This window comes from Lolium perenne, chromosome 1, assembly GCF_019359855.2.
Source record: "Lolium perenne isolate Kyuss_39 chromosome 1, Kyuss_2.0, whole genome shotgun sequence".
NCBI lineage: Eukaryota > Viridiplantae > Streptophyta > Magnoliopsida > Poales > Poaceae > Lolium > Lolium perenne.
The window spans coordinates 103,938,673-104,010,405 of NC_067244.2; the positions used below are offsets into that span (position 1 = coordinate 103,938,673).

The 71,733-nt window shown below is 48.7% G+C and overlaps 2 protein-coding genes and 1 long non-coding RNA gene across 6 annotated transcripts; 1 reads left to right on the forward strand and 2 right to left on the reverse strand.

Annotated features, from left to right (window-relative positions):
• Positions 1-30,426: 30,426 nt before the first annotated feature.
• LOC127298341 (uncharacterized) lies at positions 30,427-32,352 on the reverse strand. The gene is made up of 2 exons (XM_051328230.2): positions 31,020-32,352; positions 30,427-30,783 (listed from the first exon to the last, which is right to left on the reverse strand). The coding sequence occupies exons 1-2, from the start codon at positions 32,245-32,247 to the stop codon at positions 30,749-30,751; spliced, it is 1,263 nt and encodes a 420-aa protein (XP_051184190.1). The 5' UTR covers positions 32,248-32,352; the 3' UTR covers positions 30,427-30,748.
• On the reverse strand, positions 32,346-44,073 carry LOC127298309 (protein FAR1-RELATED SEQUENCE 5). 4 transcript variants are annotated; one of them, XM_051328207.1, is made up of 4 exons: positions 42,846-44,073; positions 33,609-34,276; positions 33,397-33,522; positions 32,346-32,856 (listed from the first exon to the last, which is right to left on the reverse strand). In XM_051328207.1, the coding sequence occupies exons 1-4, from the start codon at positions 44,071-44,073 to the stop codon at positions 32,692-32,694; spliced, it is 2,187 nt and encodes a 728-aa protein (XP_051184167.1). In that variant the 3' UTR covers positions 32,346-32,691. The 4 variants fall into 4 exon arrangements, with proteins under 4 accessions (XP_051184167.1, XP_051184162.1, XP_051184174.1 ...); XM_051328202.1 differs by having other exon boundaries at positions 32,346-32,865; XM_051328214.1 differs by lacking the exon at positions 32,346-32,856 and adding an exon at positions 32,931-33,313.
• On the forward strand, positions 34,142-47,978 carry LOC127298352 (uncharacterized). Its single transcript, XR_007849715.2, has 4 exons — positions 34,142-34,276; positions 42,846-44,602; positions 44,653-44,805; positions 47,655-47,978. It is a non-coding gene; the product is annotated as an uncharacterized lncRNA (long non-coding RNA).
• Positions 47,979-71,733: the final 23,755 nt, after the last annotated feature.

A 71,733-nucleotide genomic window follows, 5' to 3' on the forward strand; every position in this document is an offset into this window, starting at 1 on the left:
CGGAAGTTCCGGTCAACTTGGGCGGAAGTTCCGGCCGGGGGCGAAGTTCGGTGCAGGAGGCGGAAGTTCCGGTCGGGGCGGAAGTTCCGGCCAAGTTCCGACCTTGTTCCGGAATTGCGCCATTGTCCCGCAGTAACATCCAGGGGGGTTTTCGCCGACTTTCGGAACTTGGGCGGAAGTTCCGGTGGGTGGAAGTTCCGGTCCCTCGGGGCGGAAGTTCCGGCCTGATCCTGTCTTCTGGGAGCTGGAAGGCATCTGGAGGGAATCTGGAGGGCATCTGGGCGGAAGTTCCGGTCCTGGAGGGCGGAAGTTCCGGCCTGGCAGCTGTAGCTCCATCTTCGTCATTTCCAGCTCTCTCTCCATTGGCTTGGTCTTCATGGCTCGCTTCTTGGTCGATGTACCTGATTGAACATAGGGTATTGGCATGAAGTAGCAAGCCATCCAAAGGGGTGTCAAAAGCATACATGGAGAGGAGCGAATTCACCTCTTGGTGTAGGGCTTGAGCTCGAGCTCGTGTCATTGGACCACGAGGAGGGCTTGTCGGTCTTGAGGCGGTGGTGTCCGAAGGCCACCCCGTATCAGGCTTGGTCTTCATGGCTCGCTTCTTGGTCGATGTACCTGATTGAACACAGGGTATTGGCATGAAGTAGCAAGCCATCCAAAGGGGTGTCGAAAGCATACATGGAGAGGAGCGAATTCACCTCTTGGTGTAGGGATTGGGCTCGAGCTCGTGTCATTGGACCACGAGGAGGGCTTGTCGGTCTTGAGGCGGAGGTGTCCGAAGGCCACCCCGTATCATCTCCCCCCCCCCCCTTGGGAAAGAGTCGTCCTCGACTCTAACGTCTCTTCATCTTCATGGTACAGCGAGAGGTAGGACACATTGAATGTGTTGCTCACCAAGTACTTGGATGTTGGTATGTCGATGACGTAGGCGTTGTCGTTGATTCGCTTGAGGACCTTGAAGGGACCATCGCCTCGGGGCTTGAGCTTGGAGTTTCTTTCTTGAGGGAAACGGTCCTTGCGAAGATGTATCCACACTAGGTCCCCTTCATTGAAGATCCGTGCCTTTTTCTTCATGTTGAGGCGTGTTGCTTGACGAAGAACTTGTTGCTCGATTGTTGCCCTTGTATCTTCATGTAGCTTCTTCATGTATTGTGCTCTCTTGTCGATGTCCATGTTTACTTGCTCATGTAGCGGTAGAGGAAGGAGGTCAATCGCCGTAGGAGGCTCAAAGCCATAGACAACCATGAACGGGCTTCTCATTGTAGTAGTGTTCTTGGCGCGGTTGTAGGCAAACTCCGCATGCGGGATGCAATCTTCCCATGACTTCAAATTCTGCTTGACAAGGACTCGTAGTAGTGTTGAGAGGCTTCGATTCACCACTTCGGTTTGCCCATCGGTTTGTGGGTGTGAGGATGAGGAGAACAAAAGCTTGACGTTGAACTTGGCCATTAGTGTCTTCCAAAGGTAACTCATGAACTTGACATCTCGATCCGACACAATGCTTCTTGGCACACCGTGGAGTCTCATAATTTCCCTAAAAAACAAGGAAGCAATGTGTGAAGCATCATCCGTTCGGGAGCATGGTATGAAATGTGCCATTTTAGAGAATCGATCAACCACTACGAAAATGGAATCATGACCATATTTGGTTCTAGGCAATCCTAACACAAAATCCATACTAATGTCGGACCAAGGAGCATGAGGAATAGGCAATGGTGTATAAAGACCATAGGGGTTGGAAGTTGACTTAGCTTGTAAGCATGTTGTACACCGTCGGCAAAGGCGCTCCACGTCGCGGTACATTCTTGGCCAATAATAGTGAGTGGAGAGCATGGCATATGTCTTCTCTCGTCCAAAGTGTCCCATAAGACCACCACCATACGATTCTTGTAAGAGCAAAAGGCGAAGCGAAGACATGGGGATACAAAGTTTGTTGCCCTTGAACAAGAATCCTTGGTGCAAATAGAAATCATCGATGCCCTTCTCACTAGAACACTTTGCAAAGATTGGGCCAAAGAAAGAATCGGAGGCATATAAATCTTTGATTTCATCAAGACCCAAAACGTGGATATCCAAACGAGTGAGTAAAAGGGTGAGCTTGCGGGAAAGAGCATCCGCCACAACATTGTCCTTGCCCTTCTTGTATTTGATTACATATGGAAAGGACTCAATGAACTCAACCCATTTTGCATGATGTTTGTTCAAGTTGTGTTGACTTTTCAAATATTTCAAAGACTCATGGTCGGAGTGGATAATAAACTCTTTTGGCCAAAGATAGTGTTGCCAAACTTCAAGAACACGAACCAAAGCATAAAGTTCCTTGTCATATATAGGATAGTTGAGGCGTGCGCCATCCAACTTCTCACTATAGTATGCCACGGGTTTTCCATCTTGCATAAGCACTCCACCAATACCGAGTCCACTCGCATCACATTCAATCTCAAAAGTTTTGGAAAAGTTTGGAAGAACAAGAAGTGGTGCCTCGGTAAGTCTCTTCTTCAACTCATCAAAAGCTTTTTGTTGTGCCTTGCCCCACACAAATGGAACATTCTTTTTCGTAAGCTCATTCAAAGGGCAAGCAATGGTGCTAAAATCTTTCACAAAGCGGCGGTAGAAACCGGCAAGTCCATGAAAACTTCGAACTAGACCAACATTGGTAGGAGGGGGCCAATTGTGGATGTCCTCAACCTTGGAAGAATCAACTTCAATCCCATTAGCGGAAACCACAAAGCCAAGGAAAACCAACTTGTTTTGAGCAAAGGTGCACTTGGGGAGGTTAGCATAAAGCTTTTCATGACGCAAGATGCACAAGACCTCTCTCACATGTTGCACATGGTCCTCGAGGTTTTTGCTATAAATGAGAATATCATCGAAATAGACAACCACACTCTTGCCAATGAGAGGTCGCAAGATGTGATTCATGAGTCGCATGAAAGTAGATGGAGCATTTGAAAGACCAAATGGCATGACAAGCCATTCATAGAGACCAAGTTTGGTCTTGAATGCCATCTTCCATTCATCACCTATTGCCATGCGGATTTGATGGTAGCCACTACGCAAATCAATCTTAGAGAAAATCGTGGCACCGCTCAATTCATCAAGCATGTCATCTAAACGCGGAATGGGGTGGCGGTATCGAACGGTAATGGCATTGATGGGGCGACAATCCATACACATTCGTTGCGTCTCATCCGGTTTAGGAACAAGAATCACGGGAACCGCACAAGGGCTTAAGCTTTCACGAACATACCCTTTTTCGAGGAGGTCTTGTATTTGTCGTTGGATCTCCTTTGTGTCTTCGGGGTTGGTGCGGTAGGCGGCGCGGTTTGGTAGGGGAGCGCCGGGTATGAGGTCGATGCGGTGCTCAATCCCTCGAAGCGGTGGTAGTCCATGAGGAAGCTCGTCGGGGAAGACATCTTGGAACTCCTTCAAAAGAGACAACAAAGACGAAGAAAGTGTTGTTAAGTTGTTAGTCTCTGAGGATGGCCCCTTGCAAATGAGCACGTAGTGCAATATGGTGGATGGGTTGTGGTGCAATTCTCTCATCTCACTCTTGGTAGCTATGAGGACACTCTTCATCTCACTCATATATGGCTTGTGGCGCTCACTTTCCTTTTGGTGGGTCACTCTCTCACCACTCATCTCACTAGTGATGGTAGCATCCGTAGCCCTCGCTAAAGCCTTTGCATTGTCCGCAATCACTTGGCTAGGAGTCATTGGGCGTAGGATGTATGTCTTGTCGCCGACCTTGAAGCTATAGGCATTTGTGTAGCCATCATGGCCTGCTCTTTTGTCATATTGCCAAGGGCGACCAAGTAGCATGTGGCACACCGTCATGGGCACTACATCACAATCAACGGTGTCTTCATATGCGCCAATCTTGAAGGATACGGAGACGGTATGTTGTATCTTGACATTTCCATTGTCACTTAGCCATTGCACATGGTAAGGATGGGGGTGTTTCCGGAGTGTGAGGTTGAGCTTGGAGCATAGTTCGGTGCTTGCAAGATTGTGGCAACTCCCTCCATCGATGATAACCTTTATTGACTTGCCATTGATTCCGGCTCTTGTTTGGAAGATGTTGCACCTTTGATCTTCATTTGGAAGTGTATGGGTTGTCAACACTTTGGTCACCACAAGGGATGGGCTTGCATCATGCACACATAGGACTTGCTCTTGGTCTTCCAAGTCATCATCTTCATGATTGGTTGCAGCTTGTACCAAGGCTTCATATTCGCCTTCACTCAAGTACTCCACATCTCCATCATCTCGAGTTATCATAACTCTTGTGTTCTTGCATTCAAAGGATTTATGTCCTTGAGCTCCACACTTGAAGAATGTGATGTTACTAGATCCCGTGGAAGCTTTGGAGGACATAGTTGATTGATCCGGCTTGAAGCTTGTTGTCTTGAAGGCACTCTTCATTTGCTTAGGAGGATCCTTGGGAGCAATAGTACTTGTGTTCTTGATGCTTGAGGAGGTATTTGTTGCATTTCTTGCGGCGAAGAAGGACTTTGTTTTTGCACTTGCTATGTCTTCCCGCACTTGGCGCTCGGCTCTTGTAGCTTGATGAAGCAATTCGACCATGTTGGTGTAAGGCAAGAACTCCACTATCCTCTTGACGGGAATGTTCAATCCATTCAAGAATCTTGCCATTGTTTGCTCTTCTCGCTCATCTACATTGGCACTCATCATTGTCATGTGCATCTCCTTGTAGTACTCCTCAACGGACTTGTAGCTTTGCTTGAGTTGAGTAAGCTTGTTGAAGAGGTCGCATTTATGGTGGTTGGGCACAAAGCGCTTGTGCATGACTTCTTGCATCTCTTCCCATGTAGCAATGGGGTCTAGATCTTCCTTGTCACGCTTCTTGTTCACTTCTTCCCACCAAACATTTGCATACCCTTCAAACTCTAGTGATGCCATGGCCACTTTCTTTGCTTCGGAGAAGTTGTGTATGCGGAAAATCTTGTCAACCTTGAGAACCCAAGATAGTTATGCATCGGGGTCTTCTTCTCCATGGAATTTGGGCATGGTGAACTTGAGCTTCCCAAAGATTTCCTCTTCATTGCGGTCATTGCGCCTAGGAGGTGGTCTTTCTTCGCCAAGGTCTTGACGTTGTTGAGGTGGATGTTGTGGACCTTGTGATGAGGACATCCCTACCTCACTACTACCTCCGTCATTGCAAGATGAAGATGAAGCTGTGAAGCTCAAGTCCAATGAAGTTAGGATTGGACCAATGACACGAGCTCGTGCGAAGCTACTTAAACAACAGGTGAACTTGTTCCTAAACGATACTTTGATTGACGAGAATTTTATACTACCTAAGTCGTATTACTTATGTATGATCAGGTATGAGGAGGAACCAAGCATCGCACGAGGAGAAGAGGAGCAGCTGGACAAGAAGCTGGACGTGAAGCTGGACATGGAGCCGGACGTGAAGACATCCCATGGACGCGCGAGGGAGGAGCGGGAGGCATGCGCGAGAGGAGGAGTTCTTCAGGCCGGTCCCAGGCCCGGTCAGACCGGCCCTGGCGCCGGGCCACCCGGTCACCAACCGGATTTTGAACCGGTGCCATCCGGGCCACATCCAGGGAACACGGACCCTTCGTCCGGTTTCCGCCTCGATCCACAGAACCCGGTCTAGGACCGGACCTCCGGTCCCAGGCCCGGTTGACCGGCCCTGCACCGGCCGAGTCCGAGTCTGTCTCGACCAGATCTATTCTGGGTCGGTTATTTCCGTACTTTTTCGACCTGAGGTCGTCCCGAACGCCTATATAAGTCCCTGGGACGCCCCCAAAGTTGTTTTAGACCACGTTTAAGATAAACCCTAGTTCTTAGTTGTTTGCTCTGCAAAACTATTGAATACTACTCTCCAATTCGCATCGATCTGGAGTTTTATGCTACTGAAAGTTTGTGTGTGATCTGCTGTTCCATTGGGGATTACAAGATTGCAATTTACCGCTTCGTGGTCGGCGGCTACGTGCGCAAGTGTGTGGAGTTGCGAATATCTTGCAGGGTTGAGAGCTGTTGCATTGGCATCAGGAATCAATCGAGAGACTTCGTCGGCGTCATACAAGTTATCCTCTTCATCATCATCGATTTCATCCGCTGCTACCATCGTGTGTTCATCACCACTGTCGCTTACTGAGAAGATCGGGCAACCCCATATCATCTTGGTATCAGATTTCCAGTTTTCCTCGGTAAGCCATCCACAATCCACCCCATAGTTGAGTTGTGAGTGTTTTCCTATCCAGAAAAAGCCATAAAAAGTTAGGGTTAGGGTTTGCCATAGCCTTAGATTGCACTAATTTCGAGTTTTAGTTGCTTTTCGTAGTTGTTTTTGCGTATCTTTATCTTTCTTATAGTAGAATTGTTAGGGTTTGTGTTTTCTCTATCATCTAGTTTATCATAGTGTGTCAGCTTTTTGTTACTCCGAGTCCACATAGCGTACGGTGTGCTTGTTCCCAACCATAGACACGGCCCTATCGATATAAAGTGACTAGGAACTTCCCCAGAAGAGACTAGTTTTACCGCTCGACAGGCTGCTCGTTAGGGTTTTGGTGCTTTGCAATTTCTGTTGGCCGTGTTATCAAGGAGTTGTGTCAAAAAAAAAAAGAGAAAATTGAAAAGAAGCAACAAAAAAAAAAAAAAAAAAAGAGCTACATAGCTGCGTGTGTTCTACAAATAGAAAATCCAAAAAGAAAAGTGTTGTGCTAGTTGAATCAAGTGAAGGCCTAAGTTTACTTTACTGCACCCGTAGTTGAGCAATCTTGTGCCTGTCTCGTTGAGCTTTGCTAGCGTCTCTCGTGTGCATTGCAACCATTCCCACATATAGTTGCATTGCCCCATTATATCGCCTTGTGTGAGTATCATTTGGTTGTCTACGGTCAGCGCTAGAGCTTGTTATTGGTGCAAATAGGTAGCCCACCTACAGCCCCACATATATCCTGCTTTGTCGTGTGATTTGTTCTTAGACCCTTGATATTCGCTTCGCTACATCCGTGCACTAGTCCGTCAATCCAAGTTGGTAAGCAATACTAATTCACTTTGGAGCGGTAAGATTTACCTTTCTTATCAGTTTTGAGTGAGTTGTGAGCGTACCACCAAAGACCTTTGTTTAGTGCACTAACCTACTAATCATGTCTTCTACCGAGAATGTTGATGTGATGCAGAAAAAGGACGCCGCTACACCAGTTACTTGGCGTGAATTTGAGGCACTTCGTGATCACATGCAACGTGAAATACGAGTTGCTAGTGATGTGTTGGACAAGGATATTCAGAGTGTTCACTTGAAGGTCGATGAGACTACTACAGCGGTTAACACCGTTCAAACATCGGTGACGACTCTTCAAGCATCTATACAAGCTTTGACAACCGCCGTTGGTGAGATACGTACCATGGTGCAACAACAACCACCACGATGAAGATGGCGGTGTGCAAGGTGACAATGCTGAAGCTGCTAATGCTCAAGGGCGTGGTGTTGGTCGTGGTCTTGGACGTGGCGTTGGTGATGCGTTCCGTGGTCGTGGTTTTGTCCCCGTCGGAGCCCAACGTGTTCCTCAACAACAAGACGATGGTTTGGGTAAGCCCAAGTTCTCAATTCCCAGATTTGAAGGAGGTACCGATGTTGAAGAATATCTTACATGGGAGAAATTTGAAGATTGAGAGATTATGGCGTTTACATCTGACTATATCGAAGATAGGAAGATCAAGCTTGCTTCCTCTGAATTTGATGGCTATGCATTGCGTTGGTGGGATGGACTTGTGAGTGCTCGAGAAGAAGATGGTGAGCTGCCTATTATCACATGGCGTGCTATGAAGGCTGCAATGAGAGCTCGTTTTGTGCCTACCAATTACTTGCGTTCCGTCTTTGACAAGTTGACCCAATTGAAACAAGGTGTGTTGACGGTTGATGCTTACTACATGGAGATGGAGATGCTTATGCAGCGTGCCCGTGTCCGTGAGTCTCTTGAGATGACATTACAGGCGATTTACGAATGGTCTCAGATTTAACATCAAGGGCATTGTGCGTCATCACAGCTACGCTACTATGAATGAGCTACTACATCATGCAAGAGAAGCCGAGTCACGATTGGCTGAAGAACCGCAAATGAAGGGCCGTGCTACGGGCGCTGGGCGCTACACACCCGCGCGCCGCCCTCCATGGCGCCATCTTCGCGCCTGCAGATGTTCCTACTTCGTCTAGCAAGTCGGTCTCTAGTGTCACCAACACAAAGAAGCCCGCTCCTGCAGCAAGTGGAACTAGTTCTAACATGTCGACAGCGCGCAACCGTGATATGGTTTGTCATACATGTGGTGGCAAGGGTCACTTCAAGAAGGATTGTCCTAATCGCAAAGTTATGATAATTAATGAGGACAATGAGTATGAAACTGGAGATGATGCTGATCCGGATGCTCCGGATAAGGATGATTATGACAGTGATGGGTTTGATGCTTTCCCTTCGAAGCTCAAACTATTGTTGTCTCGCAGCGTGTTCTTAATGTGCAGATCAAGTGCATCTACACAGCGCTGTAATTTGTTCCAAACAAAGGCACTAGTTGGTCTGATAAAGCTTGCAAGGTCATTATTGATGGCGGGAGTTGTCGCAATCTAGCAAGCAAAGAGTTATGTGCCAAGCTGAAACTGAAGTATCTACCGCACCCACATCCATATTATATTCGGTGGTTGAGCAATAATGGTGAGATGAAGGTGAGCCACATGGTGCGAGTTGATTTTGAGATTGGACCGTATAAGGATTCCATTGAATTTGATGTGGTTCCTATGACGGTTTGTCACCTGCTGTTGGGCCGGCCATGGCTCTATGACCGTTCTGTGCAACACAATGGCCGCGCCAATACATATCACTTGGAGTTCAAGGGCAAGAAAATTAACTTACAGCCTATGTCACCACACAAATTGTCAATGAGTCTCGTCAGAAGATTGAAGTAAACTTGGAGGATGCATCCATAGATAGACGAGAGAATTGTAATGCCGTGAGTGATATAACGAAAAGTGCGAGAGTGAATTCCTTAGTATCATTAGCCACCAAACAAGATATGAGAGAATTTTGTGAGGATCCTACAGCCATGCCTATTGTGCTCATGTACAAGGGTACGGTTTTGGTTTCTAACGACATGACCCCTCTTCCTCTTGGTGTTTCTAATGTTTTGCAGAATTCAGCGACGTGTTTCCGGAAGAGGTACCCGCAGGACTTCCACCATTGCGAGGTATTGAGCATCAAATTGACTTGATCCCCGGAGCATCGCTGCCCAATAGGGCGCCATATAGAACGAATCCCGAAGAAACGAAGGAGATACAGAAGCAAGTACAAGCGCTACTCGACAAAGGTTATATCCGCATAAGCCTTAGTCCTTGTTTTGTTCCTGTTATTCTTGTTCCTAAGAAAGATGGTACATGGCGTATGTGCGTAGATTGTAGAGCGATAAACAACATTACTATTCGATATCGTCATCCTATTCCTCGTTTAGAAGATATGCTAGATGAATTGAGTGGTGCTGCTGTTTTCACTAAAATTGATTTGCGTAGTGGTTATCATCAAATTAGGATGAAAGAAGGGGATGAGTGGAAAACCGCCTTTAAAACAAAATTTGGTTTATATGAGTGGTTAGTAATGCCTTTTGGTTTAACTAATGCACCTAGCACTTTCATGAGACCGATGAACCATGTTTTGCGTGATTTTATTGGCAAGTTTGTGGTTGTATATTTTGATGATATATTAATCTACAGCCGCAATGAATCTGATCATATTATACATATTCGACATGTTTTGCGAGTGTTGCGTGATAGTAAACTCTATGGTAATCTTGAGAAGTGCACATTTTGCAAAGATAAGGTCATATTTCGGGGTTATGTTGTCTCTAAGCATGGAGTAGAAGTAGATGTGTCTAAAATTGAAGCTATTCAAAATTGGCCTACTCCCATGAATGTGAGTCAAGTTAGAAGTTTTCATGGTCTAGCTGGGTTTTATCGCCGTTTTGTGCCCAATTTTTCTACTATTGCTGCACCTTTGAATGAATTGACTAAAAAGGGTGTTGCATTTGAGTGGGGCGTTGCCCAAGATCATGCTTTTGATGAATCGAAACGATTGTTAACTTCTGCACCGTTGCTTGCACTTCCTGATTTCAATAAGCAATTTGAGATTGAATGTGATGCTAGTGGTATTGGAATTGGTGGTGTGTTGATGCAAGAGGGTCGCCCAATTGCATATTTTAGAAACTTTCTGGTGCTAAGTTGAACTATCCTATCTATGATAAAGAATTGTATGCTTTAATTAGAGTTCTTGAGGTTTGGCAACATTATTTGTGGCCAAAAGAATTTATCATACATTCGATCATGAAGCTTTGAAATATCTGAAAGCCCAATCTACTTTGCATAGGCGTCTTGCTAAGTGGGTTGAGTTCATTGAGTCTTTTCCGTACATTATTAAGCATAAAAAGGGAAAAGATAATATTGTTGCTGATGCTCTATCTAGGAAGACTATGCTATTAACCCATCTTGATGTTAAAATTCCTGGATTAGAGGTGTTATGTGATTTATATGCGATTGATCATGATTTTGCTGAACCATACCGCTTGTGTGCTATTGGTAAAGCATGGGAAAAATATCACATACATGATGGGTTCTTGTTTAGAGCTAACAAACTATGTGTTCCAGAATCGTACGTGCGTTTGCTCTTATTGCGGGAATCACATCTGGAGGTTTGATGGGTCACTTTGGGCGTGAGAAGACGCTACTCATGCTCGCTGATCATTTTTATTGGCCAAAGATGAGGCGGGACGTGGACAGGTATGTGAAGAGGTGCATTACTTGCAACAAGTCCAAGTCCAAGCTGAAGCCTCACGGTTTGTATACTCCTTTACCGGCACCTACTACACCTTGGGAAGATATTAGTATGGATTTTGTGTTGGGTTTGCCGCGTACTAAGGAGGCCATGATTCTATATTTGTGGTAGTGGACAGATTTTCTAAAATGTCACACTTTCTTGCTCATACAAAAAGCGACGATGCGTCGCATATTGCTAACCTGTTTTTCGGGAGATTGTTCGACTACATGGAGTCCCGAAGACTATTGTTTACGATCGTGATGTGAAGTTCATGAGCTACTGGAAGACACTTTGGGGGAAGTCGGGGACAAAGCTCCGTTCAAGACTACTTGTCATCCCCAAACCGATGGTCAAACCGAGGTGGTGAATCGAACCTTGTCACAAGCTGTTGAGATCCATGATCAAGAAGAACCTGAAGGAGTGGGAAGAGTGTTTGCCGCATGTGGAGTTTGCTTACAACAGGGGCGGTACACTCTACCACGTAGCTGTGTCCTTTTGAGGTGGTGTATGGTTTCAAACCCATTACTCCACTTGACTTGTTGCCTTTGCCCATACATGAGAGAGTTAATATGGAGGCATCCAAGAGGGCAGATTTTGTGAAGAAAATACATCTGAAGACTAAAGAGTTGATAGAAAAGAAAGGCAAGAGCAATGCTGCAAGGATGAACAAGAAGCGCAAAGAGATGTTGTTCAAGCCTGGTGATATGGTGCAGGTACATTTTCGCAAGGATAGGTTCCCGAAGGCTGCGGAAGTCTAAATTGAAGCCTCGTGGTGCTTGGTCCTTACAAAGTGCTTGCCAAGATCAATGATAATGCATACTCGATAGATCTTCCAGTTGATGAGTTTGGTGTCCGTAATTCTGTCCATGTTGCTGTGGGGACCCCATATGCCGGAGGAGACCTTGGAGCGGCGAGGGCGACGCCTTTTGAAGGGGGAGATGATGAGGACATCCCTACCTCACTACTACCTCCGGCATTGCCCGCGGGAGATGAAGCTGTGAAGCTCAAGTCCAATGAAGTTAGGATTGGACCAATGACACGAGCTCGTGCGAAGCTACTTAAACAACGGGTGAACTTGTTCCTAAACGATACTTTGATTGACGAGAATTTTATACTACCTAAGTCGTATTACTTATGTATGATCGGGTATGAGGAGGAACCAAGCATCGCACGAGGAGAAGAGGAGCAGGCTGGACAAGAAGCCGGACGTGAAGGCTGGACATGGAGCCGGACGTGAAGACATCCCATGGACGCGCGAGGGAGGAGCGGGAGGCATGCGCGAGAGGAGGAGTTCTTGAGGCCGGTCCCAGGCCGGCCGGGACCGGCCCTGGCGCCGGCCACCCGGTCACCAACCGGATTTTGAACCGGTGCCATCCGGGCCACATCCAGGGAACACGGACCCTTCGTCCGGTTTCCGCCGATCCTGAACCCGGTCTAGGACCGGACCTCCCGGTCCCAGGCCCGGTTGACCGGCCCCCAGACCGGCCGAGTCCGAGTCTGTCTCGACCAGATCTATTCTGGGTCGGTTATTTCCGTACTTTTTCGACCTGAGGTCGTCCCGAACGCCTATATAAGTCCCTGGGACGCCCCCAAAGTTGTTTTAGACCACGTTTAAGATAAACCCTAGTTCTTAGTTGTTTGCTCTGCAAAATTATTGAATACTACTCTCCAATTCGCATCGATCTGGAGTTTTATGCTACTGAAAGTTTGTGTGTGATCTGCTGTTCCATTGGGGATTAGAAGATTGCAATTTACCGCTTCGTGGTCGGCGGCTACGTGCGCAAGTGTGTGGAGTTGCGAATATCTTGCAGGGTTGAGAGCTGTTGCATTGGCATCAGGAATCAATCGAGAGACTTCGTCGGCGTCATACAAGTTATCCTCTTCATCATCATCGATTTCATCCGCTGCTACCATCGTGTGTTCATCACCACTGTCGCTTACTGAGAAGATCGGGCAACCCCATATCACCTTGAGCATCTCTATTGTTGTTGCTATGTTGTTGACGAGGAGGTAGTCTTTCATGACCTTCATCTTGATCATCATTGTTGTGGCGTCGTCGAGGCATCACACTTTCTTCGCTTGATGCTTGGTGATGACTTGATTCTTCATTTCTTGCCCTTGGAGGAGGTCTTCTAGCATGAGGGCGATCATCATGATGGCGGCGATTATCTTGACCTTGAGGGCGTTGAGGACGAACAACATTGATGATTTGGCGCTCTTGGTGCGCTTGCCTTTGTTCTTCTTCATGAAGGCGTTGTCTTCTAGCTTGAGCTTTTTGTGCTTGTCGTTGCCGCTCTTGTTCTTCAAGTGCTTGTTGTTCATTGCGGAGACGCTCTTGTTCCCTTGCTCGAACTAGCTCTTGATCATGTTGAAGGCGTTCTTGCTCTTGTTGGAATTGAGCATTGAGGTTCTCTTGGTGAAGGCGCTCTTCTTCAAGGTGTTGACGCTCTTGGACAAGTCGAAGTCGAGCTTGCTCCGCTTCTTGAGCTTGTTGGTGAAGCACTTGAACATCCACATTATGGTGGCGTGGGTCTTCATTAGAATCATGGCGAGATGGTGTAGGAGCTCTTGACCTTGAGCTATGGGAGCGCGAAGACCTTGAGTGGTGTCTTCTCTCTTCTTGGCGGTTGAGTGTGTGGAGGATATTGTCCAACACCGTCTTCATTTCCCTTGTCTCTTGACCTTGTATGGCAAGGGTTTCCTTCAACTCATTGTCTTGAGTTTCAATCTTCTCATTGAGGTCTTGCACTTGATTGTTGAGGTCATTCCTTTGCACTTGAGCTCTTTCTTCATAGCGGACATTGGTATCCTTGAGCATGGCTTCAAATTGATTTAGCTTGGCGTGGACGGCTTGAGTAGCTATCCAATGTTGGTGTCGCGTCATCGGTAGTTGGTTCCCTTCTCCACTAGACATGGTTACAACTAAAACAAGAACTATGTGGTGGGTGGTTAGGAAAGACTACCAAGAATGTCAAAACTTGCAAACCAAAATCGAAAAGGTGTTTCAAGGCGGAGGGCAACCGATATGTATGCACACACACAAAAACAAAAACTCTATATGGTGTTAGGTATGGATGTCGAAAGCCAAATGGAAGAACCAAACTTAAAGTCTGTTGTCAAAAGTGGGTAAGATCCAAAAGTCACAAGTCAAAGGCGGTGATCACAAAAGGCATACACAATGAGGAACACACGCGTGGGACAAAATGGGGTTAGCGCGACTTGCAAAATGAGCAAGAACAAAAATGTTCCTAACGAAGACTACTAGCTCGGTGTCACGCCAACACAAGAGAGACCGTGGCTTGGTTGCAAAATCAAGAAGCAACAAGATTTGCGCAAGACGCCTCTCTTCTCTTTTCTCTCTTTTGCTTAAAAGCTTTGGACTCTTTTGTGTATAGGTGTCACTCACACACTTTTTCTTTTTGTATTTTTCTTTTTCTTTTTCTCACTATGTAAGGATACTACTATCTATGTAAGTATGTCACACTTCTTTTGCTTATCTTTTCACACGAGCTTGCTTCGAAGCTTTGCTCAACACACGCACACCCTCATGGTCGGGACGCTTGCGCAATGCTTCGCAACACTAGAAAGCCACTCTCGATAGGAAAGGTACGCAAAAGAGGCTAGGGCTACAAGTTAGGAGCAAGTTATACCACTTGATGACGGTGGCCGACGATCTTGAACTTGCTATGGTGGAGGTGTCAAATGAACCGCTTGAATCCTCGGGGTGCCGTCGTCGTTGTCGATGTTGCGGAAGCTTTGTGGTAGCTGAAATGGCACTCAAACCGAAGTCCAAACACAAGGGTGTTAGTACCAAAACGAAAAACGAAGGTTGCTGTCAAAATTTCGGCCAGGCGGAACTTCCGGTCCTGAGGGGCGGAACTTCCAGTTCCCGGGCGGAACTTCCGGTCCTTCCGGGCGGAACTTCTGGTCGCAATCAGATCTGCAGACTGTTCGTCGATTTGGGCGGAAATCCGGGCCGAAATCCTTCGAATTCGAGGAAAATTTGGCACCAAAAGCTGTGGAAAGGTGGGGGAATTGCAGATCAACACCAAAGGCAAGTTTCTATTGGAGCAAAACCACAAATAACTCAACAAATCGAGAGATCGATCCAAGGCCAATTTGGGGCTATTTTTTGGGAAAAAATTTTGGAAATTTTTTTTTTTGGGCGAAATTGGTGGAATTGGGGGATGTGGGGGTCAAATCCGTGGCAACCAAAGAGCTGCTGATACCATATGATGAGGACTAAGTCCAAGGATGTGCCCGATCTTCACGGATTTGGGTGGAACTCGTGGGGGTAGGTGGATGAACGCGATGAACACGAAGAACGCGAGGGGGAATCGTGGGGATACAACACACACACGCACACAAACCAGTTTTCCCTCATAGGCCCGATACACCTACTCGATAGAGGTTGCGAGAAAAGACCTTCCGGTAGAAGTCCCGCAAAGAGATCGACAAATCGAAGCTCGCAAGATCTAGAAGGGTGAAAAGACCGGAAGGTTGATAGAAGTGCAAGCAAAAGACCAAATAGGTAGAAGTGCAAGCAAAAGATCAAACAAACGGTAGAAGTCACCAAAGAGATCTTGACAAGTCGATAAGGAGCCCGGGTGGGTACAAGATCAAAGATCTAGGTAGGGTTCCCACAAGGGTGAGCTAAGCTCAGGTTTAATTTCACATCAAGTCTAATCTCAGATCTGAGCCAACAAGGCTATTTATAGGTGGGAGCGAAGAGGTAAGTTACACGCTGAAAAGTCTTTGTTGTCTTTGAAGTTCGCTGGGGCGGAAGTTCCGGTCAACTTGGGCGGAAGTTCCGGTCAGGGGCGGAAGTTCCGGTCCCTCGGGGCGGAAGTTCCGGTCGGGACGGAAGTTCCGGCCAAGTTCCGGCCTTGTTCCGGAATTGTGCCATTGTCCCGCAGTAACATCCAGTATGGTTTTCGCCGACTTTCGGAACTTGGGCGGAACTTGGGCGGAAGTTCCGGTGGGCGGAAGTTCCGGTCCTCTGGGGCGGAAGTTCCGGCTGGACCCTGTTTCCTGGGCGCTGGAAGGCATCTTGAGAGCATCTGGCCGGAAGTTCCGGTCCTGGGGGGCGGAAGTTCCGGCCTGGGCGCTGTAGCTTCATCTTCATCATTTCCAGCTCTCTCTCCATTGGCTTGGTCTTCATGGCTCGCTTCTTGGTCGATGTACCTGATTGAACACAGGGTATTGGCATGAAGTAGCAAGCCATCCAAAGGGGTGTCGAAAGCATACATGGAGAGGAGCGAATTCACCTCTTGGTGTAGGGCTTGGGCTCGAGCTCGTGTCATTGGACCACGAGGAGGGCTTGTCGGTCTTGAGGCGGAGGTGTCCGAAGGCCACCCCGTATCATCATCTCCATCGACTCCTCTAGATCGGCATATGCATGCAAACGGGGGGGTGAGGAACAAAATCGACGAGATCAGGTTTGACTTGTTTACCTCCATCCATCACGTTGCTTGCCATCGACGGTGTTGATGATGTTGACGATGCCATCAAGATCACCTCCTTGTCGCCTCTATTTCCCATAGATGGTGCCAATTGACAAGGGATTAACTTGTCAATACCTACAGATTGTAGACTTGGGTTTTCGTAGAAAGTAGAGGGCAAGTAGATCTCGAAGGTTCAGCCAAAAAAGGTGCTCGACTATGAAAACTAGGGTTGTGTTGACAATGGATTCAATCCTTTCTTTCACCCTCGGCTCCCCTTTATATAGGAGGTGGTGCCGAGGCTTTCCGTGCCGTACAAGTTACAAACTCCGGGAGACTATCGAAGTCCTTCCCGTACAATTACATGACTCTTTATTCCTAATCTAGTTCTATCTTTCATATCGACAGTTATTGGGCTTCTGGGCCATGAAAGCTTTGGGTCGTGGGCCTCAAAATATCCTCGGGTACCTTATTCGGCAGGCCCATCGGGGATGCCTATGTCACCTGTTCACCGGGATCCCTGGAGCCGGATCCAGTGGATATGCGTACGATATGGGCATAGGGTCATATACCTCTGAAATAACATCGTCATCATCATCATCGTTGTCGTCCTTCCAAGTTCGTAACGGATGTTGGGTGGGAGCCTTACTGGGGTCGGCGGTAAAGATGGCGTCGTCGACATCCAGGTCGGGGCGTTCTCTATTGAATTCGGATCCTGGATGTCTTGATCGGTCCGGTCGGCCGGAAAAACAATAGAGGCATCCTCACTATCTTGGAGGGTGAATCTCTGCAAGCATGAAGTAATTTCGGTGAGAACAGTTTATATAATGAAAACAAAGCCAAAAACTAAGGTATGCCGGAGCAAATGAGATTGGGGCAGGATGTGTCTGAATCTTATCCGAGGTGCCGGACGAGCGCGGCTGTACGGCTCCTGGTACCATTCCCAATCGACCTCCATGTGCGTCTGGGTGATGGCTTTCACCTTCTTCACAACCTCCGGCTTCTCCAGATCAAAGGTGGTCATCTGGTTGAGGCCCAAATAGCCGCTCATTTGGCAAATCTTGTGCATGCGACGTTGCAGCGGGCAAACCCTCCGGATGATAAAAGTGCGGACAAGGTCGTCTGGAGAAGGAGTGCCATTTTTATGCATTCCAAGGATGAGAGTATAAATTTCATAGGTTTCAGCATGAGTATTGCCGGGGGTGTAGCTCCAGTTGTGCTTCAGATCGGGAGTTCCGGAGATGTATGCCAGCAGATTTATGAAGTCATACATTCTTCACATAGAAGAAGGTTTTTTGCCACTTTCTGCATGACTCAAGGCCGCTCACCCGGATGAACATGGTGTTCCGGCGCGGTAAGATCATCGCGGAGCCGCACACAACCATTGGTTTCGGCGGAGGAACATAGGGGTCTTGGACTGGTTGAGCCCGGAGATTATGAAGTCGGGCCCATAGTTCTATGTTAGTCCATAAGCCGAGGTAACCCTCGGTAAAAGAAACAAATGAAGAAATGACGGTATAAGAGCATCTCCAGTCGCGTCCCCCAACCATCCCCCAACGATATTTGGGGCGTGTTGGACAAAAAAACGTTCCCAGCCGCGTCCCCCAAAGCCGCTTTTTGTCCGGCGCGCCCCTATACGGTGTCCGGTGCCCAGAGCCCGTCCCCGCCCCACAGAGGACGCACGGGGACGCCGGACACACCGAAAAGCGAGGAGGGGAGTGGCGGGGCTGACCCATCAGCGGCACATTGAATTTTAACCTAACCGTCGCCTACCTCGTGACGGAAGTTATTGGCGCGCTGCGACGGTACAGTTCCCACAGAGGCACAGCGAAGCATCTCGTCCCGCCTAGCTCTGTGTGCCGGCGTTAATGAGCGCCACTGCTCCCCCGCCTCCCTTCGGCCTATAAAAAGGGTCGCCTCTCATTGTCCCTCTCACACACAAACCCTAGCGCCTCTCTCCATAACGTTAGCCGCCACCATCTCAAGAGTCGACGCCATGGCTGGTAGAGGCGGAGGCCGAGCTCGCGGCCGTGGTCGTGGTCGCGGCAGAGCTGCACGCTCGCCGTCGCCTGCGACGCCGTCGTCGTCCTCATCATCGGACATGCAGGACATGGAGGGGCCCGTGCTGTTCGAGTTCATCGTCGTCCTCAAGGGCGACCCACACGACATGCAGAGGCTGCCGGACACCTTCGCCTCGCTGCATCTGCAGGAGGATGACTGCGGCTGCTACGGGTGGATCGTCGACGTGATCTACGACGCGCGCGGCTTAGTTAGATTTATTTCTTTTGCAATATTTTCTATTTGTGTCAAGTATGGTTCAAACTATGTATTAGTTTGTGGAAAACCATGTTCCAAATTATGTCTTCGTGTAAACCAAGTTCTCAATTATGTATTAGTTTGTGGAATATTTTTTCTCTTTATTAAAATAAAAATGCAAAAAAACAAAAAAAAATCTTTTAATGTTTGGGGGCGGCGTTTGGGAGACGTGGCTGGGAAGCGACATCCACCAAACAATACACGAACGAAACACGTCCCCAAACGCTTAATCCGGTGTCGTTTGGGGGAAGATTTGAGGGATGCCCCGTTAGCGGAAGAGATCCTCTGACGTACAACAAAGTACTGCAGAGGGACGTCGCTCATTTTGGTTCGTTAGTTCGCATCGAACGGCAGCACGTCTAACCCATGGAAACGGACCGCACAGTCGGCCCAAAACCCAGTCCAACGAAGAAAGAGGAAAAACAACGCTTAGAGGAAAAAAAATCTCCTTCTAGAATTCCCCTTTACTTGCTGTCATCATTCTCTCGCTACCAGCTCCACGTCCACAATGGCGGCCGGCTCGATTCAGCTCTCAACTAGCGCCCGTGCCGACCTGCTGGCTGCGGTCGACCTCTCGCCGCTACTGCCATGGCGCACGGCGGCCTCGTCCTCAAACAGGAGCAGGAGCGCATGCCCATGTCAGAGCCTGAGCTAGCTACGTAAGGAGAAGGAAGGCAATGCAACAACCACTTTCATTAATATGGATCGGTGGCTATATATAGCATATAGGGCAGCACATATCTTGCATAACAATCAGAGCAAGATTAGGCTGAAGAGTTATTGATGAGGTCTAAGACCCCGTGTGTGGCCCGATCTCGTGGATTGACTTCGAAACCAAGAGGGGAGATGGGAAAACGCGAGGAACACGAAGAACACGACGAACACGAGGAACTCCGAGACTCACGCACGCACACCAACCCGATACACCCGATACTTACCCCCGTGGCTCGATGGACCACGCCAATAGAATCACCCGGAAGAGGCACGCGGCAGAATTCCCGGTGAGAGATTGGTGTTGGAGAAAAGAGATTGGTGAGGGAGAGAGAGTAGCTTGTACTAGAATCTCACTCAACAATATCCAAATCAACAACAAGGATGGCCTTGATTACAGAGGGATGATACCCAAGGGAGACTAAGCTCAAAGGTAGGTTTGAGTTCAAAACAAGTCTAAAGAGCTAAAGGGGCGTCTGGGGTGCTTATATAGTCTTACAAGGCGTCACGGGCCGAAAAGGTACGAAGGAAACAAGTTCGGGCCGATTGGGCGACTTAAGTTGTGCAGGCCGGTCAGGGAGCCGGTCAGACCGGGCCTGGGACCGGGCAGGCCGGTCCAGACCGGGCCTGGGACCGGGCAGGCCGGTCCAGACCGGGCCTGGGACCGGGCGGCAACCGGACGAGGTTCCGAGGCCCCGGGATGTTGCCCGGATGGTACGAGCGCAAATCCCGGTTTTGACCGGGCGGCCCGGTCAGGAGGCCGGTCAGACCGGATTCTGGACCGGGTGGACCGGTCAGGAGGCCGGTCTGACCGGGTTCTGGACTGGCCGGCCATCTTCTCTTCCTTCCGCTCTTCGGGCGACTTCCGGTCCAGCTCCATGTCCATCTTCACGTCCAGCTGCTCCTCTCCTCCTCTTGACCATGGTGTGTCCTCCTCTTCGTGCTCTTGATGCTCCTTGTACCTAATGACACATAACACGTCGGCATAAGGTAGCAATCCATCCAAAGGGGTACCAAGATCAAGGGTGGTGAGGAGCGAGTTCAACTCATCATGAAGAGCTTTAACTCGGGCTCGTGTCATCGGTCCACTTGGGGGACTTGTTGGTCTTGGTGTAGCGACGTCGGTGACCGGGGCTACATCATCTCCCCCCCCCCCCTTGGGAAAGAGTCGTCCTCGACTCTTGCACCTCCTCATCTCCATGATAGGGTGACAAGTCCGAGACGTTGAACGTGTTGCTCACCAAGTACTTGGATGTCGGTATGTCGATGACGTAAGCGTTGTCGTTGATGCGTTTGAGGACCTTGAAGGGGCCATCTCCTCTTGGCTTGAGCTTGGAGTTGCGCTCATGAGGGAATCGTTCCTTCCGGAGGTGGATCCAAACGAGGTCTCCTTCTTCGAATATCCTTGCCTTCTTCTTGGTGTTGATGCGGTTGGCTTGACGAAGAACATGTTCTTGTATGGTTGCCCTTGTCTCTTCATGTAGTTTCTTGACGGCGGCGGTGCGCTTGTCGAAGTCCATGTTGATGCGCTCGTGGAGGGGAAGCGGAAGTATGTCGAGTGCCGTGTAAGGTTCGAAGCCATAGACGACCATGAAGGGGCTCCTTGACGTAGTCTTGTGCTTGGCGCGGTTGTAGGCGAACTCGGCGTGAGGAAGGCACTCCTCCCATGACTTCAAGTTTTTCTTCACGAGGATGCGTAGGAGGGTGGAGAGGCTTCGATTGACCACTTCCGTTTGGCCATCCGTTTGCGGGTGCGATGATGATGAGAACAAGAGCTTGACTCCAAACTTCGCCATGAGTGACTTCCAAAGATAACTCATGAACTTGACGTCTCGATCCGACACAATGCTTTGCGGTACTCCATGTAAGCGGACAATTTCCCTGAAAAACAATGAAGCAATGTGTGAAGCATCGTCGCTCTTATGGCAAGGTATGAAATGAGCCATCTTAGAGAATCTATCCACTACAACAAATATGGAATCATGACCATGCTTAGTGCGAGGCAAGCCTAGAACGAAATCCATGCTAATATCGGTCCATGGTGCATAAGGAATAGGCAATGGCATGTAAAGACCATAAGGGTTGGAGGTAGACTTAGCTTGTAAGCATGTTGTGCACCGACGGCAAAGGCGCTCCACATCTCGCTTCATCTTTGGCCAATAGTAGTGGGTTGAGAGCATGGCATATGTCTTGTCACGTCCAAAGTGACCCATAAGACCTCCTCCATGAGACTCTTGCAAAAGCAATTTTCGAAGCGAAGACTCGGGAATGCAAATCTTGTTAGCTTTAAACAAATAGCCATCATGCAAATAGAAATCATCCACTCCTCGCTCAACGGAGCACTTCTCAAAAATTGGAGCAAAGAAAGAATCGGAAGGATAGAGTTCTTTGATCTCTTCAAGTCCCAAAACATGAAAATCCAAACGAGTTAGCAAAAGGGTGTTTTTGCGGGAAAGAGCATCCGCCACAACATTGTCCTTGCCCTTCTTGTATTTGATCACATATGGGAAGGACTCAATGAACTCGACCCATTTTGCATGTCGTTTGTTCAAGTTGTGTTGGCTTTTCAAATATTTCAAGGACTCATGGTCGGAATGAATGATAAACTCTTTTGGCCAAAGATAGTGTTGCCAAACTTCAAGAACACGAACCAAAGCGTAGAGCTCCTTGTCATATATAGGATAGTTGAGGCGTGCGCCATCCAACTTCTCACTATAGTATGCCACGGGTTTGCCCTCTTGCATAAGAACACCACCAATACCAAGCCCACTTGCATCACACTCAATCTCAAAAGTTTTGGCAAAATTTGGAAGAACAAGAAGAGGAGCTTCGGTAAGGCGTTTCTTCAACTCATCAAAAGCATTTTGTTGGGCCTTGCCCCAAACAAACGGAACATTCTTTTTGGTAAGCTCATTCAAAGGGCAAACAATGGTGCTAAAGTCTTTCACAAAGCGGCGGTAAAACCCGGCAAGTCCATGGAAGCTTCGGACTTGACCAACATTTGTAGGGGTAGGCCAATTGTGGATGGCCTCCACCTTGGAAGAATCAACTTCAATCCCATTAGCGGAAACCACGAAACCAAGAAAAACCAATTTGTTTTGAGCAAAGGTGCATTTGGGGAGGTTAGCATAAAGCTTTTCATGGCGCAAGACGCACAAGACCTCTCTCACATGTTGCACATGGACCTCGAGGTTTTTGCTATAAATAAGAATATCATCGAAGTAGACAACCACGCTCTTGCCAATGAGAGGACGCAAGATGTGATTCATGAGGCGCATGAAAGTTGATGGAGCATTGGAAAGACCGAAAGGCATAACGAGCCATTCATAGAGACCGAGTTTGGTCTTGAATGCCGTTTTCCATTCATCACCAATAGCCATGCGGATTTGATGGTAACCACTACGCAAATCGACTTTAGAGAAAATCGTGGCACCACTAAGTTCATCAAGCATGTCATCTAAACGCGGGATGGGATGGCGGTAACGGACGGTAATGGCATTGATGGGGCGACAATCCATACACATCCGTTGCGTCTCATCCGGTTTAGGCACAAGAATCACGGGAACCGCACAAGGGCTAAGGCTTTCGCGGACGTACCCTTTGGCGAGGAGATCTTGAATTTGACGGTTGATCTCCTTGGTCTCTTCGGGGTTGGTGCGGTAGGCGGCACGGTTTGGAAGCGGAGCGCCGGGTATGAGGTCGATGCGGTGTTCTATGCCTCGGAGTGGTGGTAGTCCATGAGGGAACTCGTCGGGGAAGACGTCTTGAAATTCCTGCAAAAGAGACAACAAAGACGGAGGAATGTTGGTTAAGTCGTTAGCCGCCGATGATGGTCCCTTGCATATGAGCACATAGTGCAATATGGTGGATGGGTTCTCTTGGAGCTCTCTCCACTCACTCTTGGTGGCTAGAAGGACACTCTTGGACTCACTCATATATGGCTTGTGGCGCTCACTCTCTTTGTGGTGAGTCGCTCCCTCTCCTCTCATCTCACTATGGTTGGTGCGGAGTTGTGCCCTCGCTAAAGCCTTCGCATTATCCGCGATGATTTGGCTAGGAGTCATCGGGCGCAACTCGAACTTCTTGTCGTTGACCTTGAAGGTGTATGTGTTGGAGAGTCCATCATGTATAGCCTTCTTGTCATATTGCCAAGGGCGGCCAAGCAACATGTGGCACACCGTCATGGGTACCACGTCACACTCGATGGTGTCCTCATAAGGGCCGATCTTGAAGTTGACGGTGACGGTATGTTGTATCTTGACGTTGCCCTTGTCACTCAACCATTGGATATGGTAGGGGTGAGGATGCTTGCGGAGAGTGAGGTTGAGCTTGTCACACAACTCGGTGCTTGCAAGGTTATGGCAACTTCCACCATCTATGATGACCTTGATCGACTTGCCACCAATTCCGGCACGGGTTTGGAAGATGTTGCACCGTTGTTCTTCCATATCATGAGGTTGTGTGGTTAGCACCCTTGTGACCACAAGTGAGGGACTTGGGTCATGCTCACATAAGAGAGAATCTTCTCCACTTTCTTGCTCATAAGCTTCTTCACTTTCCACGGCGGCTTGCACAAGGGCTTCATATTCATCCTCATCAAGAGTCTCGATGTCACCATTCTCCATAGTGATCATAACCTTGGTGTTCTTGCACTCAAACGATTTGTGACCTTGGGTGCCACACTTGAAGCAAGTGACACTAGAGGGTCCCGTGGATGCCTTAGAGGAGGCGGTGGAGGAGACCGTTTGCTTCATGCGACTTTGGATAGTCGGTTTCTTGGATGGTGTAGAGGATGCGTCGGCCTTGGCACTTGTAGCATGAGGAGTTGATGTAGTAGGAGGAGTCGATGTAGCGAGCTTGGAGGAGAAATAGGACTTGGCCTTGGAGTACTTGATGTCCTCAATCACTTGGCGCTCGGCCTTCGATGCTTGGTGGACTAACTCAACCATGTTGGAGTAGGGTTGGAACTCGACGATCCTCTTGATAGGGTAAGTAAGGCCATTGAAGAAACGGGCAATTGTTTGTTCCTCGGACTCTTGGATGTTGGCTCGCATCATAGTGAGCTCCATCGCCTTGTAGAACTCCTCAACGGTCTTGGTGCCTTGCTTCAACTTTTGGAGCTTGTTGAAGAGGTCGGTCATGTAGTGTGCGGGGACAAAGCGAGCATGCATTTCCTTCTTCATATCTTCCCAAGTGTCAATAGGAGGTTCACCCTTCTCTTCTCGAAGAGTGAGGACTTGCTCCCACCAAGTGTTGGCGTAGTCTTCAAACTCGAGTGATGCCATAGCCACTTTCTTGGCACCGGAGTAGTTGTGGATGCGGAAGATCTTGTCCACCTTGAGTGCCCATGAGAGGTAGGCTTCGACATCGTCTTCACCTTTGAACTTGGGCATGTTGAACTTGAGTTTGCCATACATGTTCTCTTCATCCTCCAAGTTACTTCTACGAGGAGGGGCGCCGTCATCTCTTGCGGCTAGAGGTGGAATAGGAGGTCTTCTATGGCCAACCATAGCATTGGGTTGGCGTTGAAGATGAACGCTTGCTTCACTTGGTTCACGGTGAGGATGTTGTTGAAGATCTTGTCGTGGTTGAGAACGATGCTCAATGTTGGGTCTCTCATCTTGATCATGGTGTAGCTCTCCTCGTCCACGTTGGTCATGGCGAGGGTGGCGTCGGAGATCTCGCCGAGGTGGATCTTGAGGATCTTGGTCTTGGGGATGGCCATCACGCCCATGGTGGGCATGGCGATCCGCTTGGTGATGATCTTGTTGAAGGACTTGGTCTTGTGGAGAACGCTCATGTGGACGAGCATGGCGATGTATTTCTCCACGCCTAGAGTTGGAGCGGGAGTCTTCATGACGAGCATGTGGGCGATGAGGTCGATGATGGTCTTCATGCCTTGAGGAAGAGCTTGAGGACGAAAGGCCACCATGAGAGTAATAGTCTTGTGGCGAGCTTGATGAAGATGAAGTAGAGCGGTGTCGACGATGACGACCCAAGTTGGTGATGGCGCGCTCGAGGCTATCCATGCGCCGCTCCATGTTGGCATCATTAGCCGCCATTTGGCCATTCAAGTTGTCCGTAGCTTCACGAAGAAGAGCCAAGTCTTGGTTCACGGTGGCGAAGTTGTGAGCCACCTCATCGTATTGCTCATCAATGCGGGTCTCGAAGAGGGAGAGTTGCTCCTTGAACTCTTGTCGTTGCGTCCATAGGTTGTGTTGAGTAGCCAACCTCTCGGTGTTGCGGAGGATCTCTTCATCCCTATTGGTATCTCCGTTCCTATCCATGATGGAAAGACAAGAACTATGTTGTGTATGTTAGTGGAAGGAGACTACCTCGCACTCTTACCAAGGTAAGATAGTATTGAGGCAATCCACCAAACCAAAAGCAAGATCAAGTGTATCGGGAACACACGCAAAACCACACGCAAAAGCTAGCAAATATGGTGTTAGGCGAGTGTTGTGGAAAGCCAAAAGACAAATCCAAGATCGAGTATGTTGTTAAAAGTGGGTGAGGACCAAAAATCCAAATGTCAATGTGAAGATCACTATAAACACGGAAAAAGTTGTGGAACGCACACACGAGATAAGCGGGGTTAGTGCAACCAAAAGTGAGCGGAAAAGTGTATGTATAAGTGCTCGGTGTCACACTAACACAAAGAGAGCCAAAGCTTCGGTTGCAAAGGAAGAGACAACAAGATTCACACGTGGCCTCTCTTCTCCTATCTCTCTTTGCTTAAAAGCTTTTTCTCTTTTGTATATGGCGGCACTTGCACTCGTTTGTATCTTTGGTGGCACGTGGACACTTTTGTATGTATGGGCGTATGGATGTATGGATGTATGGATGTATGGTGCTACTCGCACTCTTTTTGTGTTTTTGGGGCTTTTTCACGCACTATGTTAGCGTTAGCCTCGCTTTTGCTATCTTGCCACACGAGTGTTTGCTTGGGTGCCTTACTCAACGCGACACACACACCTCACAATGCGGGGCCACGTGCAATGTCTCGCAACACTAAACAAGCAATGCTCGATGGGATAGATCGCAAAAGGAAGAGGGGTTACAAGGTTGAAGCTGCAAGTTATACCTGCGATGGTGGTGGTGGTGGTGGTGGAGATCGCCGGAAGACGAGGTCGAAGGAGGGGGCGTTGCTGCGCCCGGTCTGGGGGCCCAGTTGGGTAGCTCCTGGACCGGCTTTGGCCGGTTGTATCTGGCCGATCGACCGGACTGGACCGCCGGCCGTCTAGAGCCGATTGACCGGTGCTCAACCGGATCGCGTGATTTCTCTCTCTTGTTCTTCACGAAAACCAAGCCAAATCGACCAAATCGAAGGGAAACGATGGAATTGGAGGCTAAAAGTTGGGGAAATAGTAGATCAAGCACAACAACACCAGATCCACGGACCAAAACCACTCAAAACGCAACCAAATCACAGATCGGTCAAGAGGCACTTTGGGGCTATTTTTGGGGATTTTTTGGAAAATTTTCTAGGGACGAAATCGAGTGGGTGGAAGGTCTAATCCGCGGTAACCAAGAGCTGCTGATACCATATGATGAGGTCTAAGACCCCGTGTGTGGCCCGATCTCGCGGATTGACTTCGAAACCAAGAGGGGAGATGGGAAAACGCGAGGAACACGAAGAACACGACGAACACGAGGAACTCCGAGACTCACGCACGCACACCAACCCGATACACCCGATACTTACCCCCGTGGCTCGATGGACCACGCCAATAGAATCACCCGGAAGAGGCACGCGGCAGAATTCCCGGTGAGAGATTGGTGTTGGAGAAAAGAGATTGGTGAGGGAGAGAGTAGCTTGTACTAGAATCTCACTCAACAATATCCAAATCAACAACAAGGATGGCCTTGATTACAGAGGGATGATACCCAAGGGAGACTAAGCTCAAAGGTAGGTTTGAGTTCAAAACAAGTCTAAAGAGCTAAAGGGGCGTCTGGGGTGCTTATATAGTCTTACAAGGCGTCACGGGCCGAAAAGGTACGAAGGAAACAAGTTCGGGCCGATTGGGCGACTTAAGTTGTGCAGGTCGGTCAGGGGTGAGCCGGGCTGGGACCGGCGAGCCGGTCAGACCGGAGCACTGGGACCGGCGGCAACCGAGACGAGGTTCGAGGCCCCGGGATGTTGCCGGATGGTACGAGCGCAAATCCGGTTTGGACCGGGCGGCCCGGTCAGAGGCGGTCGAGCCGGATCGGACCGGGTGGACCGGTCAGGAGGCCGGTCTGACCGGGTTCTGGACCGGCCGGCCATCTTCTCTTCCTTGCGCTCTTCGGGCGACTTCCGGTCCAGCTCCATGTCCATCTTCACGTCTAACTGCTCCTCTCCTCCTCTTGACCATGGTGTGTCCTCCTCTTCGTGCTCTTGATGCTCCTTGTACCTAATGACACATAACACGTCGGCATGAGGTAGCAATCCATCCAAAGGGGTACCAAGATCAAGGGTGGTGAGGAGCGAGTTCACCTCATCATGAAGAGCTTTAACTCGGGCTCGTGTCATCGGTCCACTTGGGGGACTTGTTGGTCTTGGTGTAGCGACGTCGGTGACCGGGGCTACATCAGTTATCCTAGCTAGCTGTCGTTAGAGATATAAACAAACTAACAGACTAACTGAATATATTCAGCTAACACCCCGCCGCAGTCGATACGTCGGCGCTGGGCAAGACGCAGAGACTGGACCGGAAAGACTGAAACGACGCAGCAGGTAGTCCTTTCGTCATGATATCGGCCAGCTGTTGAGTAGTTGGAACATGGACGACACAGAGTTCACCGAGAGCCACCTTCTCACGCACGAAGTGGATGTCCAACTCAATGTGTTTTGTTCATCGATGATGAACGGGGTTGGTGGACATGTACACAGCCGATATGTTGTCGCAGAAGACCACCGTAGCCTTCGGAAGAGAGGAGCCAAGTTCGTCGAGGAGTTGGCGCAACCAGACGCAGTCAGCGATGGCTACTGCCCGATATTCAGCCTCCGCACTCGACCGTGAGACCGTTGCCTGTCGTTTGGAGGACCAGCTGACGAGCGCGCCGCCATGGTAGACGCAATACCCAGAGGTCGAGCGCCTGGTATCCGGGCAGCCTGCCCAGTCCGCGTCGGAGTACGCGACGATGTCGAGGGAGGAGGACGCAGGCAGGAGCAGGCCAGAGGTCGTGGTACCACGCACATACCGGAGTATGCGTTTGATGATGGCGAGATGACCATCGCGCGGATCATGCATGTGCAGACAAACCTGTTGGACGGCATAGGCGAGATCCGGGCGCGTCATGGTCAAGTACTGCAAAGCGCCGGCGAGGCTGCGGTACTCAGAGGGGTCGGCGACAGGATCACCAGCATCGGCAGCAACCTTGGGAAGGGTGTCGACTGGTGTGGAGGCGGTCTTGCACTTGACCATGCCGGCTCGTTGGAGGATTTCCTCGGCGTACTGCTCTTGGCTGAGGAAGAAGCCACGAGAAGTACGGCGCACGCGGATCCCGAGGAAGTAGTGAAGAGGCCCCATATCCTTCATGGCGAACTCGAGCTTGAGCTTGGTGATGAGCGCATGGAGCAGCGTGGATGAGGAGGCCGTCAGGACGATGTCGTCCACGTAGAGCAACAGGTACGCCGCCTCGGAGCCCCGCCGTAGTATAAAGAGCGAGGCGTCTGAGCGAGAAGCGGTGAAGCCAATGGTGATGGCGAAGGTGGCGAAGCGCTTGAACCATGCCCTCGGTGCTTGCTTCAAGCCATAGAGCGACATGACGAGCTTGCAAACATGATCCCGACGGTGTTCGTCGACGAAACCGGCGGGCTGGTAGCAATAGACTTGCTCGTCGAGGACGCCATTGAGGAAGGCGTTCTTCACATCCAGCTGGTGCACAGGCCAGTTGCGTGAGCACGCCATGGTGAGCACCACGCGGATAGTCGCTGGTTTGACAACCGGCGAGAAGGTTTCGCCGAAGTCGATGCCGGGGCGTTGGGCAAAGCCGCGAACGACCCAACGGGCCTTGTACCTCTCGAGAGAGCCGTCCTCGCGCGTTTTGTGCCTGAAAACCCACTTGCCAGTAACAACATTAGTGCGCGGTGGCCGAGGGACGAGCGTCCAGGTCTGATTCGAAGACAGAGCGTCGAATTCCTCTTGCATGGCGTTGCGCCAGTTTGGATCATGCATGGCTTCCCGGATGGAGGAGGGTAGTGGCGAGATCGGCATGGTGGCGAGGTGGGCGTAGCGAGGGTTAGGCTTGACGATGCCGTGGCTGGCCCGTGTCGACATGTGATGTCGAGGGGGTGGAGCAGATGACGACGAGGGGGCGGCGATCGGAGGCGGAGGCTCCTCGCGCGGTGCATCCGAAGAGGGGCCGCGGCCCATGGAGGGAGCGGCGGCCGCAGGTGGGCTGCATGGCCTAGCAGCGGGGCATGCAGGGGGCGCCGCATGATCGACGTAAACCGGATCCGGAGGCGGGTCCATGTCGAGGTCGGTCGCTGCAGGGGCTAGAGGTGTGTCGATGTGCAGGGAGCGGAACGGAAACACCTGCTCAACAAAAGTAACATGACGGGAGAAAATAATGCGCCGTGAAACAGGATCATAACAGCGATAGCCTTTCCTTCCATCGGGGTAGCCAAGAAACACGCACGGGAGGGATCGAGGTGCCAGTTTGTGAGGTGTTTTGGCAGTGAGGTTAGGGTAGCATAGACAACCGAAAACGCGGAGAAGCCGATAATCTGGTGCTGCGCCATGGAGGAGCTCATAGGGAGTGGTGAGCAGGTTCGGTTTGCACGGTCGTCGGTTGAGGAGGTAGGTGGATGTGGCTAGAGCTTCAGCCCACCATTTAGGCGGCATGGAGGCGTGTATGAGTAGGGTGCGAATGTCGTCGTTAATGGTGCGAAGGATGCGCTCAGCTTTGCCATTTTGCTGAGATGTGTATGGGCAGGTCAGGCGAAGAATAGTGCCATGGGAGGTGAAGAGGGTGCGGTTTGCAGTGTTGTCAAATTCCCGTCCATTATCGGTTTGAAAGGCCTTGATGGGACGAGAGAACTGCGTTTGAACATAAGCATAGAAGAGCGTTAGAAGATGATGAACTTCAGATTTGTGGCGAATGGGAAATGTCCAAGTAAAATGTGTAAAATCATCAAGGATTACAAGATAATATTGAAAACCAGACACACTTAATATGGGACTTGTCCATAAATCACAATGACAGAGTTCAAAAGGAGCAGATGTTCGCGTGGTGGAGGAAGAAAAAGGGAGCCTAGTGTGTTTGCCCAAGCGACATGCATCACAATGTGTGGGCAAGCTTTTATTACAACTGAACTTGAAATATTTGGAGGCACGCTCCAAGACCTCTACGCCGGGATGTCCAAGCCGTTGATGCCAAAGGGCTGCGGAGACGGTGACGTTGAGACATTGGGGCGGATGCACGAAGGGGTAGAGATCGCCGGTGGAGTTACATCGGTGAATCACCCGTCCCGTTGCCAGATCCTTGATAGAGAAGCCAAAAGGGTCAAATTCGATTGAAACAAAATTATCACGTGTAAAAGCACGAACGGAAACGAGATTTTTGATGAGTGCGGGGGAGATAAGAATGTTGTGGAGAGAAAAAGAACGGTGGGAGGTGGGAAAGACGAGGGAGCCGACTCCAGTGATGGGGAGAGTAGAACCATCACCGACGACGATCTGAGAGGGGGAGTTGTGGGACAGAGGGGAGGAGGTTATACCGAAACCGGAGCCCATGTGAGCGGATGCGCCGCTGTCGAAGACCCACTCGCCGCCGTTGCCGCTGGATTGCTGGAAGGACAGCTGGTTCAAGGCCGCGATCAGAGCGGACTGGTCCCATTGAGGCGCAGATGTCGCCGGACCGGCGGGCGCCGAGTTGACGTTGAGCGCATGGGGCGCGGCGGGGGCTGCTGGGCGAGGGCCAAGGATGCCCGGCGCGGCCCAAGCCTGGAAGGTGCCAGCCACCGTAGGTGCAGCAGGGGTGGGTTGGCGCAGAGCAGGTGAGCGGTATCCACCCTGGTTGGTGACGGAAGGAAGGGCCCCGCCGTTGGGTGTTGCGGTGGACGGATTCTTCTTGCGTTTCTTCTTCCCGGAGCCAGAGGAGCCGCTCGAAGATGGAGCGCCTGCATGGGAGGCACCAGCACCATAGAGGCCGAGCGCGGCAGGGTTGAAGGGGGCCGGCGAAGTGGCGCTAGCGGCCTGGTGTGCCTGGGCAAGGTGTGCCGGATCCTGGGCGCCGGCGGCCAGGTATGCCTGGGCGAGGAGGGCGTTGTGGGCGACGACGCGCGCTTGGCGGCCGAGACGTTGCTCCTCCAGCAGAAGAAAGGAGCGAAGCTTGATGAAGGTGGGGAGGCGACCGCGCGTCATGTGAGGGACGGCGTGCTGGAGGCGCTGGTCAAGGCCGCGCAGAACGTTGTGGACGAGCTCGCGGTCCTTGACCCGAGAGCCAAGGTCGCCCAGCGTGTCGGCCATGTGCTTCATCTTCGAGGTGTAGTCGACGACGGAGAGATCGCCCTGGTTGAAGCCGTGGAACTCGTCGCGGAGGAAGGTGGCGCGGGTGTCGCGGTTGTCGCGGAAAACAGCCCGAAGAGAGCGCCACAGGGAGTGGGCGGTGACGCCCCGGGTCTCGACGATTGCCAGAGTCGAGGGTGTGACTGTGCCGTCGTACCACGAGACGATGGCAAAGTCATTAAGCACCCAATCGAACGTGCCCTGAGCAGGAGAGCCGTCGATGTGATCCCGTAGGCCGAACTTGGAGAGGGCGGTGAGGAATTGGCGGCTCCAGAGGCCATAGTTGTCCTTCTCGTAGTCGAGGGTGACGAGGACGTGGTCGCGGATGCGAAGGGCTTGGAGCTGCGGGGTGGGAAGAGGCTGGGTTGCGACGGGGATGCCAAAGTTCTCGACCGAGCCGTCGTCGGAATCGGAGGAGGTGTCGAAGTAGTCACTCATGGCTGGGAGGGAGGTAGAGGCGGCGGAAGCTTTGGGAGATTGGATCTAGAAATCTGATACCATGTCAGAGCCTGAGCTAGCTACGTAAGGAGAAGGAAGGCAATGCAACAACCACTTTCATTAATATGGATCGGTGGCTATATATAGCATACAGGGCAGCACATATCTTGCGTAACAATCAGAGCAAGATTAGGCTGAAGAGTTATCCTAGCTAGCTGTCGTTAGAGATATAAACAAACTAACAGACTAACTGAATATATTCAGCTAACACTGGTCGCCGCGGTCGACCTCGATGTCGTTGTCGCCGCCTTGCCGCACGCCGGCCGCATCCTCCAAGAGGAGGAGCAGGAGCGTGTGCTGGGTTGGTCGCCGAGCTCAACCCTAGCTGGAGCACGCCGGCCGCATTCTCCAAGCGGAGGAGCAGGAGCTGACATGTCGTCACGCTCATCCTCTCGTCGCCCCGACCTGATGCACGCCGGCCGCGTCGTCCAAGAGGAGGAGCAGGAGCGTGTGCCAGCCTAGTTGCCTAATCAACCTCAGCTGGCGCACGGCGGCCGCGTCCTCCAAGCGGAGGAGCAGAAGCTGGCGTGTCGTCTCCGTGCTCATCCTCTGTAAGAACTAAGAAGTACGTTTTCATGTATATGCATTCAGTCGTCAGTCTAGTGCTTGGCTACTTGCTCAAATGTTATTAATAAATTGGTGTTCATCTATTGCTCCAATAGACTTCCTGCTAGTGCAAATTGAACAAAGTTCATACATATGTGGAAATATGACCTGAACTGAACTAAATACAACCCGTTGCTGCTAACTGAATTTGAACAAAATGATATCCATAACTGAATTTGAACAGACTAATACCCACATATGAATGCAACCCGTTGGTGCTAAGTGCTAACTAAATTTCAACAAAAACGTAAGTAAATAGTATCTATCGCCCACAACTGAACTGAATGGCACTAGGACTAAACTAAATGGCAACTATTGCCCATAACCGAAGAACTGAATGGCATCCAAAAGCAGAAATATGTCACCACAGCCTAGTAAAAACGTCATCTATGATTGGTCCCTATAAATTACCTGAGAATTTAGTAAGAGTTATAAACAATTATAATCTGTAGAGCTGTAAGCTAACTATACAAACAAGATTACCGTTAAGAGTTGAGTGAAGCTAAGATTGCCATCGCAAACTTTAGATTCATTCTCTTTGCCTGTACAAACATTATCATTTGCAACTTGTGCACTATCACCACGTGCCTCTTCCAGAACCTCTTGTATCTTGTAATGAAATCAAATTGTACAGTTATGAAAATTGATGGACATAATGATAGCATTCAAAACATAATTTTTATTGAGCAACATACCTCTTCCCCGAAATGTGATGTAGTTTGGTTTTCTCTCTTTTTTCTAATCTTGTGCTTCTTATCAAGCCAACTTCTTCTTCGTTTTGAAGTTTTTGTTTCGACCTCCTTTTTCTTTAGGCGTGCATTACTCAACAATTCATTTGGTGGGCTAGCATCAGTTACACTTGTACCTGGAAACCGTGGTGTGCTTGTACATGCATTGATTTTTTCTTCAATTTGCTTACCAAGGATGTCTAGTGTGCTATCTACCAACACGACGCACTCTGGAAAGTTGGATGCTCGGTCTGCCAAATTATGAAATTTACGGGACATATATCTGTAGCTAAGCATGGCATCCATATTTGGATTTTCGATTATGTTTCTCCCCTCTTTGTCTTGTACAGTTCCATTTCGAGCTTCCCGTGTCCATCGCTTTAACACATAATGTGGTGGTAGTGACTTGATATTCATTAAATCAAGAACTTTAAGAGCATGACCACACAATATACCAATTTTATCAAATTGCTGACAGCTGCACACAACTATTTGTTTCAAAGGATCACCAATAACTTTATACTCCTCCTCAAAGGTAAAATCTCCAACTAGATATTCATTACAGCCATCCAATGTCTTGGTGCAAGCTAACAATGATCTTTCATATTCACCTTGAAAAGCATCAAATATACCAGGTGATGTAGCCCCGGTCACCGACGTCGCTACACCAAGACCAACAAGTCCCCCAAGTGGACCGATGACACGAGCCCGAGTCAAAGCACTACATGATGAGGTGAACTCGCTCCTCACCACCCTTGATCTTGGTACACCTTTGGATGGATTGCTACCTCATGCCGACGTGTTATGTGTCATTAGGTACAAGGAGCATCAAGGTCACCAAGAGGAGGATACGCCATGGTCAAAGGGAGGAGAGGAGCAGCTGGACAAGAAGATGGACATGAAGATGGACATGGAGGCCGGACAGAAGTCGCCGAAGAGCGCAAGGAAGAGAAGACGGACGGCGGCCCGAACCCGGTCGGCCGGCTCACGACCGGACCACCGGTCCACGGCCGTCGGCCGGCCTCTGACCGACCGCCGGTCAAGAACCGGGAATTTGCGCTCGTGACATCCGGGCGCCATCCGAGGGACTTGGAGCCTCGTCCAGGTCGCCGCCCGGTCCCGAGCCCGGTCAAACCGGACCGCCCGGTCACGAGCCGGTCGACCGGCCTCGACCGACCCGCCGATCCACGAGCCCGGCTCGACCGGCCTCTGACCGGCTGCACGACTTAAGTTATATTTTCGGCCCGAACTTACCTTTTCGGCCCATGACGCCTTGTAATACTATAAATACCCACCGGACGACCCTTTAGCTCTTTAGACTTGTTTTGAACTCAAACCTAAATTTGAGCTTAGTCTCCCTTGGGTATCATCCCTCTGTAATCAAGGCACCTTGGTTGTTGATTTGGAACTTGTTGAGTGAGATTCTAGTACAAGATACTCTCTCTCCCTCACCAAGCTCTTCTTCTCCAATCCCAATCTCTCCACAGGAATTCTACCGCGTGTCTCTTCCTCGGAGATTCTATTGGCGTGGTCCATCGAGCCACGAAGGTAAGCATCGGGTGTATCGGGGTGTGTGTGTGCGTGAGTCTCGGAGTGCCTCGTGTTCATCGCCGTGTTCTTCGTGTTCCTCGCGTTTTCCCATCTTCCCCCTTGGTTTCGAAGTCAATCCGCGAGATCGGGCCACACACGGGGTCTTAGACCTCATCATATGGTATCGGACTCTTGGTTACCGCGGATTTGACCTCCCACCCATCCGATTTCGTTCCTAGAAAATTTTCCAAAAAAATCCCCAAAAATAGCCCTAAATTGCCTCTTGACCGATCTGTGATTTGGTTGCGTTTTGAGTGGTTTTGGTCCGTGGATCTGGTGTTGTTGTGCTTGATCTACTATTTCCCCAACTTTTAGCCTCCAATTCCATCGTTTCCCCTCGATTTGGTCGATTTGGCTTGGTTTTCGTGAAGAACAGGAGAGAGAAAGTTCATCCCGCGAAATCCGGTTGAGCGGCGGTCCAAGGGCCCACGACCGGCCGAGCCGGCCCGACCCGGTCAGCGGGCGGCAAGCCGGGCAAGCCGGTCCAGAACCCGGTCCAGCGGGCCTCGGCCGAGGCGGCGCAACGCCCCTTCGACCTCGACATCCGGCGATCTCCACCACCACCACCACCACCACCACCACCATCGCAGTATAACTTGCGGTCACCTTGTAACCCCTCTTCCTTTTGCGATCTATCCCATCGAGCATTGCTTGTTTAGTGTTGCGAGACATTGCACGTGGCCCCGCATTGTGAGGTGTGTGTGTCGCGTTGAGTAAGGCACCCAAGCAAACACTCGTGTGGCAAGATAGCAAAAGCGAGGCTAACGCTAACATAGTGCGTCAAAAAGCCCCAAAAACACAAAAAGAGTGCGAGTAGCACCATACATCCATACATCCATACATCCATACGCCCATATACACAAAAGTGTCCACGTGCCACCAAAGATACAAACGAGTGCAAGTGCCGCCATATACAAAAGAGAAAAAGCTTTTAAGCAAAGAGAGATAGGAGAAGAGAGGCCACGTGTGAATCTTGTTGTCTCTTCCTTTGCAACCAAAGCTTTGGCTCTCCTTGTGTTAGTGTGACACCGAGCACTTATACATACACTTTTCCGCTCACTTTTGGTTGCACTAACCCCGCTTATCTCGTGTGTGTGTTCCGCAACTTCTTCCGTGTTTATAGTGATCTTCACATTGACATTTGGATTTTTGGACTTTACCCACTTTTAACAACATACTCGATCTTGGATTTGTCTTTTGGCTTTCCACAACACTCGCCTAACACCATATTTGCTAGCTTTTGCGTGTGGTTTTGCGTGTGTACCCGATACACTTGATCTTGCTTTCGGTTTGGTGGATTGCCTCAATACTATCTTACCTTGGTAAGGGTACGAGGTAGTCTCCTTCCACTAACATACACAACATAGTTCTTGTCTTTGCATCATGGATAGGACCGGAGATACCAATAGGGATGAAGAGATCCTTCGCAACACCGAGAGGTTGGCTACTCAACACAACCTATGGACGCAACGACAAGAGTTCAAGGAGCAACTCTCTCTCTTCGAGACGCGCATCGATGAGCAATACAATGAGGTGGCTCACAACTTCTCCACCGTCAACCAAGACTTGGCCCTTCTTCGTGAAGCTACGGACAACTTGAATGGCCAAATGGCGGCCAATGATGCCAACATGGAGCGGCGCATGGATAGCCTCGAGCGCGCCATCACCAACTTGGGTCGCCATCGTCGACACCGTTCTACTTCCTCTTCATCAAGCTCTTCCTCAAGGCATGAAGACCATTACTCTCATGGTGGCATTTCATCCCCAAGCTCTTCCTCAAGGCGTGAAGACCATCATCGACCTCATCGCCAACATGCTCGTCATGAAGACTCTCACTCCAACTCTAGGCGTGGAGAAATACATCGCCATGCTCGTCCACATGAGCGTCCTCCACAAGCTCAAGGCCTTCACCAAGATCGTCACCAAGCGGATCGCCATGCCCACCATGGGCGTGATGGCCATCCCCAAGACCAAGATCCTCAAGATCCACCTCGGCGAGATCTTCGTCGCCACCCTCACCATGATCAACGTGGACGAGGAGAACTACACCATGATCAAGATGAGAGACCCAACATTGAGCATCGTCCTCAACCGCGACAAGATCTTCAACCACATCCTCACCGTGAACCAAGTGAAGCAAGTGTTCAACTCCAACGCCAACCCAATGCTATGGTTGGCCATAGAAGACCTCCTATTCCACCTCTAGCCGCACGAGTTGACGGCGCCCCTCCTCGTAGAAGAAACTTGGAGGATGAAGAGAACATGTATGGCAAGCTCAAGTTCAACATGCCCAAGTTCAAAGGTGAAGACGACGCCGAAGCTTACCTCTCATGGGCACTCAAGGTGGACAAGATCTTCCGCATCCACAACTACTCCGGTGCCAAGAAAGTGGCTATGGCATCACTCGAGTTTGAAGACTACGCCAACACTTGGTGGGAGCAAGTCCTCACTCTTCGCGAAGAAAAGGGTGAACCTCCAATTGACACTTGGGAAGATATGAAGAAGGAGATGCATGCTCGCTTTGTCCCAAAGCACTACATGAAAGACCTCTTCAACAAGCTCCAAAAGTTGAAGCAAGGCACCCAAACCGTTGAGGAGTTCTACAAGGAGATGGAGCTCACTATGATGCGAGCCAACATCCAAGAATCCGAGGAGCAAACCATTGCTCGCTTCTTCAATGGCCTTACTTATCCCATCAAGAGGATTGTCGAGTTCCAACCTTACTCCAACGTGGTTGAGCTAGTCCACCAAGCATCGAAGGCCGAGCGCCAAGTGATTGAGGACATCAAGTACTCCAAGGCCAAGTCCTATTTCTCCTCCAAGCTCGCTACGTCGACTCCTCCTACTACATCAACTCCTTATGCTACAAGTGCCAAGGCCGACGCATCCTCTACACCTTCCAAGAAACCGACTATCCAAAGTCGCATGAAGCAAACGGTCTCCTCCACCGCCTCCTCTAAGGCATCCACGGGACCCTCTAGTGTCACTTGCTTCAAGTGTGGCACCCAAGGTCACAAATTGTTTGAGTGCAAGAACACCAAGGTCATGATCACTATGGAGAATGGTGACATCGAGACTCTTGATGAGGATGAATATGAAGCCCTTGTGCAAGCCGCCGTGGCAAGTGAAGAAGCTTATGAACAAGATAGTGGAGAAGATCCTCTCTTATGTGAGCATGACCCAAGTCCCTCACTTGTGGTCACAAGGGTGCTAACCACACGACCTCATGCTATGGAAGACCAACGGTGCAACATCTTCCAAACCCGTGCGGAATTGGTGGCAAGTCGATCAAGGTCATCATAGATGGTGGAAGTTGCCATAACCTTGCAAGCACCGAGTTGTGTGAGAAGCTCCACCTTACTCTCCGCAAGCATCCTCACCCCTACCATATCCAATGGTTGAGTGACAAGGGCAACGTCAAGATACAACATACCGTCACCGTCAACTTCAAGATCGGCCCTTATGAGGACACCATCGAGTGTGACGTGGTACCCATGACGGTGTGCCACATGTTGCTTGGCCGCCCTTGGCAATATGACAAGAAGGCTATACATGATGGACTCCCCAACACATACACCTTCAAGGTCAACGACAAGAAGTTCGAGTTGCGCCCGATGACTCCTAGCCAAATCATCGCGGACAATGCGAAGGCTTTAGCGAGGGCACAACTCCACACCCACCATAGTGAGATGAGAGGAGAGGGAGCGACCCACCACAAAGAGAGTGAGCGCCACAAGCCATATATGAGTGAGTCCAAGAGTGTCCTTCTAGCCACCAAGAGTGAGTGGAGAGAGCTCCAAGAGAACCCATCCACCATATTGCACTATGTGCTCATATGCAAGGGACCCGCGTCGGAGACTAACGACTTAACCAACATTCCTCCGTCTTTGTTGTCTCTTTTGCAGAATTTCAAGACGTCTTCCCCGACGAGCTCCCTCATGGACTACCACCACTCCGCGGCATAGAACACCGCATCGACCTCATACCCGGCGCTCCGCTCCCAAACCGTGCCGCCTACCGCACCAACCCCGAAGAGACCAAGGAGATCAACCGTCAAATTCAAGATCTCCTCGCCAAAGGGTATGTCCGTGAAAGCCTTAGCCCTTGTGCGGTTCCCGTGATCCTTGTGCCTAAACCGGATGAGACGCAACGGATGTGTATGGATTGTCGCCCCATCAATGCCATTACCGTCCGTTACCGCCATCCCATTCCGCGTTTAGATGACATGCTAGATGAACTTAGTGGTGCCACGATTTTCTCTAAAGTCGATTTGCGTAGTGGTTACCATCAAATCCGCATGGCTATTGGTGATGAATGGAAAACGGCATTCAAGACCAAACTTGGTCTCTATGAATGGCTCGTTATGCCTTTCGGTCTTTCCAATGCACCATCTACTTTCATGCGCCTCATGAATCACATCTTGCGTCCTCTCATTGGCAAGAGCGTGGTTGTTTACTTCGATGATATTCTTATTTATAGCAAAAACCTCGAGGACCATGTGCAACATGTGAGAGAAGTCTTGTGCATCTTGCGCCATGAAAAGCTTTATGCTAACCTCCCCAAGTGCACATTTGCTCAAAACAAATTGGTTTTTCTTGGTTTTGTGGTTTCCGCTAATGGGATTGAAGTTGATTCTTCCAAGGTGGAGGCCATCCATAATTGGCCTACCCCTACAAATGTTGGCCAAGTCCGAAGCTTCCATGGACTTGCCGGGTTTTACCGCCGCTTTGTCAAAGACTTTAGCACCATTGCTTGCCCTTTGAATGAGCTTACCAAGAAGAATGTTCCGTTTGTTTGGGGCAAGGCCCAACAAAATGCTTTTGATGAGTTGAAGAAACGCCTTACCGAAGCTCCACTTCTTGTTCTTCCAAATTTTGCAAAAACTTTTGAGATTGAGTGTGATGCAAGTGGGCTTGGCATTGGTGGTGTTCTTATGCAAGAGGGCAAACCCGTGGCATACTATAGTGAGAAGTTAGATGGCGCACGCCTCAACTATCCTATATATGACAAGGAGCTCTACGCTTTGGTTCGTGTTCTTGAAGTTTGGCAACACTATCTTTGGCCAAAAGAGTTTATCATTCATTCCGACCACGAGTCCTTGAAATATTTGAAAAGCCAACACAACTTGAACAAACGACATGCAAAATGGGTCGAGTTCATTGAGTCCTTCCCATATGTGATCAAATACAAGAAGGGCAAGGACAATGTTGTAGCGGATGCTCTTTCCCGCAAAAACACCCTTTTGCTAACTCGTTTGGATTTTCATGTTTTGGGACTTGAAGAGATCAAAGAACTCTATCCTTCCGATTCTTTCTTTGCTCCCATTTTTGAGAAGTGCTCCGTTGAGCGAGGAGTGGATGATTTCTATTTGCATGATGGCTATTTGTTCAAAGCCAACAAGATTTGCATTCCCGCGTCTTCGCTTCGAAAATTGCTTTTGCAAGAGTCTCATGGAGGAGGTCTTATGGGCCACTTTGGCCGTGACAAGACATATGCCATGCTCTCAACCCACTACTATTGGCCAAAGATGAAGCGAGATGTGGAGCGCCTTTGCCGTCGGTGCACAACATGCTTACAAGCTAAGTCTACCTCCAACCCTTATGGTCTTTACATGCCATTGCCTATTCCTTATGCACCATGGACCGATATTAGCATGGATTTCGTTCTAGGCTTGCCTCGCACTAAGCATGGTCATGATTCCATATTTGTTGTAGTGGATAGATTCTCTAAGATGGCTCATTTCATACCTTGCCATAAGAGCGACGATGCTTCACACATTGCTTCATTGTTTTTCGTGGAAATCGTTCGCCTACATGGAGTACCACAAAGCATTGTGTCGGATCGAGACGTCAAGTTCATGAGTTATCTTTGGAAGTCGATCATGGCGAAGTTTGGAGTCAAGCTCTTGTTCTCATCATCATCGCACCCGCAAACGGACGGCCAAACGGAAGTGGTCAATCGAAGCCTCTCCACCCTCCTACGGGTCCTCGTGGAAGAAAAACTTGAGGTCATGGGAGGAGTGCCTTCCCCACGCCGAGTTCGCCTACAACCGCGCCAAGCACAAGACTACATCAAGGAGCCCCTTCATGGTCGTCTATGGCTTCGAACCTTACACGGCACTCGACATACTTCCGCTTCCTCTCCACGAGCGCATCAACATGGACTTCGACAAGCGCGCCGCCGCCGTCAAGAAACTACATGAAGAGACAAGGGCAACCATACAAGAACATGTTCTTCGTCAAGCCAACCGCCTCAACGCCAAGAAGAAGGCAAGGATATTCGAAGAAGGAGACCTCGTTTGGATCCACCTCCGAAAGGAAAGGTTCCCTCATGAGCGCAACTCCAAGCTCAAGCCAAGAGGAGATGGCCCCTTCAAGGTCCTCAAGCGCATCAATGACAACGCTTACGTCATCGACATACCAACATCCAAGTACTTGGTGAGCAACACGTTCAACGTCTCGGACTTGTCACCCTATCATGGAGATGAGGAGGTGCAAGAGTCGAGGACGACTCTTTCCCAAGGGGGGAGATGATGTAGCCCCTGGTCACCGACGTCGCTACACCAAGACCAACAAGTCCCCCAAGTGGACCGATGACACGAGCCCGAGTCAAAGCACTACATGATGAGGTGAACTCGCTCCTCACCACCCTTGATCTTGGTACACCTTTGGATGGATTGCTACCTCATGCCGACGTGTTATGTGTCATTAGGTACAAGGAGCATCAAGGTCACCAAGAGGAGGATACGCCATGGTCAAAGGGAGGAGAGGAGCACTGGACAAGAAGATGGACATGAAGATGGACATGGAGGTGGACAGAAGTCGCCGAAGAGCGCAAGGAAGAGAAGACGGACGGCCGGCCCGAGAACCCGGTCGGCCGGCTCCTGACCGGACCACCCGGTCCACGGCCCAGTCTGACCGGCCTCTGAGCCGGACCGCCGGTCGGCAAGCCGGAATTTGCGCTCGTGACATCCGGCGCCATCCGAAGGGGACTTGGAGCCTCGTCCGGTCGCTGCCGGTCCCAGCCCGATGCAGCCGGACCGCCGGTCCACGAGCCCGGTCGGCCGCCCCGACCGGCCCGCCGTCCACGAGCCGGCTCGATCGGCGGCCTCTGACCGGCCTGCACGACTTAAGTTATATTTTCGGCCCGAACTTACCTTTTCGGCCCATGACGCCTTGTAAGACTATAAATACCCCCAGGACGCCCCTTTAGCTCTTTAGACTTGTTTTGAACTCAAACCTAAATTTGAGCTTAGTCTCCCTTGGGTATCATCCCTCTGTAATCAAGGCACCTTGGTTGTTGATTTGGAACTTGTTGAGTGAGATTCTAGTACAAGATACTCTCTCTCCCTCACCAAGCTCTTCTTCTCCAATCCCAATCTCTCCCCGGGGAATTCTACCGCGTGTCTCTTCCTCGGAGATTCTATTGGCGTGGTCCATCGAGCCACGAAGGTAAGCATCGGGTGTATCGGGGTGTGTGTGTGCGTGAGTCTCGGAGTGCCTCGTGTTCATCGCCGTGTTCTTCGTGTTCCTCGCGTTTTCCCATCTTCCCCCTTGGTTTCGAAGTCAATCCGCGAGATCGGGCCACACACGGGGTCTTAGACCTCATCACCAGGTGTATACAACTTGCTAGCCTGCACCAACATAGGTGGTGGTCTCCTCATACATAGTTTAGGCAACTTTTTCCTTGATTCAAATTCTGAATTCAACTCGGTATTCCTTTTTCCTTGTACCATCCTTTCAAAATGCTTAAAGAACCGAATGATATCAAAATCAGATTTGAAATGGATTTTCAAGTCATTGTTAAAACTCTCACTCAATTGTGTACTTCTCATTCCTAATCTGAAGACATCCTTCATATAACATTCAGCCCATTTTTCTTTTAGCTTATATATACTATCCAACCAAGTCTGCTTGCTCACCTTTTTCCTCATGAGGTCAAACTTTTGTTCAAATTCCTCCATGTCTTCATACTCAAACATGCATGCGCTAAAATCTGATAAAATACCCGTTTCTTCATTCTCCTCTGTTTTGTTGTCTTTATTTTTCTCTTTCTCTTTCTTCTTCTCCTTTTTCTTGTCCTTTTTCTTCTCTTCATCCTTCTCTACGTGTAGATGTTTGGCAGCATTTTGCATAATGTGAAAGGTGCATAATCCATGCCACACTTCCGCAAACACTTCTCCAACTGCCTTTCCCATTGCAGCATCTTGATCCGTATAGAATGTTTTTGGCGCCTTTCCTTTATGAGCATTTAGAAAGGCCTCGAACAACCACTTGAAGGATGCAAAGGTTTCATCATACATGAGAGCAGCACCAAAAACCACAGTTTCTCTAAAGTGATTGAAACCGACAAAAACACCAAAGAGCCTGCTCTCCTTGTTTGTTCCAAAAGTAGTGTCAAAACTAACAACATCACCAAAATGTGCATAGTCCATGTTCATTTTAGCATCAACCCAAAATATATTTGCTATTTGTTCTTCACAATCCATTTGCAATGCATACTGGAATGATGGGTTTTCAGCAATCTTGTCTTGAAAATACTTAAGCATGCTACCAGCTTGGCCATATGCCATTTCTCGTTGGCACTTAGTCCGCAAATAATTCTTGTGATCACGGAGGGTATAGCTAAGATTGGGTCGTCCACCAACTTGGCGACTTGCCAACTCATGTGACGCTTTTGGCCTAATACCTGCATCATCTGCCATTCCAATTTCAAAAGCTTGTAACTCCGAAATTTTCCTCTGTGACACCATTAGGTGTAAAGTTTCTGGCAGGTGTAGTGTGTGATTCCAAAACCAACTCAGACACTTTGAGGTTTCCCTTTGTTCGGTCCATCTTAACATTCATGTGGACTTCACAATTGGTTCTAGCTTCAGCTCGAGGGAACTTTGTTAAATAATCCCTCTTGTCTTCTGATCGAAGACCCTCATTTGCACAAACAAATTTACATGATGTAACCATGCCATCGGATGACCTTCTGTTTGTATATCTTTTCCTGACCTCGAAGCCTTTCTGCCCACTGTAGCTCAGCCAAAACGCCCAAGCCCTATCTGAATTTCTAAACTCCATGTCCATATGAGGTACCAAACTACAACTCTGCAATGTAAAAAAGCAAAACAAGTATTACTTAGGGGTATGGAAAAGTACAACGGCTTACTATAGTCTGTGACATATCATTGCAAAGTACTTGTGACAATTGAATTACCGATTGAATTCGGGACCATGAGCTGATGTGTTGATCTCCTCTGCCATCTCTGTTTCTTTCTCAGTTTCTTCTTCCATTAACAAATAGGATGCTTGATGAAGTTACAGGTTCTGGAAGGATACCGAGAATTTACTTGAGAATGAGACGCAGAGCAGCGCCCGCTCCAGGTTCGGGCGAAAATTGATCAAGTTCTAAATTTTGGTGGAAATTGATGAAGTTACAGGATCTGGCAGGATACCTGAGATTGAGAGGCAGCGCCCACTCCAGATTCTTCTTCCAGGATACTGAGAATTTACCTGACAATGAGAGGTTGAGCAGCGTCTGCTCCAGGTTCTGGCAAAAATTGATCAAGTTCTAAACAAATCTGAAGGTAATAGTTCGATTTATTCAAGATGAAAAACACAGCCAGGCAATTTACCTGTGAATGACAACCAAAGCAACGTCCAGCTCTAGATTTTGGCGATCCCTTTTTCTCGTGATTTTATACCGTGGAATATTCTCGCGCCATTTACTTTATCCTGACGCCTTTTCTATGCTGTAGCGCGGCATGGCAAAACCGCTTGTTGGGTTTGGTTTTGAACCGACTGTGCGGTCCGTTTCCATGGGTTAGACGTGCTGCCGTTCGATGCGAACGAACCTCTGCAGTACTTTGTTGTACGTCAGAGGATCTCGTTCCCCGTTAGCCGGAAGGTGATGAGGCTGGAGCTTGTAATTGTCAAGAAAACTCCTAAAAAAGCAGCTAACCGGTAGACCAAAGCCGCCCGTAAAATGGGCAACGAATACAACCACCTCGCCATCCTTCGGGTCTGGCTCTATTTCGCCAGCCGGAAGCCGGAAAACAACTTGCGGCGGTATTCGTTTGGTTTTGTGGACATACAGGATGGCTGTAGGCAATTGCTACGGCTTCCGTGAGAGACTAGATCGACAAGCGCGCTTCGCCGCGCCGTCTACCAAGCGTTTTGATACTGTGTGGTAGGCGTGGTGAGTTTGCAGGCAATTTCAGTCGCAGGTGAAACATAGTCCAAGTGGCAATTACGGATATAATTTCAAACCCTGGAATGGAAAAGAAGTACAATTGAAAAAAAACCATATAGCTTACAGAAAGCTTTTCTATAGCTGTTTTTAGTGAAAAAATGTTGATCAAACCACAACAAATGATAGTAGCACTAAAGCAAACTTTGAACATAGTAAACTGGAACCACATAGGTATATATGATACCATTGTAATTAGGGTCAAACTAATAATCAGAATATCAACAATTGTATCAGTATGCCATACCTTATCATATGTCAATACCAACGAAACACAATTATTTTGCATTGATACAGAACGTGCATCTAGAATCAGTTTCTCAATTGCACAATCATGCAAATAGAGAAAAGGTATGATTTGTACTAAGTAGAGCACCACATTCTTTAGTAAACAGTGGAACAAACTTTGAGGTGCCCTTTAAAAGTGAACCACGGTGTAAGAGAAATTGGCACCAAGTTTTTTCTATCCTTCGTTCCCTAGCATTCCCCTTTTTCCAAGTGGAGAGCCTCTAGGAGCTGAGCATGGAAGCATGGGGCGTGGTAATTAGTGGTTGTTTAAAAACAGAGGATTTTACATAGAAAGAAAAGTAAGAGGCAAAATATGACGGTAAATGGGTCCCATTGTGAAGATTGTTTCCATCAACTGCACTCTAAGTTAGTGGGTAATCATAGGTAGGAAGCAGTGGCGCTCTAGAAATTTGCAATTTGGTATTCATTTTGACTGAATCATCATTGTTTTGCCAAAAATCGTCACTATTTTGCTAATATCCTTGCTATTTTGTCAAAATCATTGGTATTCACATGAATATCTAGGAATACCCCTAACGCTGCCCCTAGCAGGATGCAGTCGAGCACCAAACAATATCCAGGCTCTTATTTTCATAAATATAATGAAGGTAAAATCATTCAAGATAATATATAGAAAGTAAAAGAGATGCCAATCTGGAGAAATAGTCAAAACTGATGACTCATGAAGCCACTTCAAAAACCATAAAACATAGTACTAATACTAACTACTACCTCTGGACCTAATTAATTGACGCGCCTGCACCCAAAGTGCATGTACGAACAGGTACCCCTCCGCGTCGATTAAATCCGACCGGAGGGAGTACTTGCTAAAAGTAAAACAGAACATAGAGTTGTACAACAGAAATCTGAAAATGATAATCTACTCAAAACCTCAACAAAGTCATCAGAACTAACAGTCCATCCATGGAGCACAGAAATCACGTAGGATGGTTAAAAGAGTTGCTAAACATGAAGGATCAACTCTAAATTTGTGCATAGGTTTCCAAGCATACTGTAAACATAGAGACGAAGACCATAATATGTGATTCTGGGAATAGAATATGAAACGACAGAAAATAAAAAAATTGCACACATTGGGAATTTGTTTCGGCACAGAAGGGATGATGTATTGTTATACTGTTTAGTGACTAACTTAGAGCATGATAAAATGGACAATTCAATGATCCCACTACAAGGGATAGAAATTAATTAGTTCTTGGCCTCGACCACAGGAACCTGGACTGTAATCTGATTGTTTTGCAGCACCATATCGGCACGTCAATCTAAAAAAGCAACAATAATATCATTTATCACTCAGTTCTTTTGAGGACAACAAATGAGAACCTGGAGCTAAATTTTCATATGCAACTTACTTACACTCAAGAACATATAAAAACATGTGATGTTTATATAGATGTTGCATATCAATCCAGCAGTTTATATATAAATACATGATTGAGAACAAAATCAGATAAGCAAGATAAAATTATTCATTGCTGCACCATCATTGATTTGTTCAAAGTCTAGAACCTTAGTACAAATGGAAGGATGCACAAGGCACAAGCATCAGTAAGGATCTCAATTTTTATCCCGAGTAAGGGTATCAGGAGGATTAGCTTTTCATACTTCCACTTAAATCGAACTAAGAGAATGTAAATTAAATAACTATTTAGCATCAACACTGAACTCACGACCGAACCAAGACAGGGTAGCTACTTATGTAAAAACTTATGGTAGTGGAAGTACATCCTTCTCCTCCTCGCAGAATCATGGCTGGAATACGAAAGAAAATTTTAAGTGCAAGATCAGTTAGCTCACCTCAGAGCGGCAGCTGCATTTTGGTCCCATTTTGGTCGCATAAACCATCTCTTTTTATTCCTCTAATACCGCCTTTTCCAGCCAGGAGAAGTTGCGAGCTGCTGAAGGTTACGGCGGCGCCAGCACGGCCACCACGGCATCAGTTAGACAGTCTCGGGGATTTTAGCTGATGTATCAGTTAGCTTTTAATTCTTCCTTTTCTTTCCCTCTGTTATGGAGCTTATTTCCCTGTAGGAAAATTCACAATATGTCATATCTTTTTTTGCAGAAAATTTGTATAGTTAACTATCTGCCGCCTGTACTTCCTAACCTCAACTACCAATCAATGAGATTACCGACTTCTCTAACAAATAGTTGTAATTACACTGTTTCACTGCAAATTGACGACATACCATTTAACTGTTCTCCAAATTGATCTATGTGATTGGCTGGTATACAACCTTTCATTGTGTTTCCCATAAATGTAAACGAAGTCTTAGTATTTACGTTGTGCAGAAAACAACTGAGTTTGCTAACAAAGAGACACACAGTAGAAGCAGGATTTTAAGTAACTAAAAGTTATAAGCCATTTTAGATTTTGTCCTTAAGTAATAAAAAGGACGTACCCAGTGCTGAGAGCTCCCGCACTGTGCGTGATGTAGCCCCGGTCACCGACGTCGCTACACCAAGACCAACAAGTCCCCCAAGTGGACCGATGACACGAGCCCGAGTTAAAGCTCTTCACGATGAGGTGAACTCGCTCCTTACCACCCTTGATCTCGGTACCCCTTTGGATGGATTACTACCTCATGCCGACGTGCTATGTGTCATTAGGTACAAGGAGCATCAAGATCACGGAGAGGAGGACACACCATGGTCAAAGGGAGGAGAGGAGCAGCTGGACGTGAAGATGGACATGGAGCTGGACCGGAAGTCGCCCGAAGAGCACAACGAAGAGAAGTTGGCCGGCCGGTCCATAACCCGGTCTGACCGGCCTCCTGACCGGGTCACCCGGTCCAAACCGGATTTCCCGCTTGTGCCATCCGGGCGCTATCCCGGGGCCCCAGAACCCCGTCCGGTTGCCGCCGGTCCAGGGCCCGGTCTGGACCGGCCTGCCCGGTCCCAGGCCCGGTCTGACCGGCCTCCTGACCGGCCCGCACGACTTAAGTCACCCAAATCGGCCCGAACCTGTTTCACTTGTATCTTTTCGGCCCATGACGCCTTGTAAGACTATATAAGCCCCTAGGACGCCCCTTGACCTCTTTAGACTTGTTTTGAACTCAAACCTACCTTTGAGCTTAGTCTCCCTTGGGTATCATCCCTCTGTAATCAAGGCACCTTGGTTGTTGATTTTGATCTTGTTGAGTGAGATTCTAGTACAAGTTACTCTCTCTCCCTCACCAAGCTCTTCCTCTCCAACCCCAATCTCTCTCCGGGAATTCTGCCACGGCCTCTTCCTCGGAGATTCTATTGGCGTGGTCCATCGAGCCACGGAGGTAAGCATCGGGTGTATCGGGTTGGTGTGCGTGTGTGAGTCTCGGAGTTCCTCGTGTTCGTCGTGTTCTTCGTGTTCCTCGCGTTCTTCCATCTTCCCCCTTGGTTTCGAAGTCAATCCGCGAGATCGGGCCACACACGGGGTCTTAGACCTCATCATATGGTATCAGCAGCTCTTGGTTACCGCGGATTTGACCTCCCACCCACCCGATTTCGTTCCTAGAATATTTTCCAAAAAATCCCCAAAAATAGCCCCAAATTGCCTCTTGACCGATCTGTGATTTGGTTGCGTTTTGAGTGGTTTTGGTCCGTGGATCTGGTGTTGTTGTGCTTGATCTACTATTTCCCCAACTTTGAGCCTCCGATTCCATCATTTCCCTTCGTTTTGGTCGATTTGGATTTGGTTTGGGGAAGAACAGGAGAGAGAAATCACGCTGTCCGGTTGAGCATCCGGTCAACCGGGCTGCAGACCGGCAGGGCCAGCCCAGAACCCGGTCGACTGGCCGTGTGACCGGCCAGGCCGGTCCAGGATCCGGTCCAACCGGGCCCCAGACCGGGCGCCTCTTCGCGCCCTCCTTCGACCTCGACTTCCGGCGATCTCCACCACCACCACCACCACCATCGCAGGTATAACTTGAAGCTTTCACCTTGTAACCCCTCTTCCTTTTGCGATCTATCCCATCGAGCATTGCTTGTCTAGTGTTGCGAGACATTGCACGTGGCCCCGCATTGTGAGGTGTGTGTGTCGCGTTGAGTAAGGCATCCAAGCAAACACGCGTGTGGCAAGATAGCAAAAGCGAGGCTAACGCTAATATAGTGCGTGAAAAAGCCCCAAAAACACAAAAAGAGTGCGAGTAGCACCATACATCCATACATCCATACATCCATACGTCCATACATACAAAAGTGTCCACGTGCCACCAAAGATACAAACGAGTGCAAGTGCCACCATATACAAAAGAGAAAAAGCTTTTAAGCAAAGAGAGACAGGAGAAGAGAGGCCGCGTGTGAATCTTGTTGTCTCTTCCTTTGCAACCGAAGCTTTGGCTCTCCTTGTGTTAGTGTGACACCGACCACTTATACATACACTTTTCCGCTCACTTTTGGTTGCACTAACCCCGCTTATCTCGTGTGTGTGTTCCACAACTTTTTTCCGTGTTTATAGTGATCTTCACATTGACATTTGGATTTTTGGACCTCACCCACTTTTAACAACATACTCGATCTTGGATTTGTCTTTTGGCTTTCCACAACACTCGCCTAACACCATATTTGCTAGCTTTTGCGTGTGGTTTTGCGTGTGTTCCCGATACACTTGATCTTGCTTTCGGCTTGGTGGATTGCCTCAATACTATCTTACCTTGGTAAGAGTGCGAGGTAGTCTCCTTCCACTAACATACACAACATAGTTCTTGTCTTTCCATCATGGATAGGAACGGAGATACCAATAGGGATGAAGAGATCCTCCGCAACACCGAGAGGTTGGCTACTCAACACAACCTATGGACGCAACGACAAGAGTTCAAGGAGCAACTCACCCTCTTCGAGACGCGCATCGATGAGCAATACGATGAGGTGGCTCACAACTTCTCCACCGTGAACCAAGACTTGGCTCTTCTTCGTGAAGCTACGGACAACTTGAATGGCCAAATGGCGGCCAATGATGCCAACATGGAGCGGCGCATGGATAGCCTCGAGCGCGCCATCACCAACTTGGGTCGTCATCGTCGACACCGCTCTACTTCCTCTTCATCAAGCTCGCCACAAGATTACTATTCTCATGGTGGCCTTTCGTCCTCAAGCTCCTCTTCAAGGCATGAAGACCATCATCGACCTCATCGCCCACAAGCTCGTCATGAAGACTCCCGCTCCAACTCTAGGCGTGGAGAAATACATCGCCATGCTCGCCCACATGAGCGTCCTTCACAAGACCAAGACCTTCAACAAGATCGTCACCAAGCGGATCGCCATGCCCACCATGGGCGTGATGGCCATCCCCAAGACCAAGGTCCTCAAGATCAACCTCGGCGAGATCTTCGCCGCCACCCTCGCCATGACCAACGTGGACGAGGAGAACCACAACATGATCAAGATGAGAGACCCAATCTTGAGCATCGTCAACAACCACGACAAGATCTTCAACCACATCCTCACCGTGAACCAAGTGAAGCAAGTGTGCACCTCCAACGCCAACCCAATGCTATGGTTGGCCGTAGAAGACCTCCTCTTCCTCCTCACGCCGCAAGAGATGAAGTCGCCCCTCCTCGTAGAAGAACCTTGGAGGATGAAGAAAACATGTTTGGAAGACTCAAGTTCACCATGCCAAAGTTCAAGGGAGAAGAAGATGCCGAGGCCTACCTCTCATGGGCACTCAAGGTGGACAAGATATTCCGCATCCACAACTACTCGGTGCCAAGAAAGTGGCTATGGCGTCTCTTGAGTTCGAGGACTACGCCAACACTTGGTGGGAGCAAGTCCTCACTCTTCGAGAAGAGAAGGGTGAACCTCCAATTGACACTTGGGAAGAGATGAAGAAGGAGATGCACGCTCGCTTTGTCCCAACGCACTACATGACCGACCTCTTCAACAAGCTCCAAAAGTTGAAGCAAGGCACCAAGACCGTTGAGGAGCTCTACAAGGAGATGGAGCTCACTATGATGCGAGCCAACATCCAAGAGTCCGAGGAACAAACCATTGCTCGTTTCTTCAATGGCCTTACTTACCCCATCAAGAGGATCGTCGAGTTCCAACCCTACTCCAACATGGTTGAGTTGGTCCACCAAGCATCGAAGGCCGAGCGCCAAGTGATTGAGGACATCAAGTACTCCAAGGCCAAGACCTACTTCTCCTCCAAGCTCGCTACATCGACTCCTCCTACTACATCAACTCCTCATGCTACAAGTGCCAAGGCCGACGCATCCTCTACACCATCCAAGAAACCGACTATCCAAAGTCGCATGAAGCAAACGGTCTCCTCCACCGCCTCCTCTAAGGCATCCACGGGACCCTCTAGTGTCACTTGCTTCAAGTGTGGCACCCAAGGTCACAAATCATTTGAGTGCAAGAACACCAAGGTTATGATCACTATGGAGAATGGTGACATCGAGACGCTTGATGAGGATGAATATGAAGCCCTTGTGCAAGCCGCCGTGGAAAGTGAAGAAGCTTATGAGCAAGAAAGTGGAGAAGATCCTCTCTTATGTGAGCATGACCCAAGTCCCTCACTTGTGGTCACAAGGGTGCTAACCACACAACCTCATGCTATGGAAGAACAACGGTGCAACATCTTCCAAACCCGTGCCGGAATTGGTGGCAAGTCAATCAAGGTCATCATAGATGGTGGAAGTTGCCATAACCTTGCAAGCACCGAGTTGTGTGAGAAGCTCAACCTCACTCTCCGCAAGCGTCCTCACCCTTACCATATCCAATGGTTGAGCGACAAGGGCAACGTCAAGATACAACATACCGTCACCGTCAACTTCAAGATCGGCCCTTATGAGGACACCATCGAGTGTGACGTGGTACCCATGACGGTGTGCCACATGTTGCTTGGCCGCCCTTGGCAATATGACAAGAAGGCTATACATGATGGACTCTCCAACACATACACCTTCAAGGTCAACGACAAGAAGTTCGAGTTGCGCCCGATGACTCCTAGCCAAATCATCGCGGATAATGCGAAGGCTTTAGCGAGGGCACAACTCCGCACCCACCATAGTGAGATGAGAGGAGAGGGAGCGACCCACCACAAAGAGAGTGAGCGCCACAAGCCATATATGAGTGAGTCCAAGAGTGTCCTTCTAGCCACCAAGAGTGAGTGGAGAGAGCTCCAAGAGAACCCATCCACCATATTGCACTACGTGCTCATATGCAAGGGACCCTCGTCGGCGACTAACGACTTAACCAACATTCCTCCGTCTTTGTTGTCTCTTTTGCAGGAATTTCAAGACGTCTTCCCCGATGAGCTCCCTCATGGACTACCACCACTCCGAGGCATAGAACACCGCATCGACCTCATACCCGGCGCTCCGCTTCCAAACCGTGCCGCCTACCGCACCAACCCCGAAGAGACCAAGGAGATCCAACGCCAAATTCAAGATCTCCTCGCCAAAGGGGAAATTGTCCGCCTACATGGAGTACCACAAAGCATTGTGTCGGATCGAGACGTCAAGTTCATGAGTTATCTTTGGAAGTCGCTCATGGCGAAGTTTGGAGTCAAGCTCTTGTTCTCATCATCATCGCACCCGCAAACGGATGGCCAAACGGAAGTGGTCAATCGAAGCCTCTCCACCCTCCTACGCATCCTCGTGAAGAAGAACTTGAAGTCATGGGAGGAGTGCCTTCCTCACGCCGAGTTCGCCTACAACCGCGCCAAGCACAAGACTACGTCAAGGAGCCCCTTCATGGTCGTCTATGGCTTCGAACCTTACACGGCACTCGACATACTTCCGCTTCCCCTCCACGAGCGCATCAACATGGACTTCGACAAGCGCACCGCCGCCGTCAAGAAACTACATGAAGAGACAAGGGCAACCATACAAGAACATGTTCTTCGTCAAGCCAACCGCATCAACGCCAAGAAGAAGGCAAGAATATTCGAAGAAGGAGACCTCGTTTGGATCCACCTCCGGAAGGAACGGTTCCCTCGTGAGCGCAACTCGATGCTCAAGCCAAGAGGAGATGGCCCCTTCAAGGTCCTCAAACGCATCAACGACAACGCTTACGTCATCGACATACCGACATCCAAGTACTTGGTGAGCAACACGTTCAACGTCTCGGACTTGTCACCCTATCATGGAGATGAGGAGGTGCAAGAGTCGAGGACGACTCTTTCCCAAGGGGGGGGGGAGATGATGTAGCCCCGGTCACCGACGTCGCTACACCAAGACCAACAAGTCCCCCAAGTGGACCGATGACACGAGCCCGAGTTAAAGCTCTTCACGATGAGGTGAACTCGCTCCTTACCACCCTTGATCTCGGTACCCCTTTGGATGGATTACTACCTCATGCCGACGTGCTATGTGTCATTAGGTACAAGGAGCATCAAGATCACGGAGAGGAGGACACACCATGGTCAAAGGGAGGAGAGGAGCAGCTGGACGTGAAGATGGACATGGAGTCGGACCAGGAAGTCGCCCGAAGAGCACAACGAAGAGAAGTTGGCCGGCCGGTCCATAACCCGGTCGACCGGCCTCTGACCGGGTCACCGGTCCCAAACCGGATTTCCCGCTTGTGCCATCCGGCGCTATCCCGGGCCCCCGGAACCCCATCCGGTTGCCGCCGGTCCAGGGCCCGGTCTGGACCGGCCTGCCCGGTCCCAGGCCCGGTCTGACCGGCCTCCTGACCGGCCCGCACGACTTAAGTCACCCAAATCGGCCCGAACCTGTTTCACTTGTACCTTTTCGGCCCATGACGCCTTGTAAGACTATATAAGCCCCCAGGACGCCCCTTGACCTCTTTAGACTTGTTTTGAACTCAAACCTACCTTTGAGCTTAGTCTCCCTTGGGTATCATCCCTCTGTAATCAAGGCACCTTGGTTGTTGATTTTGATCTTGTTGAGTGAGATTCTAGTACAAGTTACTCTCTCTCCCTCACCAAGCTCTTCCTCTCCAACCCCAATCTCTCTCCGGGAATTCTGCCACGGCCTCTTCCTCGGAGATTCTATTGGCGTGGTCCATCGAGCCACGGAGGTAAGCATCGGGTGTATCGGGTTGGTGTGCGTGCGTGAGTCTCGGAGTTCCTCGTGTTCGTCGTGTTCTTCGTGTTCCTCGCGTTCTTCCATCTTCCCCCTTGGTTTCGAAGTCAATCCGCGAGATCGGGCCACACACGGGGTCTTAGACCTCATCAGTGCGGGGTCTGGGGAAGGTGTTAGTGGCAAGCCTTACCCTCACGAAGTGCAATGTGAGGAGACCGCGACTCGAACCTGGGACCTCTCGGTCACAGGCGGTGAGGCTCTACCGCTGCACCAGGCCCGCCCTTCTTTGTCCTTAAGTAATAAGGGGACAGATTTTTCATCTTGGACAAACCATATATAGTATCGCTGCCTGCAAAAGGATGAATTTCACTATATAATGTTCAAACAAATCGTGTAATGTTCCGAATAGCTTAATAGAGCTAGAACAACAAGCATAGCACAGTTTCTGTTTGCGTGGTTCATGTCTCAAATTTCATGTTTTCATATATGGCCTGGTAGACTACATCATCTTCAGATAACTATCACCTTCGATGAGGAGGACTGTAGTAAAGCTAGCGTTGCATGCATCAATGATGCAGAATCAGGGGGTGAGGAAAAGCTTCCATTTCAAAACAAAGCACTGCATCACCTTTGAATGACTATACACTGGCTGTTGCTTGCATCCATCTTCTCCTTCACTTTCAGTAATTGCAACGAACAGCAAAATGCAGATGACAGGGTGACTAAAATAGCAGACATTACAATGTTCCATGGGGATACCTGAAACAGAGGTGGTACCAAAAATTAGATATTTATGGAGCTCACACTTATGCATCCCTTATTTCCTTCACTTCCAAGAAATGTCAACTAATTGTACATTGCATAGGACAATATGACTGGATGATATAAACAGCAGCATTGCAATGTAGAACAATGTGCATAGGAATATATAACCGGATCATATAAATAGCAGCATTGTAATGTACAACTGAAACAAAGGTGATTCAGCACTTAGATTTTGTTGTGTTTGACATTGAAAGAGTTCTTTGTTATTTTGATTGAGAAGGCAGAAATACATTGGTGATAGACGCACAAAATTCGAAGTACTAACACACAGGAAGAGAAACATTAGATGGCAAACCCTGCACTATCCATACCAGACACTTAAAATGTCCATAAAACGTTGTTTTAGCTGCTACTTTCGCTCTCTAAGGAAACTAATCATCCTTTACCTCTAATTTGCCTCTCCAAATTGCATTAACAGAAGCAAGCGAATAGTACAATATGAAGGCTGGACTTTCATTGCAGTACATTACATATCAAAGAACATCCTTGGAGATGAGATGGATCCTTATTTTGCACTATCTCAAATTTCTCAATCTTAAAAGAGACACCGACAACTGAAACCTTGAAGCAAAGAAAAACTACAACACAAACAGAAGTTATACCTATCCAATTGGTTTAGCTAAGTAAAACAGAGAACGCCAATATCTGATGACGCGGTGGTTTGGAGAACTTTGCATAAGTGGCGGGCGGAGAAAAAACACTTATGTGGATAAAAAAAAAATGCTCGCTACATAGCCATGTAGGACTGACCAAATAATACACGCTGAACACAATTGATCGCAATAGGGTGCTCGTTAACACTACACTTGTATTTGTCAAGCACGGCACAAAATTTCATCTTTTTGCATGAAAATAGCAGGGATATAACCTGCAATCTGATGCGCCCCGCTTCCTACTGCGGCTCCTCTTCCTTGCTTGTAACCTGCTGCCACTGCGCCAGTTGTTCACTACTCCACCCCGATGCTTTCTTGCTGCCAGTAAAGGTAGACCAATGTCCTGCTGAACCTTTTCCTCTTAAATTCTTACAAAATTTGAAACAAAATGTTCATGTAAAAAGGCGGCTCCGTAACTTACTCTGATACCTCTCCAGCCCTTTGCATGTGAATGGTGTAGTACTACAACATTCTTTTACAACAGATTTGTGAACTCCCTAGCCTTTAAAAGTTCTCTCTAAGAAGAGTAATAAGATGGTGACAAAGTGCTTGCGGCAAACTGACATGCTTAGACGGTAGTCAATGGCAGAGCTCGTCGCCCTTGGGCGTGCAGGAGGAGAGGCAGCGGCTTTGTAGCTCATCTCCAAAGTTTAGGAGGAGCACCTACATTAGCAAGATGTGAAAAACGTGAGTGCTCTATTAGATAGCCAAGTGAAACGTTGTTTATAACCATTACACCATATCTGATTGAACAAACATGTGGAGGGCAATAATACATAGTGCATATGCTCAAGAATTTCTGCATCCAAACATAGATCAGGAGCGTAATAGAGGCAGAGGCGAGTTGGAGGAGTAAGAGAGAGGCAGGCGCAAGTTCCTTCTCCGCCGGAGACTGGCCTCCTCTGTTCGCCTGCTACAGCGCTTGTTGTCCCCGTCACCATCTTGAGCGGAACGGATGAGAGCGGATGACTGCGTGGAACTGCTCTGTACAATTCGTTGGAATGGGGATCACCACCGAGTGAGAGAGGGAGAGAGAGACCGTACCTTCGCCTGAGAAGACGCCCACCACGGGATGTGGCTCCACCAGATGCTGCCTGCATCCCGTCGGCATGGCGTGGGTGCGCTCCCCTCGGCTTCTCAAACACCGGGCAGCCGGAAAGCATGAGCAGTCAACGCGGTGCGGGACACCTACTTGTCGGGCATGGCCGTCGCCGAGGAGTGCCATCGGCTGATGCGTAAGGGCGTCCCATACCCCGTCTAGGTCGCCGCCGCCTGCGAGGAGATGGCCGGCTTCTGCCCTCTTCGTGGCGCGCTCCGTTAACCGCATCGTCCTCTGCCTCCGATGCTTCTGTATCAAAATCAGAGGCGTGAAGCCACCTATGTTGCCCGGATACGACGATACGAATATGGATACGGCGATACCGCGATAGGGCAATTTTCCGAAAACACGGATACGGGGATACGTTTATATATGTATAATAAACATTAATACGGAGTAATATATATATTGCTAATTGTATTCTCAAAAAAAATTGCTAATTTTTGCGCAGCTCTATTCTCCAAGGCTTCCAAAATCATCTAGCATATAGCTCTCGTCTAGTCAGCTTCATTCTCCAAGGTTTCACACGGATATCATCTAACATCTGGACTCCGGATTCGAGTTGGCCATTGCTAATTGCTAAGAGCATCCCAGCCGTTGGGGCTCCCCAGGCCGAAATCCGGCGTTATTTAGCGCCGGATGGATGTATTTTGTGGCCTGGGGAGGCCCATTTTTCCAGCCGCGAGCCCATGGTCGCCGACTGACGCGCACCCACCGCGTGCATAGCGACGGCGCAGTCACCGGGAAGGGCAATCGTCGGAGTTCCCTCGACGCATTGAACCGTCGCGAAGTGGTCTGGAGAGCCGAAACGACTCGTCGGGAACGGTCGAAGTGGCCTCGATGCGAGAACCGCCGTAATGGAGCACGAACTCCGCGGAAGAGCAACCGCCGCTCTCTTCGTCGAGAGACCTACATATACGGTTTCCGACGGCCGACGCCATTCATCTGTTCTCTCCTCACCATCCTCCGTCAACCATGAGCGATCTCTCTTGGCCATCGGACACCGACAGCGAGGGGAAGCCGCCTGGATGGCGCCATTGGTGGGATAAAGCTGCATCGTCCAGCAGCGACGATTCCCCCCCGCCGGCCAGCGAGGACGAATGGGATGACGAGGAGGAGGACGAAGAGGCCAAGGAGCAGGCCGAGGAAGAGGCCGAGGAAGAGGCCGAGGAAAAGGAGGAGGAGCAGCAGGAGGAGGACGACGAAGAGGCTGAGGACACTGACGAGGAGGAGGACTCAACTTCCTCCGACGAGGAGGTGACGAGCCGGAAGCGTCGCCGCAACGACGATGAGGCGGGGCCATGTAGGAAGAAGAAGTAGTTTAAGTTTGTTTTAAAGTTTTTATATGTAATTTTTATGTTTCTTCGAATTATATTCTAAATATATATAATCTATCTATGTTGCACCACTTGAGAGTTCAAAGCTTTCGTTCGACGAGGGTATTGCCGTAGATCGGGAAGACGAGGGTATTGCCGTAGATCGGGAAGACGAGGGTCGCCGACAAGTTGGGGCCACGCGCGCTTTCGTTTCGTCTGGACTCCCCGAGCGCTCCCCGGGGGGCCGGGGATGGCGTGGGCTCGCCGGATGGATGAAGGGCCAAATCCGGACGAAAACGAGGAACCGGGGGCACGACTGGGCCGAATTACGCCGTCCGGATGGAAAAAACGCTCGCCGGGGGCCTGTTCGGGGGGACGAGTGGAGATGCTCTAAACTACAAGAGATGGAAGTAGCTATGTAAGGCACGGACAGCTATGCTAGGATGATTTTTCAGAAGAATCAGAGAATGAGAGAACAGAGAAGTGGAGAGATGGGATCACGGAGAGGAGGGTAAACCGTACCTTAGAGCATCTCCACTCGTCTTTTCGACGTGCTATTTTTTCATCCGGACGGCGAAAAATGGCCCAGCCGCGCCCCCGGTTCCTCGTTTTTCGTTGGATTTGGGCTTCAATCCATCCGGCGAGCCCACGCCAACCCCGGCCTACCAGAGAGCGCTCGGGGACTCCGGACGAAGCGAAAGCGCGCGAAACGCCGAGAAATCTCTCCCGCGCTTTCGTTTCGTCTTCGCCGCGGAGGTGGCCCCCGACCGGTCAGCGACACGCGCATCGTCTTCCGCGCACGCATCGTCTTCCGCACGTAGTAAAGGCTTCCGCTGATCAGTTCCCCGCGGACGCGTCGCATTCCACGCGACATTAATTGCCGGCACCAGCCGCGCCTATATACGCCGCTCCGCTCGCCGCGACGCGTATCCCTGCTCCACTCTCCCTCCACTCTCCCTATGGCGTTCTACGACGACGACGGCGCAGCCAACAACGGCTTCCCCCGCCGGTCGCTCCACGTGTGGGAGGGTGATGAGGACATCCCATCTCTTGATACAACCGCTGTACCTACAGCCACACAAATACAAGGACCAATCACTCGAGCTCGTGCCAAACAACTTAACTATCAGGTACTTTCGTTTCTTGGAACTATTCCTCACATACATGAGAATATGATGCTGCCTAAATCAGATATGTTTGTTACTCTTAGGAATGATGGACCAAGCATGGATGAGGAGGACAAGCATTGGAGCATGATCACGCATGGAGGAGATGGCAGCAAGCGTTTGAGGATTGAAGATGACGCCGCAAGTGGAGATTTCAGAACTTTGAAGCCATTATAATGGAGCAACGATGATTGGACGAATTCTACAAGTTTCCCCATCATAAAATTCGTCCAAGAGTTATTATTGGTGCTGCGTCACCTTATTTAATGGGCCAGGCCCATGTATTTTCGGATTAGGTATTTTAGGGGATTTTAAGAGGCCATATAAGTGGAGGAAGGCCCATTTAGGGGTGTTTTTGGCCAACCCTAGCTGGTTGGACGAAAATCCCTTGACTTCCCCCATATATATCCCTCCGTAGCCGTCATTAGAACTTGGATTTTGATTAGATTAAAAGTTAGCCAATTGCTGCAACTTCGTGTACTTCTTTTGAGGCCAACGCCCAGAACAAGACCGACTATTCGGAATCCCACCATTATCAATCAAGCTTTCATCTCTATTCGCAATATTCTGATTGCATCTTTAGTTCTTACTTGTTCTCGATTTCAGGTAGGAATTAAGACCCTTGCTGGTCAGGCTGATCGTGCTTCCGCAAGATCAGTAACTCCCGGAGATTGTCCTAGCGATTGCATTGGCGCACGAGCTTTGCACGTGTAGTCGGATCGTCAAGCACGAACTCCACCAACAAATCGAATTATCCTCGTCTCATCGAAAGATCGGCCACCTTTGCCCTATCAAGTGGTATCAGATTTCAGGTTGCTCGGTGAGATTTACAGTTTTACTAGTGTAGATTTGTTTTACCTATAACCCTAAAAAGCTCCACAAAAATATATTAGGTTTAGATCATCCGTCCCATAGCCCCCGCCAAGCCATTGCATGATCTTTTCAGTTTTTGCTTTTTGAGTCTTTGTCCGCAATCGTTGTGTCGCGTGCTGGTCTTAGCGTCTAGAGTCGTTAGAGTTTCGAGTTCGATCATAGTAGTCGCGTCGCCGCCGCACCATCTCCGCTGCGTCCTCGCCATATCACCGCCACCATACACTTCCGCCACATCTGCCATCAACTCTTTGTTGTTCTCCTTTGATTCCCATCATCGTAGGGTCTTTCTTGATCTTTGTTTCTGAGTTTTTCCGGGTTTTAGATCCGTTTTCTTGGTCAATTTCGCGTTTTCCGTCGGAATCCTGAAAGCAATCTAGCTGCCAAAAAAAAAAAAAAAAAAAAAAAAAATTCCTTCCCATAGGTTGCTCTATCCTTCAGCGCCAGTTCCGCTGTCCTTTGCATCTTGTGCCGCATCGTGACCTCGTTGGTGATTTAGGCTCGCGTCTCTAATACGATATAGCCTAGGACCAAGACAAGACCTTCGTTGAGCGTTTACTCAATTTGCATCGCTGATTTGATTATTGTGCCACCATATCACTATACTTTGCCTTCCCAGAGCTCTACATATTGTCTCCACGTGCACTGTGTCGACACCTGGTAATCGCTTTGGCAATCTTGGGAGACGCTGATCCTTGCTGGTTGTTACATCACCTTCCTCCTGTTTGGTAAGAACTTGTAAGAGCTTTGTATTTTGCTTGACGAATTGCGCGTGAACCACCATATTTCGTAGTTTGTAGGCATATACATTTGTGCTTTTCGTGTACTAACCATGTCAGGACCAGTTGATCCGACCGCTGTTGACCCGGCCAAGATGACGCCTGAGCAGTTGCATGCTCACTTCACCCACCTTTTGGGCGGGCATGCACGTGACACCGATGCGCGCATTGGTGACGTGGATGCCAAACTCACCGACGCGCTGGACAAGGCTGGATGGCCTCGAGGCAGCTTTCAACTCCAAGCTCGACGCCAAGTTCCAGGAGCTTTTGACTCGGTTACCGCCGCCTCGCGCCAACGTGCAACGCCGCGCACGCCGCGTTCCTCGTGCGGACGTTCTCGCGGTACCGCTCTGCCGCAAAGCAGCTCGCACATGACGCGCCTTCGATGAGGGATACGAAGACTATGAAGGGGACGCGGACGAGGAGGTAGATGAGAACATACGGACGGCGAGGAAGTCCAACACCCCGCACCTGGTCGTCCACGGCACTGAACCGCAACGCTCGACCACCTCCTCGCCCGGTACGTAATGATGATGATCATGTTGCTAAACTGAAACCGAACATTCCGCCATTTGAGGGTAGATATAATCCCGATGCATATCTTACATGGGAATTGGAAGTAGAACAACGCTTTGCATGTTTAAAATACCCCGATCACTTGCGTGTTAGTGCTGCTACTTGTGAGTTCACAGATTTTGCATCTATTTGGTGGTCTAAATATTGTAGAACACATGCGGCAAATATTCCTGCTACTTGGACTGGGTTAAAACTTGCTATGCGTACTGCTTTTGTTCCTCCACATTATCAACGTGATTTGCTGAAAAAATTGTCTCGCTTAGAACAAGGAAAAATTCTGTAGAAGACTATTATCAAGAATTGCAACCGGCATGATTCGCTGTGGTATTGTAGAGGATAATGAGGCTATGCTTGCACGTTTCTTTGGTGGTTTGAATAAAGAGATTCAGCATATTTTAGATTATAAGGAGTACAACACTATTACTCGCTTGTTTCATCTTGCTTGCAAAGCTGAACGTGAAGTGCAGGATCGTCAACCACCATGGAGAAGAGCTAATGTTTCGCAGGTCGTACATCGTCATGGTCTCCGCGACAATCAGCGCCACAATCTCGTGGTACCGCACCAGCACCTACTACCTCCAAGTACACCGCGCTCGCCTCACGAGCACCTCCTGCCACTACACCAACACCATCGGCTGGTCCTCCTCGGAGTTCATCTTCCATGGCCTCCACGGGAAGACGCGCGACGTTCAATGTCGCAAATGCTTGGGATTTGGTCACATAGAGCGAGAATGCAGAACCAAGCGTGTGATGTTGGTGCGAGAAGATGGAGAATATGATTACGCAAGTGACTTTGATGAAGATACATTGGCCCTTATTGCTGCACGTGATGGTGCCAACTGCTGATTACGAGAGAGAGATGGAGGTAATGGAAGGCGACATCGCTGATCAAGACAGAGCTTAGTTGCACAGCGTGTGTTGAGCGTGCACTTGAGCAACGCTGAGCAGGATCAACGCCACAATCTGTTGCAATAAAGAGGGGTTGTCATAGAGCGAGCTATCTGGCTCATCAGTGAGGGCGGGAGCTGCCATAATCGGCTAGCGTTGATATGGTAGAGAAGCTTTCTCTCCCTACAAGACAGCGCACACATCCATACTACATTCAATGGTTTGAGAGCTCTCGGAAGCTCAAGGTAACAAGAACTACACGTGTGCATTTTACTATTGGTACATATTCTGATTTTGTGGATTGTGATGTTGTACCTATGCAAGCTTGTTCTTTGTTACTTGGTAGACCTTGGCAATTTGATAGAGAATCTGTTCATAATGTTAAAACTAATCAATATTCTCTTATGCATGATGGAAAGAAAATTGGTCTCAAACCTATGACTCTGAACAAATACTAAAAGATGATCTTGCTAGAGCTAGTAGAGTAAAAAACGAGGAGAAACTTAAGAGTGAGAATCAGATTGTTGCTGCAGATTTTGTTCCACATAAGACTAATACTAAATCTGATTCGAACCATGCTACTGAAATTCGTTTGAAAAATCCTTGTTTGCTTGCTAGCAAATCTGATATTGCTGAACTTGATGTGGACACTACTCAATGCTATGCTATCATTTGCAAAGAAGTTCTGTTTTCATTTGAGGATATGCCTCCTTCTTTTCCACTGCGGTTGCTAACCTTTGCAGGAATTCATTGATGTGTTCCCACAAGATGTTCCCCACTGGACTACCACCTATCCGTGGCATAGAACACAAGATTGACTTGATTCCAGGAGCGTCGCTGCCCAACCGTGCACCATACCGTACCAATCCTGAAGAGACGAAAGAGATTCAGCGACAAATTCAGGTTCTCCAAGATAAAGGTTACATTCGTGAGTCTCTTAGCCCATGTGCTGTTCCTATTATCTTGGTACCTAAGAAGGATGGTTCTTCACGCATGTGTACAGATTGTAGAACTATTAATAATATTACCATTCGATACCGTCATCCAATACCTCGTTTAGATGATATGCTTGATGAATTGAGTGGTTCTGTTATGTTCTCTAAAGTTGATTTGCGTAGTGGTTACCACCAGATTCGTATGAAATTAGGAGATGAATGGAAAACAGCGTTTAAAACTAAGTTCGGCTTATATGAGTGGTTAGTAATGCCCTTTGGTTTAACTAATGCACCTAGTACTTTCATGAGACTGATGAACGAAGTTTTACGTGCTTTTATTGGACGTTTTGTGGTGGTATACTTTGATGATATTCTGATTTATAGCAAATCTTTGGAGGAACATTTGGATCATTTACGTGCTGTTTTCAATGCGTTACGTGATGCACGTTTGTATGGTAATCTTGAGAAGTGCACCTTTTGCACCAATCGAGTTGCGTTTCTTGGCTATGTTGTTACTGCGCAGGGAATTGAAGTTGATCCAGCCAAGATTGAGGCAATTGAGAGTTGGCCGCAGCCAAAGACGGTCACACAAGTGAGGAGTTTTCTTGGCCTCATTGGCTTCTATAGGCGCTTTGTGAAAGATTTTGGATCCATTGCTGCGCCGCTGAATGAGCTTACAAAGAAGGATGTGCCCTTTGTGTGGGGCGATGCACAACAAGACGCCTTCATGATTCTGAAAGATAAGTTAACACATGCTCCATTACTCCAACTTCCTGATTTCAATAAGACTTTTGAGCTTGAATGTGATGCTAGTGGAATTGGTTTGGGAGGTGTGTTATTACAAGAGGGCAAACCTGTTGCATATTTTAGTGAAAAATTGAGTGGGCCTAGTCTGAACTATTCTACTTATGATAAAGAATTATATGCACTGGTTCGGACATTAGAAACTTGGCAACATTATTTATGGCCTAAAGAATTTGTTATACATTATGATCATGAATCTTTGAAGCATATTCGTAGTCAAGCTAAGTTGAATCGTCGCCATGCAAAGTGGGTTGAGTTTATAGAGTCTTTTCCTTATGTTATCAAACACAAAAAGGGTAAAGATAATGTTATTGCTGATGCTTTGTCGCTAGTTATACTATGCTATCTCAACTTGACTTCAAGATTTTTGGATTAGAAACCATAAAGGAACAATACTTACTTGATGCTGATTTTAACGATGTGTTGCTGAATTGTAAAGATGGTAGAACATGGAACAAATTCGTCCTCAATGATGGATTTGTGTTCCGTGCTAACAAGCTATGCATCCCGTATGGTTCCGTTCGTCTTTTGTTGTTACAGGAGGCGCATGGAGGAGGATTGATGGGTCATTTCGGTGTGAAGAAGACGGAGGATGTACTTGCTGCACACTTCTTTTGGCCACGTATGCGTCGAGATGTTGAGAGATTTGTGGCACGCTGCACTACATGTCAAAAAGCTAAGTCTCGACTTAATCCACATGGTTTATATATGCCTCTTCTGTTCCTAGTGTACCGTGGGAGGATATTTCTATGGATTTCGTTTTGGGTTTGCCTCGTACACGAAGGGGAGGGATAGTATCTTTGTTGTTGTGGATAGGTTTTCTAAGATGGCACACTTTATTCCATGTCACAAACCGATGATGCTACACATGTTGCTGATTTGTTCTTTCGCGAAATTGTGCGTTTACATGGTGTGCCAAATACTATTGTTTCTGATCGTGATACTAAATTTCTTAGCCACTTTTGGAGATGTTTATGGGCTAAGTTGGGGACTAAATTGCTGTTTAGTACTACATGTCATCCCCAAACCGATGGACAAACTGAAGTAGTAAATAGAACTTTGTCTACTATCTTTGCGGGCTGTTTTGAAAAAGAACTTAAAATTGTGGGAAGAATGTTTACCTCATGTTGAATTTGCTTACAATCGTTCGCTGCATTCTACCACTAAGATGTGCCCATTTGAGATTGTTTATGGTTTTGTACCACGTGCACCTATTGATTTGTTGCCTTTACCATCTTCTCGTGCAAAATAATTTGGATGCTACAGCACCGTGCTGAATTGATACTAAAATTGCATGAGACTACTAAAGACAACATAGCACGCATGAATGCTAAGTATAAAATTGCTGGGGATAGAGGAAGAAAGCATGTTGTGTTTGATGTTGGTGATCTTGTTTGGTTGCATTTGCGCAAAGATCGTTTTCCTGAATTGCGCAAGTCTAAACTAATGCCCCGCGCTGCTGGTCCTTTTAAGGTGTTAGAGAAAATAAATGATAATGCATATAAACTTGAGCTTCCTGCAGAATTGGGTCCGGTTAGTCCTACATTTAACATTGCAGATTTGAAGCCTTACTTTGGGGAAGAAGAGGAGTTTTCGTCGAGGACGACTTCAATTCAAGAAGGGGGGCATGATGAGGACATCCCATCTCTTGATACAACCGCTGTACCTACAGCCACACAAATACAAGGACCAATCACTCGAGCTCGTGCCAAACAACTTAACTATCAGGTACTTTCGTTTCTTGGAACTATTCCTCACATACATGAGAATATGATGCTGCCTAAATCAGATATGTTTGTTACTCTTAGGAATGATGGACCAAGCATGGATGAGGAGGACAAGCATTGGAGCATGATCACGCATGGAGGAGATGGCAGCAAGCGTTTGAGGATTGAAGATGACGCCGCAAGTGGAGATTTCAGAACTTTGAAGCCATTATAATGGAGCAACGATGATTGGACGAATTCTACAAGTTTCCCCATCATAAAATTCGTCCAAGAGTTATTATTGGTGCTGCGTCACCTTATTTAATGGGCCAGGCCCATGTATTTTCGGATTAGGTATTTTAGGGGATTTTAAGAGGCCATATAAGTGGAGGAAGGCCCATTTAGGGGTGTTTTTGGCCAACCCTAGCTGGTTGGACGAAAATCCCTTGACTTCCCCCATATATATCCCTCCGTAGCCGTCATTAGAACTTGGATTTTGATTAGATTAAAAGTTAGCCAATTGCTGCAACTTCGTGTACTTCTTTTGAGGCCAACGCCCAGAACAAGACCGACTATTCGGAATCCCACCATTATCAATCAAGCTTTCATCTCTATTCGCAATATTCTGATTGCATCTTTAGTTCTTACTTGTTCTCGATTTCAGGTAGGAATTAAGACCCTTGCTGGTCAGGCTGATCGTGCTTCCGCAAGATCAGTAACTCCCGGAGATTGTCCTAGCGATTGCATTGGCGCACGAGCTTTGCACGTGTAGTCGGATCGTCAAGCACGAACTCCACCAACAAATCGAATTATCCTCGTCTCATCGAAAGATCGGCCACCTTTGCCCTATCAGAGGGGCACCTCCTCCACCAGGCGGGGTACCCCTGCCCGCCGGACACGAGGCCTCCCGGCGGCGGGTGGCGGCTAAGTGCTGGCGGTGTACCAATCCCGCTGCCGCCCCGGGGCCACGCTCTCGACGTCGCCATCGAGGAGGCTCGACTGACGATGTCGGACGAGGAGCGTGCCGAGCCACGCCACCACCCCGACAACTACACGGCGTGGAACTCGTACTTCCTGCGGCGGTGGGAGCAGGAGCTCGCCTCCTACGACGGCCCGCCGCCTCCGCCTCCGCGCAACAACACCGCGGGCCGCCGACGTTGGTGGAGGGCGCCGGATAGGACGCTGGCGAACGTCCTCGAGCACATCGACGGCGGCAACTTCCCGTTGCTGACGATGCCCCTCCATCGAGGGCATCGGTCAGCCGCCGCCGGGGAAACATCTGGCAGGCACGGCGCATGGCTGCCAGCTCGTCGTTTTCCGGATCGACGTCGAGGCCATCCTTGGCGCCGGTGAAAAAGGAGGCGACGTCTCCGTCGACACCGGCGCGCGTCAAGAAGGAGCCGGCGTCTCCACCGCCGAGCAGAGGGCGCAGCAGCGGCGCCCTCGTCATCCGCGACCAACCCTCTGTAGGATAACGTTGCATAGAAAAAAAAATTTTCCTACCGCGAACACGCAATCCAAGCCAAGATGCAATCTAGAAGACGGTAGCAACGAGGGGGTATCGAGTCTCACCCTTGAAGAGATTCCAAAGCCTACAAGATGAGGCTCTTGTTGCTGCGGTAGACGTTCACTTGCCGCTTGCAAAAGCGCGTAGAAGATGTTTATCACGATCGCTTCCGGCGCCACGAACGGGCAGCACCTCCGTACTCGGTCACACGTTCGGTTGTTGATGAAGACGACGTCCACCTCCCGTTCCAGCGGGCAGCGGAAGTAATAGCTCCTCTTGAATCCGACAGCACGACGGCGTGGTGTCGGTGGCGGTGGAGAACTCCGGCGGAGCTTCGCTAAAGCTACGCGGGAGATATGGAGGAGAGGGGGGCGGCTAGGGTTTGGGAGGGGGTGGCCGGCCACTTCAATGGGGCGGCCAGCTTGTGGTCTTAGGGTGGCCGGCCCCCTCCCTTGGCCCCTCATTATATAGGTGGAACCCCAAGTGTTGGACTCCAAGTCTTCGAATAAGACCCGAAACCAAAACCTTCCATATGAAAAGGAAACCTACCCAAGGTGGGAATCCCACTTGGGGTGGGATTCCCCCCTTCCATATGGGGGGGTGGCCGGCCCCCTAAGGGGGAGTCCACTTGGGACTCCTCCCCCACTAGGGTTGGCCGGCCATGGAGGTGGAGTCGGTGGTTTCTTCCGGACTTTTCTAGAACCTTCTAGAACCTTCCATAGAACCTTCCGAATCATTTTAATTCACATAAAATGACATCCTATATATGAATCTTATTCTCCGGACCATTCCGGAACTCCTCGTGATGTCCGGGATCTCATCCGGGACTCCGAACAAATATTCGAACTCCATTCCATATTCAAGTTCTACCATTTCAACATCCAACTTTAAGTGTGTCACCCTACGGTTCGTGAACTATGCGGACATGGTTGAGTACTCACTCCGACCAATAACCAATAGCGGGATCTGGAGATCCATAATGGCTCCCACATATTCAACGATGACTTTTAGTGATCGAATGAACCATTCACATACGATACCAATTCCCTTTGTCACGCGATATTTTACTTGTCCGAGGTTTGATCTTCGGTATCACTCTATACCTTGTTCAACCTCGTCTCCTGACAAGTACTCTTTACTCGTACCGTGGTATGTGGTCTCTTATGAACTTATTCATATGCTTGCAAGACATTAGACGACATTCCACCGAGAGGGCCCAGAGTATATCTATCCGTCATCGGGATGGACAAATCCCACTGTTGATCCATATGCCTCAACTCATACTTTCCGGATACTTAATCCCACCTTTATAACAACCCATTTACGCAGTGGCGTTTGGTGTAATCAAAGTACCTTTCCGGTATAAGTGATTTACATGATCTCATGGTCATAAGGACTAGGTAACTATGTATCGAAAGCTTATAGCAAATAACTTAATGATTTAGATCTTATGCTACGCTTAATTGGGTGTGTCCATTACATCATTCATATAATGATATAACCTTGTTATTAATAACATCCAATGTTCATGATTATGAAACTAATCATCCATTAATCAACAAGCTAGTTTAAGAGGCATACTAGGGACTTCTTTGTTGTCTACATATCACACATGTACTAATGTTTCGGTTAATACAATTATAGCATGATATATAAACATTTATCATAAACATAAAGATATAAATAATAACCACTTTATTATTGCCTCTAGGGCATATCTCCTTCAGTCTCCCACTTGCACTAGAGTCAATAATCTAGATTACATTGTAATATACCTAACACCCATGGCATTCGGTGTTGGTCATGCTTTGCCCTAGGGAGAGCTTTAGTCAACGGATCTGCTACATTCGGATCGGTGTGTACTTTGCAAATCTTTACTTCTCCATCTTCGATGTACTCGCGAATCGAGTGGTAACGCAGCTTGATATGCTTGACCTCTTGTGTGACCTTGGCTCTTGTGCATTGGCGATGGCACCCATGTTATCACAAAGTAAATGATTAATGGGTCCAATGCACTAGGAACCACACCGAGCTCTACAATGAACCTCTTCATCCATACCGCTTCGATGAAGCCTCCGAAGCCGCTATGTACTGCGATTCTCGTTGAAGACTTCGCCACCGTGCACCGCTTCGAGCTTGCCCGACTTGCGCAGCACCATTCAATATAAACACGTACCCAGGCTTGTGACTTAGAGTCATCGGGATCGGTGTTCCAACTTGCATCGGTGTAACCACTTACAACGAGCTCTTGGTCACCTCCATAACAAAGAAACATATCCTTAGTTCTTTTCAAGTACTTCAGGATATTCTTGACCGCTGTCCAGTGTTCCATTCCTGGATCACTTTGATATCTGCTAGTCAAACTAACAGCATGTGCTATATCCGGTCTAGTACATAGCATGGCATACATGATAGATCCTACTGCCGAGGCATAGGGGATATTACTCATCCTTTCTCTTTCTTCTGCCGTAGCCGGTCCTTGAGTCTTACTCAAGACCTTGCCTGGTAACATAGGTAAGAATCCTTTCTTACTTTCGTCCATTCTAAACTTCTTTAGAATCTTATCCAGATATGTACTCTGTGATAGCCCTATTAGACGTCTTGATCTATCTCTATAAATCTTGATGCCTAATATATACGATGCTTCACCAAGGTCTTTCATTGAAAAACTATTATTCAAATAACCTTTAACACTGCTTAATAGTTCTATATCATTCCCGATCAATAATATGTCATCTACATATAATATCAGGAATGCTACAGAGCTCCCACTCACTTTCTTGTAAATACAGGCCTCTCCATGACACTGTATAAACCAAAAGTCTTTGATCACCTTATCAAAGCGTCGGTTCCAACTTCTTGATGCTTGCTTTAGTCCATAGATTGAACGCTGAAGTTTGCATACTTTGTCAGCATTTTTAGGATCGACAAAACCTTTGGGTTGTACCATATACAACTCTTCCTCAATGTCTCCATTAAGGAACGCCGTTTTGACATCCATCTGCCAAATCTCATAATCGAAAAATGCAGCTATTGCTAAAAAAATCCTCACAGATTTTAGCTTCGCTACAGGTGAGAAAGTCTCATCGTAGTCAACTAATTGAATTTGTCAGAAACCCTTTGCGAAAAGTCGAGCTTTATAGACGATAATATTACCATCGGCATCATTTTTCTCTTGAAGATCCATTTATTCTCGACAGCCTTTCGGCTATCAGGTAAGTCTACCAAAGTCCATACTTTGTTATCATACATGGATCCCATTTCGGATTTCATGGCTTCTTGCCATTTGTTGGAATCCGGGCTCATCATCGCTTCTTCATACGTCGCAGGGTCCTCATCATTGTTATCCACAATCATGACATTTAGACAAGGATCATACCAATCAGGAGTGGTACGCTCCCTTGTCGATCTGCGAGGTTCAGTAGTTTCCTCGTTCGAAGTTTCATGATCATTATCATTAGCTTCCTCTGTTGCCGGTGTAGGCGGTACAGGTACAACTTCCGGTACTGCGCTACTCTGATCAACGAGTATAGATTCATCAATCTCATCGAGTTCTACTTTTCTTCCAGTCACTTCTTTAGTGAGAAATTCTTTCTCAAGAAAGGTTCCGTTCTTAGCAACAAAGATTTTGCCTTCGGACTTGTGATAGAAAGTGTACCCTATAGTTTCCTTAGGGTATCCTATGAAGACGCATTTCTCCGCTTTGGGTTCTAGCTTGTCCGGTTGTAACTTCTTTACATAGGCTTCGCAACCCCAAACTTTCAGGAACGATAGCTTAGGTTTCTTATTAAACCATAATTCATACGGTGTCGTTTCTACGGATTTTGATGGTGCTCTATTTAAAGTGAATGCGGCTGTCTCTAATGC

What these genes read in the sequence shown, in the direction of transcription:
- LOC127298309 (XM_051328202.1), bottom strand. Translation starts at nt 44,073, where the DNA reads ATGTTAAGATGGACCGAACAAAGGGAAACCTCAAAGTGTCTGAGTTGG. An exon ending in GGCTAGCAAGTTGTATACAC is followed by an intron (nt 34,277 to 42,845) that starts CTGGTGATGAGG and finishes GGGCTACATCAC; the next exon opens with CTGGTATATTTGATGCTTTT. An exon ending in GCTTCACTCAACTCTTAACG is followed by an intron (nt 32,866 to 33,396) that starts GTAATCTTGTTT and finishes CGTACTTCTTAG; the next exon opens with TTCTTACAGAGGATGAGCAC.
- LOC127298341 (XM_051328230.2), bottom strand. Translation starts at nt 32,247, where the DNA reads ATGAGTGACTACTTCGACACCTCCTCCGATTCCGACGACGGCTCGGTC. An exon ending in TCACATGGGCTCCGGTTTCG is followed by an intron (nt 30,784 to 31,019) that starts GTATAACCTCCT and finishes TTCTCTATCAAG; the next exon opens with GATCTGGCAACGGGACGGGT.